General features: G+C 39.1%; 2 protein-coding genes across 2 annotated transcripts; one reads left to right on the top strand and one right to left on the bottom strand.

Moving 5' to 3' along the window:
• Window positions 1-990: 990 nt before the first annotated feature.
• On the top strand, window positions 991-15,366 carry BRI3 (brain protein I3). The gene is made up of 3 exons (XM_032197597.1): window positions 991-1,259; window positions 2,801-2,915; window positions 14,976-15,366. The coding sequence occupies exons 1-3, from the start codon at window positions 1,094-1,096 to the stop codon at window positions 15,106-15,108; spliced, it is 414 nt and encodes a 137-aa protein (XP_032053488.1). The 5' UTR covers window positions 991-1,093; the 3' UTR covers window positions 15,109-15,366.
• Window positions 15,367-16,690: 1,324 nt separating this feature from the next.
• On the bottom strand, window positions 16,691-56,063 carry BAIAP2L1 (BAR/IMD domain containing adaptor protein 2 like 1). The gene is made up of 14 exons (XM_032197278.1): window positions 55,978-56,063; window positions 47,756-47,831; window positions 45,474-45,560; window positions 28,508-28,569; window positions 28,342-28,413; window positions 27,870-28,007; window positions 26,129-26,281; window positions 25,529-25,696; window positions 24,654-24,798; window positions 23,238-23,445; window positions 22,851-22,928; window positions 22,333-22,510; window positions 17,943-17,983; window positions 16,691-17,411 (listed from the first exon to the last, which is right to left on the bottom strand). Exons 1-14 carry the CDS (start codon window positions 56,026-56,028, stop codon window positions 17,336-17,338), a joined length of 1,533 nt encoding a protein of 510 aa, XP_032053169.1. The 5' UTR covers window positions 56,029-56,063; the 3' UTR covers window positions 16,691-17,335.
• Between the last annotated feature and the right edge of the window lie 4,885 nt (window positions 56,064-60,948).

Genomic DNA, 60,948 nt, shown 5'->3' with positions numbered 1-60,948 from the left:
CTTGCAAGAGGGAGAAAGTGTCCAAATACCCTGTCCGATTTCTGGTCACAGTCCAGCACAGGAGGAAACAGCTTCAGTGAACCACAGCTCACTTGCTATGGCTGCTAGCCATAGTCTGCTGTAACGTCTCAGATTTGCCTGTAATTGTAGCACTCCCAACGCAGGCTGCAGCATACCACAGCAAAGCCTCTGCTGCACAGAAGGTGCAGTCCAGAGGGACCTCCCTGCGCAGCTGGGACATGGCAAAGCTGGAGCTCAGATGGTGACTTTGTGAGTCTGTAGACCTCTTGTCCTGAAGAAAGGCTTTGCTCCATCCGAGGCGTTTTACACCACATTCCACCGTCTTCTGGCTGTGGCCCTGACAGGCCAGAGGTGGCTGTTGTAATTTCCCTTCTGCCTGCTGGTTCTTCCCCACTTTCCCAAGTCTCACTTCTTCAAAAGGGGGATTTCTCCTCACCACTCAGTGTTTGTTATAGGGAAGTGCCTTTCCCCAGATGAGGAAGCTGTGTCGCGCTGGGCTTTAGAGGATTTCTTGTGGAAACCTCCAGCCACAAAGAGCCCCAGCGGTGCCAGGGGGCAGGGCTGGAGGACAACAGAAGCCAGGGAAGAGCCTCTCAGCATGTGCCTGGACAAAGTACTCATAACTTGGATTTTGGAGGCCGGGCTGCCGGCTAGCGCCGCACCCCTCGCCCTCACCCTTCCTCCGCCCTCCCTCATTGCCCCGCGCGGCCCCTTTAAGGCAGCTCCCCCCCGCCCCGCTCCCGCTCCCCTCAGCGAGGCTCCCGCCCCGCCGGGCCGCGGCGTCACGTGGGGCGCCGTCTCGTGACCGGCCGCGAGCGCAGCAGCCGGGGCCGCCCCCCCCTCCCCTTTCCCGCTCCCCCCCTCCCTTCCCTTCCCTTCCCCTCCCCTCAGGCGCGGGTCCCCCCCTCACCCCCTCCCCGCAGCCGCGGCGCCCCCGGGCGGGCGGGGCGGGGCGGGGCGGGGCGGAGGGCGGCGCCCGGCAGCCCGGGGCGCTGAGGGGAGGGCGCCGCTTCCTCCTCGGGCGGGCAGCGCCTCCGCCTCCTCCTCCTCCCGTCCCCTGTCCCCCCCCAGCATGGACAACAAGCCCCTGCTGCAGGAGCGGCCGCCCGCCTACAGCCCCGCCGCGCAGGGCGCGGGCTACGACTACGGGCAGAGCAACTACGGCGCCATCCCCGCCCCGCAGCCCGGCTTCCAGCCGCCCCCGCCCTACCCGTACCCGGGCGCCGCGGCCGCCGCAGGTGGGTCTGAGGCGGGGGGGGGACGGGAAGGGGGACGGGGAGGGGGCTGGCGGCCTCTGAGGGGAGGCTGTGGGGGCAGCACCCCCCTCACGCACCCTACAGCCCCCTCACACCCCAATCCCCCTCACGCACCTCCGTGCCCCCCTCAGGCGCCTCGCACGCCCCCCGCGCCCCCTCCCCGAGCCCCTCAGGCCGGGCGCTGTCCCCGCGCCTCAGGCGGGCCCCGGGGCAGGGCCGTGGCCTGTGGTGCCCGGCGGGAGGCGCTGAGGGGGCTCCGGGGAGGCGCTGCTGCCTCCCTCCCTCCTTCCTCTCCTCCTCTTCCTCTCCTCCTCCTCTTCTTCCTCCTTTTCCTCCTCCGAGGGGCCCCAGGTGTGCCGGGCTCCGGTACCGAGGCGCCGCCCCACGGGCGGGTGGCTCCTAGGGGAGGGGGGGGATAACGACAGCAGGGAAGTGGCCCCAGGAGGAAACTTGCGCTCTCCGGGCTCCCCGTGTGCCTCTCAGGGCTCCCTGGTTCACGTTTGTTTTGGTCTGGTGAGCCTCGGGAGTCCCGGAGGGGCTGGAGCAGGTGAGCGGTGAGTGAGGCAGTCCTGAGCGCAGCCACAGAGAGGAGCTGCTCAGGAGGAGCTCCGGGGCTGTAAGGGAGTGCTGCTGAAAAGGCAAAAAGTCTGCCAAGCGAGTAGGTGCATTGGGCAGAACTGTGAGGCAGCAGGTAAATCTGCCAGTGACTTGGGACACTGTGTTATGGTACGGGTATTATGACAGTTGGCCTTTTGATTTAAATAGTGAAGTTCATGGGCTTTCTGGTGTGTAACGTGACTGAAGAAAAATCAGAACTGTGCTCTGGGAGAGAAGCTTAGGATGGGTCATACTTGGGCAAAGTGTGTCTTAGCTGTAGGAGTGTACTGCGTACATCTAACCATCCCTTTAAAAGCATTTATTTATTTATTTTTCACATTAATGTGGTAGCCAGGGGCCTGTGCTTCTTAAGTACAGTTCTTCAAATAACCCATTTGCTAGCCAACAAGCTGGATTTTGTGAAAGGTTTTATTTTCTTTGCCATGCAGCCTGCTTCCTTTCCACTTGCATCCTATCTCTCCTGCCTCTCTCTGTAGCCAAAAATGTAACGTGTGGAAGTTGAGCTGGACACCAGTGGAGAGGAAGACATACTCAGTTTCAACTCGTTTGTCTGCCAGAGTGGGGCATACCTGATGCGTAATGTCCAGAAGTGAACTCCACAATCCTCACTTGTTTAAACTGTTTTTGTTCAATGTTCAAACAGCATTGAAACAAACTCTTAAAGTTAATTATTAGCTCAAAATCCTTTTTAGATGGTTAAATTGTGCTAGATACTTGGAGTTCTGAAGTGGTTTTGCTATTAGATGTGCTGACTGGTATGCTTTGATTCTGATTTTGAAAGCTTCTTAAAGTGCTTCACCAAGACACTTCTTTTTTTTATTAAATTGTTCTGTGCTTTTCACTGAACTATTAGTGATTTCTGTGCTTTACACATTGTGATTCAGTTGTTTTTTCCTTTTTTTTAGGATATGCTGTTCCTCCACCGCCATCACAGCCAAACTATTCAAGCACATACACCATTATTCAACAGCCTGCTACCACCACTTCTGTAGTAGTAGTTGGTGGCTGTCCTGCCTGCAGGTAAAATAGTTCTCTAGTTGAGAAATAAACTGAGCCTTATGTTCTATGTTTGAAATGAGAGGTATCCATATAGTTGCCTGGTTTCCTCAGTGTGTCTGTATTAGAATTGAACTAACTGAAAAAGCACTAAAACTCAGCAGTTCTTTAATCTATGTAGTATATCCTAATAGGCTGTAGACAACTGCTTAATTAATACAATAGACTTCATGCAAACATGAATCTGTCTGGTATGATGGAGGAAGATCTGTAAGGGGTGTCTTTAATGAAAAGACAATTCAGTCACAGGTGTAGAGGGTCAGCTCTTTGGGGAGAGGATGACAGGAAGTCCTTTCTGATGCATTTATGACTAGTGATAGCGAGTAACATGACTTTATTGTGAAATGTTCTGTGATCTCTGACTGTCATCAGTTCTGGTTATCTGGCAGACCTGTGGAAGGGCTTCTGCTGCTGTGGTGACTACTCATCCCCACAGTCTGGGCTGTGCAAAACCAGGCAAGGTGGTTGTCAGTATTGGTATAAAACATCAGTATCATAGGGTTTTAAAAGTTCTCTTACTTTATAAGTCCCTTTCCTGTAGAAGTTTAGGGAAATTAATAAATCCGATACAAAGTGGTAAAAAACAGAAAAAAGTGGGCAGCTCTTAGTTAGAATGGCAACAAAAGGGCAACTTCCCCTTCAGTGATCAACAGCCATAAAATAAGAAAAGGGAAGGAGGCATTCTGTTTCACATTAGTGTTGTAAGTCTGCAGTAGTTCCTTTGCACTTCTCAGTTCTCCTCCTCCCAGGATATTAACTAATGAGTGAGGGCAGCCAGATTGCTGCTGGTTTGTGCGCCTGGCCAGCTCTGACTCAAATGCAGAATCATTCTCCTTCTGTTAAAACGTATGGGAGTTACCCTTGTGGCGTCTTATGAGGAAGCACTTTGTATTCTGCAAGTCTGAGCCTTTTCTTGTTCATTTCAAAACATCTAGGAAACAGACTTGCTAGCATAGCTTAAATGATTCTGGGTTTCAGTGCTAGGAAGGTGATGGAGATTGTCATAGTGATGGGGGCAGCGCCTCCGATGCCTTTTGATTGTGATAAAACTGATGTGTGTTTGAGAGTGGGTACCTGCCTTCAAAGGTGGATTCAAATAAGTATCTTGTGATGCTAGGTTAAAGCAGGTGCCTGCTGAAATTCCAGCAGTTAAGGCTGAAAAACCTGTACCAGCTAGAGCTATTGATTTAGAAGATGATGCATGTTTTAAACAACGAGGGAAGGTAACCTCCGAGCTGCTGGGAGGATGTGGTAGATCCTGCCACCAGAGTAATTACATTAAAATGCTCATACTTTAGCTCAACCAGAAGACAGGAAAGATGTTATGTGTTGTCTGGTAAAAGGCAAGCAGTGCATTTATACAGGTCTTCTGGCCTTAAAACCAGGAAATTTCAGGAAAAAAAAAATGGAAGTAGTCTTCTGTGATAATGTAATGTTGGTAGACTCTTGCTGCTATTTTTAGGATTTTTCTTTTTTTTTTTTTTTTCTAGTAGTTATCCAGAGGAGCTCTAGGAGATTCATTTGAAGCAGTCATTTGCAAATAAATAATTCTAGTATCCTTTCAGCCATATCTGGAAAAATGAGCAAGTTTCTATATCTTTTGTAAGGTGCTGTTAAGTGACCTGACTTGAAAAGTTTTTTTTTGTTTGTTTGTTTTTAAGCCATCATCCTGGTGTTACTGGAGGTAGTCAGTGTTTTTTAGAGAGAGAGAGAGAGACACACGTAGCCTAACCACATTTTTGCTCTTAAATCCTTAAGTTTTGCCTTAGTCCGTGAAAAGAAATCAGGTGTGAGACCTGCTGTACTGGTTCCTTTGAGGCACAGTACCACGCACCTTCAATGTAGGACCCATCTACTGTTGATCAGGGACCCACAAGGACCAGCATCTAGTAACAGTGTTCTAAAAACAGTTCAGGCTTGTGTTCTGAAAGGTTACGTTGTCTATTTGCTCGTAATCCTCTTTGACTTCTCAACACCTTAAACATAGTTCTAGTTTACTTTCTTGGCCTGGAAACCTATTTGGTGAAGAATGCAACACGCAGGTAGGTTCTGAATACATCACTGAATAGAAAGGTACTGAAAGGGCATCGATAACGTAAAAAGCTATTAATAGTGCTTAAAACTTTTATTAAACTGCCAAGGCAGTTGTCTTGTTACTCCTTGGATTTGAAGCCATGCATGATTATTAGAGAAGTCCACGTGTTTTAGACTGATAGGGAAAAGGCATGTTTGTGACTGTGGAATAACATAACTGATGGAGAGGGCTAAAGCCCATCAACAGGATTTTGGCAATCAGAAACAAACCAGTCAGCTCTATGGCATGGAAATGCTGCTAATTGAGAGAAAAAAGAGCCATTTTCAACTTAAAAAAGATGATTTTGAGGAGAAACATGTGGTACTGATCTGTTACTTTGGTATGAGTGTGTTTTATTGCAGAGTTGCAAGTGATTTTGGGGTTTACAGGCTAGCTACAGTAGCTAGGTAGCTACCAATCTTCAGGCTTAGTTTGTGGTGTGAAGTCATAAAAAGTACAAAGTATCTCTAGAAGTAGGTAGCCTGCCCCTGGTCACCATGTAATTGCATTTTATTAAAAAAAAAATCTCTCTGAAGCATTGATGTATCTGTGGGATGACTCTTGCCTTGTGAGCTGTACCTCTTGCCTAAAGTTATTCATTAGTCAAATCATCCTCATTCGTCCTTGGTCAGTGTTGCTTTCTAATTACAGACTTCAGCCTTGCTGTGTGTTGCATCCTTCTTTGCATTGCTAAGAAGTTTAGGGTGGCTGCAGTGCTCGTAGTGTGAGCTCCTCTTCCAGCCCAGCCCTGATGTGCAGAGAATCAAACTGAGGTGCAGAATGTTGTCAGTTTTAGGTCTGGTAGTTGACATGTAAGGATTAGCCAAGTCTGGCTTTTAAGCTATTTTATGTTCCCAAGAACAGCTTGAGTCATTACAGCCACTAACTTCAGAGATCCAGCCATGTAATTTAATTATCTTTTTAGCTGGGAGAATGCAGCCTGGCTGCTTCTCTTGTGGTCACTTTCATTTTCTTTTTCTCCATTTCTTGTTCGTGGGTAGAACAAACTGCAAAGGAATGTTTGCTTTCCTGTTTCTTAACAGAGGAAAGATCCATTAAAAAACTGTGACAAACATACTTTTGATCTGAAGTTTACAAAACCTGGTTCTTTCAAAATCTAGGCAGAGCCTGCGATTGTCCCTGTTGGGTGTTTATGTTTGTGTTTAACAGGAATTTGGTTCTTTGAAAGAAAGGGTGAGGGAGAGGACATGCCACTGCACTGTGGTGGCTTTCTCTTCTGATGGTTATGAATTACCTGCTTGAGAAGTATTACCATGGGTTCCAAATTATGGTAATACTGAAGCTTCTTCCAGGACTGAAGGATGAGGGACTGCTATGAGTAAAACTTTATTCTCAGATCTCTGAGCCTTCTTCCTGGTAGTGGTGTGGGTTTGTTTGTTTGATTTTTGATTTGATAAAGTAGAAGGTTCACAGATTTTGGTTGATATTTGTTTTTATTCAATTAAGGGCATCACTGCTGAGAAAAGTGTTCTGGAAAAATTGTGTTTAAATGATAAACTCCTTCAAAATGTCAATCTTCTGCTTACTTCAATCACAAGTGCTGTGTGTGGTTTGAGAGAAGCTCATGCAGGGTACAGGATTTCTGTAGGTATTCACAAGAAATAACTTTTTATATATATTCTTTAATATAACATTTTAATATGTACTGGCTAAATATTAAAGGAATAATAATAATAAAAAAGCTATTTATCAGATGTACTTGTTGTCCTGAAGAAAAGCTGGGGATTTTCAGTTTCTAGCAGCAGGCTGACACGCTACAGAGATCCTTTTGAATCTTGTGAGTAAAGCCAACTTTGAAATACCATTTCAAGGGTGCTGTAAAGAGGAGTAGCTATAATGGTGCAGCAGCTCATGACACTGCTTTCTGTCACAAAGCAGCTCAGCCTGTGCTGAATCAAAGTAGCTTCCTTATAATATGCAGCTTTTTGTAAACGTGTGCTGTTTGGACAGATAGGGGCGTTCATTCCTGCTGTGCTGTAATTTGGTGGCTGGAGCAGTTAGGGCATGAAATTCAGCAGTGACTTACGCATGTGACTGTGAAGAAGAAAGCCTTGATACAGCAGACTTGAGCAGATGCCATGAGTCTGCCACTCGGAATTACTGGCTAGGATAGCTGTAACTTTTTTTTTTTTTTTTTTTAACCAGCCTTACAGCAGAGGCATGCAGCTGCTTAGCAGGAAGTTGGATACCTAAGCCCAGGAGAAGAAAGGAGTTGGTGACCCTTGGAACAGGGTCCCAAGGGAGAACAGCATAGTTTCATAGCAGTTCTGAGGATTTTTGTAGTGCTGTTTTGAACCGATTGGTGGAAAATAATCAAAATACATCTTTTTCTAATAAATGAGACTTTATGCAGTTAACAAGATACATCAGAAATATATTCCCTAGGGACCGGATTATTGCTCTTATAGTGGCTGTTAACTCCCAGTTGGCTGCTGGGCTTGAGCTGATAACATTTCTTTTTTGTCATCATTTGTCTTGGTGTCTGTACTCTGATAATTAGAATTTCTTTGTAGCAGTGAGGAGGAAACTGGTCTTGTTTGCTAGGTGAGGATGGTAACCAGAGGTGATAGTAACTTGGCCACATTACATGCTGAGTGGTGGTAGGGGGAAGACCACAGATCAACAACCATTCAGTGTGCCTTCAAGCTGAGGCTGGAGAAACTGGCTCCTCTCTGAGTGGAAACTATAACTGTGTTAGTATACCATCAGGAGTTGCATCTTTAGTTATCAATTTTCTTCTTCTACTACTTGCAGGTGAGATTTAAACTGCTTAACCTAGCTGCTTTTGTTGGATTAGCTAGGATAGACACAAGGAGAAGCTATGTTTTTTTTTTTTTTTTTTTTTTTTTCACATTCAGAATTAGAGGTCTCACGTGCAACTTCCAAAGTCCCTGCTTGTCCCTGGTCTGACTGTTTCCACTGAAATCTAAAGTTAAAGACTCAACCAACCTTGGAGGCAGGAGAAATTGGGATACTGTTCTGAAAATTCCCCTTGCTTGATCAGTCAGGGAGTATGTGTGTGTAAGACAGCTGGAGGCACCTCTTAGTGAAGTGCAGCTTCTTTTCAGGTCTTGCAGTGCTGTATCATGCAATCAGAATGCTATCTTTGATTACTCAGGCTGACCCTTGGACTTCATTTATAAGGGATAAAAAATGCTGATAGGCACACATCTAAGTACTGTGATGTAGTGTTGAGTCTAAAAATGCTCGTGGTAAATTGTACTAATGTTGTGTTTTCAAATCTCCCTGTTGGCTCTCTGATCCTGAGCACATGACTTAATGTTAATGTTTTGAGACTTATTTCCAAGAAAAGGCCCGTCTGAAAACTAATTTGGTATTAAATGCTTGTCAGTGGGAATAATTGACCTTGCTTTATGGAATTGGCATCTGCAGTATAGCTTAAATCCAAGACACTGCTTGCAGTATAAATAAACCTTTCCTCTTTATTTTTAGATTGGGAGTGGTGCAGTTATAATCAGCTTTTATGTGGTTTGTGTAGAACAAAATTTATGTTTGGTTACGTTAATGAATCTACAACTTGAATATGGAATCTAATTAGTCTGTAGCTCAGGTAAGATACACAAGCACAAACTAAAATATTCATGTTCTCCTTTATAAAAAGTTTTTTTTTCCTCCTTCTAAATTTAGTAACTGGCTAAGCAGAGACAGTGACTGGATAAGTGTTCGTCTAAAATTAGGTGGTGACACAAATCAACAGAAACCAGAGCATGCTTGTGGAGTTAATGCTGTAGTAGCAGTCACGCTGCTATGGAGGTGCTAGGAAATAACTGAAATAACAGGTATGTTGTGGGGGAGGTCACACGGATACGCTCCTGTTGAGCTTCCCAAATGAGCGTCACCTGGAACAGACTCAGTCTGTTCCCTGGTTGTGCTGGCCCTGGGCCTCCTCTGCTGCCGAGCTGGCCGTGCTTCTTGCCGCTTGCTTCATCCCTCTCAGACCTTCTCCCTGGTTCTGGTGTTGAATATGGACAGCAAGTTGTCACTGTCTTATTTCACTGGCATTCTGCGTGACCAAAGAATGCTTCCTGAATAACTGTGTTTAGGGGGAAGGGAGTTCAAAGTAAATTGTATTTAAAGTGTCAGGGACATCTGCTGACCAGGAGACCTAGGCCTTTGCAAGCTGATTAAGAGGGTTGATGGTAATGGGTTAGACAGCAGTCATCTAAGCTTGGGTTTGCAGCTGCTCAGGGCTGACCAGAAGTACCCTGACTGATCCCTCTTTAATGTTTAGTATGTTTATACCTTAAGGTCAAATCAAAATTAGGCTGCTTATACCCTTAAACACATTGGTGTACTTGTCAGAAAGGTAGACTTCAGGGCAGGAACTGAATATAAAATTATGAAAAGATTGGCTGTTTTGAATTTACCACTGATGTCCTTTCTGTTACTGTATCTATAACCAGTCTGGTTGTGTCTAAGCAGTTTTGAATCTCTTTGCGTTTCAGTCCTGTTAGCATATTCTTCCCAGGAGATGGCACTTCTATTAGCACATCTCTTCCCTGGTGAATGAAGTTGAAGGCATGAGAGCCTTGTTTACTGACCCTATTCTTTAATTATAGTCTAATTTTGAGGGTTCCTTACAATGTAACTGTACAGCTTTAGTGTCTGGATGTGTCCTAGCAAACAAATTATCGTGACGCTTTCCTATTAGCCTGAAGACATACTGTGTAAACTCTGCTTGTGATCAGTATGTTCAGGTAGGACAGCTAGTGGGAAATCTCTGGAAGCAGGCATTAATAGGGAGTTCTTTGCCCTGCTTTCAAAGTCAGTCTAGTGAAGTGTCTTTTCTTTGTGTTAGTATGCTCTGAACTTGACCTAGCAAGCCAATTTTGATGTTTTCTGACTGGTTAGTAGTACACAGCTGATTTGGGATTAGGACTTGAAGGTTGAGTAGCAAGGACATATTGACAGAGGCTACCTTTTCTCTACTATTATTCTTCCCTTTTGACACTTCTGTTAAGCCCTTTTTTTTTTTTTTTTTTGTAATGAGGACAAAAGCTGCATATAGTAGTCAAGATGAAGCATTAATAATCCAGAGCATATGGAAAAAATATACTTTGTGATATGCTCTTGTATGGTGTTTGCCTGTTTTCCAGTTGCGAGTGATGACTGTTGTGTTCATCATTTTTTAGTAGCTCCTTCCACTCTTCTTTCTTCTACTATCTATCCCCTCTTTTTTCCCCATCAATATTTAAGTCTCCTGGGGACTGCTTTGTGGTGGGAGAGGAAGGGAAGCAGCCACCACTGCCACGGTCTGAGGGGAATTCTTGGCTACAGTTCTTTGTAGCAGAACCCAAGACACAAACTGAAGAGTAATATTAAACAAGCTGAGCAACTCTGGTGTCTGTAGTTTCTCTGAGTACCGCTCGCTAAGGTGATGCGGGGAAGATGCAGGGCAAGTGCTGTGAGTCAGTGACTAATGTGCCAAATCATGGGTGAGCTCCTGCTTTGCAGCAGGGATGGTCTGGCTCCTTTTTGTCTGCTGGCATGTAGTGTCGTTCGTCAGCACTTTCCCTATGTAGGTAGAAATGGTTTGCATGCCAGGTGAGGGAGACACGAAGCTTTTCCTCTCTGACCCTTGTAAACCCACTGGACGTACTTGTCATCAAGCCAGCAGTAGTGAAAAAGGCTACAGCTGCGTGCATGTGTCCCACAAGAACTGCCTGCAGTGTCTGGACAGGTGTGGAGCTGCCAAGCCTGACTACAGAAGAGTGCTTGGGTAAACTACATTGTGAAGACAACTGGTAGTGATTTTTCTGAGACATTGCTCTTGCTCTGCTGTCTGTAGACAATGGTCAGTGCTAAAATTTCTGGGAGTATTAGGTATAAAAGTGGGATTCTGTGTTCTTTCAGTCAGGTACTCATTGTGACAAGGATCAGTCACTGAATCAAAATTCAGAACCCCGGGAGATAAGCTGGAGCAGCTTTCTGGCATGGCAGTCTGTTTGTTTAGGTCTTGTCAGTGGAGAGCATCCTGTCCTTCTGCAGAAGATGTAAAGAATATTTACCAAGTAGAAGGCTGCATTGTTACCTTATGCTTGATTCCTTACACACATCTTTGACTTTGGTTGGAGAATAGAATACTACTGATACCACAACTACTGTACTGTGAACGTTAGTGTCATTAGTACTTGTAGTATTAGCAATAATATCTGTGGGTGACAAGCCAGAATCCTTATCCTTTACAACGTTTCTTGACTCTCCTGGTGTGCTGAATACGGAGATTCTGTCCAGGAGAAAGACAGTTCTATGGATTTGGGCAGCATCACAGGTAAAAACTTCAGCTGTACTTTAAGCAAATATTGATATCTGGAGTTGGGAATGGAAGTATGAGAACAGAAGCTAAGAGGGACTGGAAGGAAAGATGAAATTTTTCCCATGTCTGAGGAGGCTTCCAAGAAGTGCTATGGAGCCTTGTGTGGGGAAAAAAAAGTGGTACCTATACCACTGGGACTAATTCTACAAAATTTGTGCCAGGTCTGGGGAAAAATGGTAGGATCACAAATCCTAGAGATTTTGTTACAACTGTAGAACGCTTCTGCAGAGCTGACCTCTCATTGCTCTTAAGTCTCTGTACACACAGGTGATAGTGTTCAAAAGTAATCTTACGTTCTTATGCTCGCATGGACAGAGGGAGCTCTGGCAGTGTGTGTGTCTTGACAGGCAATAGAGGTGGTGTGATGCTGAGGTTGTAGGAGTAGCCACCGTGAGCAATGCAGGCTACAAAACTCAGACTCAGGATACTTGTGTGCTGAGACCACACTCAGTAGGCTGATCAGAGTGCTAGTCTGTATCTCAGCTTGTTGCCTTAATAGAGCCTTTTGGAATTACTGCAGGGATCAGCTGTACTCTGAGAATATCTTACACCAAATCGGAAGTCAACTTCTATCGTGCAACTCTGTAAACAGAAGGACGTTCAACAAAAGGACAGGACTGATGCTGAAATCCTAAACTGAACATGAAGTTGTGTAAGCAGCAGAGTATCAAGAATGCTTTGAAAAAACACCTTTGGCTTTTTATGATGGTCGAGGGGACGGGCAGCAGCTCTTAAGTTAAAACAAGTTGTAATGTTTTAGTCAATTGCAGTAAGGGAGCAGTCTCTGAGACTGCATCTTCTTCTCTTCATTTTATTCACTTGTACAATAGCCTGGGACTGCTCTATAGGGAAAAAACAACTTGTTGGTCTTGGCACCTTGCCTGTTGTAGCACGTATTTCAAGGTCACTTAGCCTGGTTTCTGTTGACTTTCACTGTAGCAGGCAATCAAAGAGGTCACTTCTTGTTCAAGTGTTTTGCTAACCTCCAAATCTTGATTTTATTTTTTTTTTTTTATAGCTGCTCAATTTTCTTAAGTCTGAATGCTTAGGCTTTTCTGTCTATATTAATTCTGGGGGACATTCAAATATAGCACTTCAGAAAGGGTTGGAGACTGAAGTTAAATGTCTGTTCAGATATTTTTCTGCTGTGACACAAAACTGCTGAACCAGAATTCTTCTTGTGTAGGGCGGTCATCCAGTCAGGCCTAGTCTGGAGCTACGCAATGCCAAATAGTGGGTTCTCCTGCAGCTCTACAGAGACTTGGGATTTTTGAAATAGAAGCCTGGGAACACCTACTGAGGGTTATTTTAATAGTGCTGCATGTTTGGCCTTTTGGATTATTTCTCTAGCTACCAGAAATAAACTTGCTAAACTTATGACAGTAGTGCTGCACCTCTTGAGCTGTTCTAGTGACTTAGAAAGCCTGAATGTGAGTGGTTAGCCTAGTCCTATACATGCTTATTTAATTGGCACTTTCTACCATGAAGTGCTGGTATTTAAAGTACTTTCACACTTGATCTACAGCTAGATTTTTTTTTTTTTAAACCCCTCTCATCCTGGTGATGTGGCCAGAGCCCTGAGTTCCCGGTGTAGCTAGCCTTTCATGTGTTATATAGTCTCACGCAGTCTGAAGAAAAGTCTGCAGCCATCTGAAATAATGCACTGGCAACTGGAGACTGGTGTTTTTAGTTTGCTTTTAGTTTCTCAGTGTGCTAGTCTGCTAGTGATAGGCAATAAGTTACGTTAATCTCCCTGTGCTGAGTCTGTTTTGCCCATAGTGATAACTGGTATGTGATCTCTCTGTTGTTACCTCAACTCTTGAGCCCTTTTGTGTTTTCTCCCCCTTTTTTGTTGAGGAGGAGGAGTGAGAGCTGTTGTGGTGGAGCTCAGCTGCCCAGCTGGGTAAAACTACCACAGCTCTTTCAGGACTTTGGTTTCTGGTGATCTTGATGCAATAGAGCAAGAAGTTCAAGTCATGTTATTACATGTCAATAGCAAAAAAGGTTCTTTTGTGCCTTTGTGCTAAAGAAATAAGGAGCATTTCTAGTAAGACTGCTTGCTTATATAACCTTTGACATTGCCAACGAAGCAACTGCCATATTACTTCTGCTTTAATTGTTTTCTTCTGTCACTTGACTTTCTGTGAGGTAAGGAGTTGTGGAATTTCATGGCTTAAATAGCAAGTCTTGCTGCTGTGAAAACATCCTTTTTGTCAGCTGATTTGGAAATACTTAGCTTTGTGTAAAGTATCTTTTTAAAGATACTCTGAGCAGTGTATGCTCTGTACAGATACCAATGGTTCTGTGCGGTGTACCAGGGCTATTTGCAGTAGAATTGAATTACCAGAGCATCAATTCTGGGCAGAAGCGACTCAATATTCTTTTTTATCTGAGCTCACTTCACATCACTACTTGATGTTTGTGGAAACAAAGTGGAAAACTGCTGCTTTCCTCAGTGACAAGCCTAGCTGATGAAACACAGACTTATACTGCATGTAGTTACCTAGTTTTAACTTGCCTGGTGAAAGCATGAGCTGGATGGTTGACCAGAAGCCTTTAGCCAGTGTTACACAACTTCAATTCAGATCTTTCTGTTAGAAAGAAACTGAGAAAAACACTCCGGATCATCAGACCAAAACGTTCAGAAAGCAAAGACTATTATTATTTTTCCTGAAAGAGCTCTAGTGCCTGTATCCTCTGGGTGACATGAGGCTGAATGAACTGAGAGGGTTCACACTGGGATATTGTGGAAGCTAGGTAGGCAAAGCATGTGACACAAGCGTGACTGCTGCCTGTTGTGAAAGACCTAAACAGCTGAGAAATGGAGCTGTTTTGTTGACCTGCAGTAACCAGAACAACACGGATAGTTAAATAAAAGTTATCACAGATTATTTTAAAAGCACACTTGTTTTCATTTTTATGAGCATATTCTTTAGTTGGTAGTAAGGTCTAGGAAAGTTTATCCTTACCTATACAGAAAAACTTGACCCTAGAAAGGGCTAGCAAGGAAAATGGTTTGATACTTGCTTTACTGCCTATCCTGACCACTTGATCTGTTAGTCCTGTGTAGTTACTTGGCAAGGTTAGTTAACTAGTGACCTAGCATGCAGGAATACAAGAAGGGAGCTGTGAGTTTCAGATCCTTCAGGGACCAGCTAGTAATAACATATGTCAGAAGCTGCAAAGGCTTTTGTGATAAAGCTTTATGAATCTGAGAGCACACGTGCGTTCAGTGAGTTCCACTGTGTATCTGGTGCTGTACCTGTGTGTTTTTCAGTGTACCGGAATTAACCAAGTAATACAGCTGATCAGAGCTGTGGTGGCTGTGTCTTGTGCTAAATACTAGTCCTGTTTTCCTGTTTTGTGGTGATTGATAAAGAAATGGCTGCTTTCTGAAACTGAAGTGGTATAATTCAAAGCATTCTGTTGCAAGCTAATGGCATAAAAGACTTTTATTTAAAAAAAACTACATGCACTTCCTTTTGCTCTACTAAATGTTTTCTTCCTTTAAGTGACTGCCAAATCACAAAGTGGTAGCTTTGCATTAAACATAGTGGGTGTCTTTGACTCAGTCTGTTTTCCGTTTTTACAGGGTTGGCGTTTTGGAGGACACCTTCACCTGCCTTGGTGTTTTGTGTGCCATTGTATTCTTTCCAATTGGGATTCTGTTCTGTCTTGCACTGAGGCAGCGAAGATGCCCTAATTGTGGGGCAGCTTTTGGCTGAAGGGGACGATCGTGGATGTGCTTATGGAAGCTACAACTGTTAGCATACTTTCTAATGTAAATGTCATGTACAATCATTTTATTTGCTTCAGACCTGTTTTTGTAAAGTGTGAAGAAATTTAGTCTCTTGCATGTAATTTAAACTTAATCTTTTATGAGCATGTGCATTGCAAAACATGAAAACCCAACTTGTTTTCCATGTTTAGTGGCACCTCTTGAAAACTAAATAAAAACTGCTTTTCCTTTTTGCAATCCTCAACTTGTGGCTGGGTTATTACATATCTGACTAACGTATCTGATAACATGTACTCTGAAAGTGAAGTTAGTAATCCTAGCTACAACTAAGGATGAGTATTTGTCAGGATCATTACGATGAAAATAGTCATGATTTAGGGCTGTAATTGTTGAAACATGCAGATTCCTTCAACCTGACTGTTTCTGAGGAAAGTAGGGCAAGTGCTGTCTGTGTAATGGACGTGGCTGAATAGATACCCTCTCTTTCTTCTGAAGGCTCAGTACAAGCCCTCTTTTAACAAGCGAAGGCTTTGCATATGGGGACAAGTGTGTTACTTCCAAGGGCCTGCAGTAGCAGAATTGCTTCTGCTGTAGCAGAAGCTTCCCAACATAGTGGAACTGGTGTTCAACAATACCCGTAACTGCTGACTGAAGCAGGGAGCTCCTACCAAAAAAGAGAGGCTGTGGCACTGCTATGTGGCCATGACTGAAGATATATACATGTCAAAATATTTAATTCTGGGGCTGAACCACTGAGGGCTTGTAGTCTAGTTTGATGTGCTTCTCTCTAATAGTATAGAAAACTGGTGCAGATGTAATTTGTACCTTTGAAACATTAGTATTTCAAAATGGTGTAACTGCTATGGAACTGTCTGTGAGTATCTAAAGAAGCTTTCTCAGCCTTGAACACTGAAAGGCTGGGTGAGAGGAGGGGGAGGTGGAAGGAGTGGACTTTACCTCTGCAGCCATCACATGCTCATATACTATTTTTTGATATTAAGTAACTGAAAGGCATTTCACATGACTTGAATTCACTGTAGTAGCAGAAGCAGACACAACAAAATGAATATCCACAGGATGCTGTTGAAGACATGTACAGATATATTTATATATAAAATAGAAGGCTTTAGGATACGGATTAGTTGCTGGAGTGTCTCTCAGGAGAGACACTTCACATAGCAGGTAGGAAATACCACCTGAACTGTACAGGTTCTGACAAAGCACCTAACACTAATGCAGAATGAAGAGGCAGGTTGTAAGATCCTAGTAAGCTCTAAGCTGATTATTACAGTAGAAAGAATATTTTCTTCAGACAAGCTAGCTCCATTTGATTCAGGAACTCAGAGCCTGTAGCAATGAAACTTCAGTCCCCAAGCAGAATTCTGCGTTTTAAAAGCTGTATGTCACTTCACTGAGATACAATGTGCTCTGCCAGCATTTATGCCATTGCTAGGCATTGTTTTTCTCCTGTGGAAGGCTGCAGGAATGGAGTAACTTCAAAAGCAGCTTTTTTATATTAATACATGAAGAAAAATCATGGCACTATTTTATTATAATAACTTTTATAAGGCTAAAGTTTGACAATGTGTTAAAGAAAAAAAATCATTGAAGAATGTGTTGACAATACATTAAGCTTAGTCCTAACGTTTAAAAACTTGTATCTGAACATTAAGCAAAGCATTACAAATGTGTCTGTGCTTAGAGGATAAATATTTATTTCTGACCTGGGGTGTCTTTTTTAAACAAAATAATGTATAATTTTATACAGGCAATTCTCTATTCTGGAATAATAAGGCAATTGTTACATTGCTGAATTTGGAAGAGAAAAGTCAGCCTTTTCTAATTTAGTAAGTGGCATACACAGACTTGCATTCTAGAACTTACCATTGCAATTTCCAAATAGCAAATGCCTAAGATTCAGATTTGAGCTATTAGATAACTCAGATTTTCTACAGTATCCAAACTATCTCCAGTATTTTCACAATTGTCCTACTACAAAAAAGGCATACCGTAAAATCAAACTAAAGTGCTCAAACATTAGCCCAAACCAATAGCCTCATTAGAAAGTATAGGTTTTTAAAAATCAGAAATCAATTCTAGTATGATTCTATTGTACAGTAATTACATTTAAATAATCTTTTTTAGAACAACTTTAGATAGCAATTGACATTACTGAAAATGGTGTTTATAAGAAGTGTATATATATTGTATATTCATCGAATAATTGGTGCTGATCTGTCGTTTGTTACTGTTGGTCTGAGTTTCACGGTTGCAAATGGATTTTCCCCACTGAAAAGAAATGTACAAAGTTACTACAAGGCTCACAGTGATACAAAATGAAATTTAAGCCATGTCATTTCTTCATTTAAGTTATCTGAAGATGAAGTTATGGTTTAGACTAAAGGACTGTATGCAACTCTTAGATTAACTTCAATCTTTAAAACAAACTTCATACACTTCACTTTACAGCAATCCAACACTTGCTTAAGTTAGTGTCCAATTAGATCTGGACATTCTCTAAATAGCTTCCAATTTTCAAAACTTTTAGTTTTAACCCTTAGAGACTGATTGACTCCTGCTCCCTGCCAAACCGCTAGAGAAAAACACTTCTGAGGAGGGCATTGCATTGTGTTTCACTTAACAGCACTCTTGAGGAAAGTGCAACCAATTTTAACCACAGTGGTTTTTAACAATGCCTAGGAAAGGTCAGAGTAAAATTCAGGAAAAAACATCTCAATTTCCCCTCACAATCAAAATATGCTATAAGCCAATATAAAAATCAACATAACTGTATTAGCATAAAAGCTTTAAAAAATATACCTTAGAAAGGGTGGCTTTACAATGCCATTCATATCAGGTTTCTGCAAAAGAAAAGGATATTTACACAGACTTAAACAAAACAAAATGCTACAGGTGATCTCCCCCTTCTGCTAAGGAGAAGAGGCCCTATCATGTAAGCAGGCTAAAACGTTTAGCGTAGAGAACTGTGCCCCCAGTAATAGCCTTAGCTTTGTTGTTTTGTTTTTCTTTTTTTTTTTTAATTGTTGTTTTCCCAGCTTTAACACCAACAATCACCTGAGAGTGCATTTTAGAGGTTAAAGTAGCAAATCACTGAAAGTCAAAAAACTAAAAGACAAAGGACAGAACTATTAACAGCACACAAGTTTTACCATATTGTTTCTATAGCATAGTTAATAAACAGTTAGTTGTCACTGCACAATGCCAAGCTAGTCTTGGAGCAGATCTTACAGAGAGAGCACAGTTTATCTTCATGCAGCTGTAAAGCCATCAAGTTAAAAAAGGCAGCAGCCAGCTTAATGGCCTATTAAAAGCCTGAAGTAAGAGCAGATTCTGACCAGTAGGCAGGGTTGTTTTTTTTGGTTGTTTGTTTTTTTTGAATAAAATATAAACTACTACTTTCAGCTACTGTTGATTTACAAAGGACAACTTCTGGTATCACCTGTGACTTGTGTGAGTAATAATGGCAAATAATGATGATGCTAATAAAGCAAGAAAAGAGCTGATAGCATCCACGTATTTAATTTGCAGTGTTTGTGGGTGAGTGATACAAAAGGAGGAATAGTTTTGCACTGGTATTGCTAATGTTTCATTGTAATCAAACAGTCCTGGTTAAATGTACAACCTGAAAGCACTTGCTTTTTCAGGTACTGTTGGCACTGTACTTCTGTGATGGATTTTATATTTGTGAATTTAAGATAACCCAGAAGAGGGCAGTGTTGCACTGCCACAACGTTATTACAGGATGCAGTGCTTCAGGTGCAATAAAATGGAAAAGTGCTACAAAGCAGGATCTGCAAGCCTATTGCACAACAGGGCAGTTTTGGAAACATTTAACTTATACTTCCTCCTGCACTAACTTTTAGAAATAATCATACTTAAATCAAGTATTAAAATGGCAAACTAACTGCCTTGCTTCTGATAAGCGTCAGCTAAAGTTCAAAGTGAAAGTGAACATTTGAATAACATTCATGCATGTAGAAGCAGGAGTATGCAATTGCTTTTTGTGTACTCTTTTTGTCTGTACTACCATTTTGCTTTCAATACATACGATTTCACTGCTAAGCAAATGTCTGTAAGCCACCTTCTATCTTTGTAAATTTTTGTCTTCTCAAATTAGGTAACCATCTAGTGTACCGGTAGTACCTAGCTACCATACTGATGACACTGACACAGGTGAAGAAATCGGTATTTATTAAGGACCTAATTTGACTGTGTTCTTAAACCTGTGCTTAACTTGTGCATGTATGTGTGCAATTTCATTGGATTACATCAGCTGTAAGTAGAATTAGGTCTAATTAGGCCTTAAAATTAATTATAATGAATGAATTAATTAATGCCTTAATTACAGGCTACTGTTTACTAAACACCAGCCCTCATCCAAGCTCTCTCAGTGACCAAGTCCTTTGTTGTTGATATTGGTCTGCATAGAACTGTCCTACGTAATGCAGCATGAACAATTTAACTTGTAAGAACCATTCCTCATCTTTCCTCCTTGAAATCCTGAGCTATTACTCTTTGTATTTTGAAACAAAAATAAGATGCCTCGAGTCGTTTTGTGCTTCTGCATAAAAGACACTGTAAGCATACTGTTTTACGTGTATGTAAATTCTGTACAGGGCCAGCTTGCTGTAATGTTGAGCTTATTTCCAAAGCCTTAAGATGGAGTGGGAGTTGTTGACTTGCCCAGAAGCAGAAATAACAAGGAAGCTCTACAGCTTTCCAAAAGAACAAAAGTAAATGGTAATTTTGAAGCAAAATCCTTTGGTGCAAGTGCAGGAACTCTCCTCTACAGTTCTCTTCCTTTTATATGACAGGTAAGTATCATGGGGTCACAGCAAAATGTATCTGCTACAAGTTATGGGGTGCCTAAACTACAGTAATGAAGAATTCTAGAGCATAAAATAATCACTTTTTCCCTGTGGAAATGCAGAATCTCAAAAAAGATGCCTTCCTTTGTCTTCCACTTATAGCAGAAGGTATAAGCCTGATCTGGCCTCCAAAGAGAATATACTGTTCTAATTAGAATTCTGACCTCATCTATCAACTAAATAGTTAGACATTTCTCTTTTTTGTTGCCTTTTTTTTTTAAAAAAAAAAAAAAGTTCAATACTAAAGTTAGTCCACAAGCCTTTATTTTATTGATAAAACCCCTAAACTAATGCCATAGAAAAACCTTCCATGAGGTTGACAGCACTTGTGAGCTGACTAAGGCCAGACAGCAGCACAGAACAGTGATACCATAGCAATTTAATGGATTCAATAATTTTAAAAATGTCTATAGTAAGTCACCTTTTACTTGTCACAGGGCAAAGAACTCACTGTACTGCTTGCTTTGCAACTTTCACAGGCTGATACATCTTTTAACTATTGAGAACATAATTACGTTTGAAGGACATGTTGATCCCATAGGTCTCAACAGATAGTCATAGAATAAATGAACCAATATATAAATCTGATATCACATAATTGTTAAGGCTCATTGCTTCTTTATCCAAAAATGAAAACCACAAATATATCAAACTATATATGTCTTTCTTCATAATAATTTTAGAAGTTCTCAGATACTCCATTTGAAAGTGACTTAACACTAAGATTTTGATCTTACTTCTTGATATTCCTTTGATGCATGTGAAAAGCTTTATTCCCTGGAGAAAAACACTGTCCTAGAAATGTGACATCACTGCACAAATTATATACTTCCTATTTATTTCCTCCTCTATAGGAGAAAATTCTTCACTGAGAGGGTGGTGAGGCTCTGGCACAGGCTGCCCAGAGAGGCTGTGCCTGGAGGTGTTCAAAGGCCAGGCTAGACGAGCAACCTGATCTAGTGGGTGGCATCCCACTAGTGGGATGAATAGTGAATAACAAGGATCAGTACTGATACATAAAATTACCTGAGTGTGGATTCAAATATATATATAACTCAGTATTTCTGTACATCTGCTGCATGCGTTATTCTAATGGTAATTTTGTCTGTTGTGATGTATTGGGGGTTATTTATATATTTTGGTTATTATTAAATTAATGTTTCTATTTTTACTTATTTTAAACATAGTTCATTCTCTTTGCTCGTCAGTATAACAAACACTTGTTAACCCTCGCCCAAAATAGCTAATATGTTGAAGTAAAAAATGCTGTAGATATACTTGACATTACTCTTAGTAGACTTCAATGAAATGGAAGGAAAGGAGGCTTCTTGGATGAAGACCACTGTTTCCTGATACCTTTCCATTTTACAGGAGATAAGTACCATTATATAGTCATCCTTTCAACTTACATGGAATCTTTCATTGTGAATCAAAATGCGATGCAATAAACTTTCAGTTTTTGCTTTTTAAATTTCTTAATTTTACCTCCATCAAATACAAATTTACAAAATTATCTTCAATTTATACTGTATGATTCAACAGGTCACTTAGAAAGCAAAAACATCTCATAGAAGGACAGCCCAAATGCTGCTTAGATGTTAGTATAGTATAGTAATAGTATACAAAATATTTTGGTCTAACTGATAGATAATTGTATGTTTTTTTGTTTTTTTTTAATAAGATGCCTGACTTCTTAGAAATTTGCTATGGTACCAGCAATTGTTTGGTTATATTAGTCTTCATTTTGAATCATTGTTTGAATGCTGACATAATAGTAGAAATACCAAATTTATGTATCATCACTTGTTCATAAAAATGCATTTCCACCCATCTGTAATTTTGCTGAATATAGGCATTAATTAGTATGCATATTCCTCCACAAGATTCATAAAAGTAACACTAACTTTCATGTTGGTGTTTAAATTATTCTTTAAAACAGAGCTTATGCTATTCTAAATCCCCTGTCCTACTACAGTTCTAAAGTCACTTAAGATGATGGATTTGTATTACTTTCTATCAGGATTTACTCTCAAGTTTCATAGATTACATTCCTGAGAAATTTTCTCTGCTACGCAGAGAAACGCTGCTAGTACTCTTAATTATATCCTTAAACAACGTATCTCCCTTCTTATTACTATGATTTTTTTGGATTGAGATACCAAAAAAAGCATAAGAATCCAGAAGACAGGTGCACTGAATGGCCGCTGAAGTCAAGTACAAATAACTAAACCAGAATATTTCAGGGCCTCATTTAAGAACTCAGTTAAGCAGGTCAAGAAAAGCAGGGCAGAACACTTAGATTTGTGGTATTGATTACTTACCTGACCCACATTTTCTGGTCTGTCGGTTGGTGTTTTAACAGTAGTACCTTTGGAAGACTCTATTCTCTTATCTGATGATGAACCTGTTTGCGAAGACCCCAGATAGTCTGGTGGTGGGAGGACAACACCAGCTTTTTCTGCAAGATTCACAGAACTAATACTTCTAATAGGTGCAGGGCTGTAAGACAGAAGCCAACAAATAACATTTTCAGTTCCTTTCACATGTCTTTAGTCCCAAGAAACAACAGAAGTGGATGAGCTGAAAGTTAAAGCATGTAATCTCCCTGAAATCAGTGGGACTCTAAATTAAAGTTGGGGTGATGCTAGTTCTTGGGGTCTCTGTATAACCGTTAAAACGTGATAATGTAATCAAGGGATCATACTACAGATTGTTACAAAGTACTTACTATATATGCCACTGAACAACATCAACTGTAAGCAGAAATGTAACACGATTAATAGGTGTTACAGAAGTGTAAAGATTTGGGCATTTTTGCAAGTCCTGTTCAAAATGTTACCTTGGTGCTGGGGCAAATGCTTTTTCTTCTGCTGGTTCTTCCAGTGGTCTAGTATATGATGATGGAAACCATCCTTTTCTGTAATGGGAAAGGTTTTCAATTTCATATTATATACAATTGGAATGATCTTTCAAAAGACAACACCAGACAAAACAGTAGACTTCAGAAGATTTAACATTTAAAGGCCTGGGTCTGATGATATCAAATTAGTCTACAAGATCTCCCTAAGATAAGCGCAGTGATTCACCTGACAGAAGGACTTCAAGTCCCCAGTCAATGATAGCCAGCAAAAAGGGTGGAAAAACATTTACTATTATCTGCTAATGAAACCTGATGAGAGACATTTTTCTTTCGTGTTCAGATTGGGTAAAGCATTGACTATCTTACGCTTTAGTTGACTCATGTTCCCCATAAAGCCAGCCATCCTTTTCTTCAGCTACAAGAAGCACGATGATATCCCCCTGTGCAAAGCTAAGTAATGTCTTGTTACTTCCAGCAGTATGTGGGAAGATTGTCTTCACTTTTTGCCTCTTCATTATATTCAACCCTGTGGCAACAGAAGTTGAACGTGATAAACTGGCATCTTCTGAATTCTCTGTCAAAAAAAAAAAAGCAAAACAAGAAAAGAAAAGCAAAATTAACCACACTAATAAAATACAATTAGCTGTCTGATGGGAAAAGAAAAGTAGGTAAAGGAAAACTCAGTGCAAATGAAGTTCTGAAACTTTGTACTCCTTTACTTTCTGCTAAGACTCTCTGTTATCTACCATTTCTTACCACCACAAAGTTCTTAATAGTGTATGTGTATACAAATGCACATATCACAATAAGGTTGAATCAACAGGTATAAGAAGTTATATAAATTTTAACTTGCTACTGCTTCTTCTTTTGCCATGAAAATGCTAACCATACACAGCTACAGAAGACCTTTGAAAATTTTCCTTTAAAAAAAAAAAAAAGGAAAAAAAAAAAAAGAAAAAGGTGTGTATGAAGTCCAAGATTTCATTTGCAAATGAACCTAGCACTCAACTTCAACTGAATCAATGACAAATGCAGACACTTGGCACTTTGCAGACATCAGATGTTTACCAGAAGATTTAAAGGATGTCTCAAAAATGTGTATTATTTGACCAGCACAATGTATTGCAGAGCATTTTTTTTTTAAGGAAGAAATGCTGGAAATGCTATTATTACACTGAAGAGTTCTGCATTTCTTTTGTTGTGATGTAGGCTTAGTTCTTTCCCTATAGCAGAGTAAGCCAAGGATTAGTATTTTAGAAACTAGCAAAACAAATCTAAAGAGGATTTTGCGTTTCAGGAAAGAAATACAAGACTGCTCATTTTGTCCCATGTGCATTCTTCCCTAACTTACATATCCTTAAAGGAAACCAAAACAAGACTGCAATATTAGTTCACATTTGTTTGTGTGCACTGAAATAATCACACAGATGTGTCTTGTTCAAAATTACAGAATGTATTCTTCCAGTAAGATTGGGAGTCTGAGGAGCAGTTAAACTGGGAGAATCAGGTATGCATGTAAAGTGATTAAAATAGAATCTACCTGTATTTTACCTGATTAAAATAGAATCTTGACCTGTATTTTACTGCTAACAGTTCTTCCCTTCTTATGACGTATATTTTGCCTGTTAGGTAACTCATGTATAAATATTTCATAAGGAACATTCTTTACTCCTCCATATGTCCTGGAATTCACATCATGATAGTAGCCAAGAAATCCAAAGATAATTTTTAATACTGTAACGTGCCATTTGCTCTTATAGTTTGCAACGAAATGACACTCACCTGTTGAATTTAGTCTTTCGGAAGATGTCTTTGGAACTGTTGCAGGATTGTTAAACATATCAACCAGTGGACTAATGTATGCCCTACCTGTAGGAGCAGGGGGCACCTTTGATACACTTTCATAAGTATAAAAATCGTTTCCAATCTAGAGTCACAAAAAATATATATAAAAATTATTACAATACTGAGATGACAGTGACACCTGGGTTATTTGCAACATAAAATTCTAGAAAGCAATGCTCAAATTTTCCCAGATTATATATATGAAGGCCAGCCAGAAAGTCCTCACATTCCTACGAAGTTGTTGATAGGATACTTTGCAAGAGAGTCCTGTCCCTTGATACACATTTGTTAGTGGGAATGCTATAAAAGCCCCCATTTCCACAAATAGCACACTCACACCTAGATAAGTAAATTTCTTTGAATAAATAAATAAATCTGGAGATTAGTATAATTTAGAAATTCAACAACTAATGGTAAAACAAAAAAATAGAGGGAAGAAAGAAAGTAACATTTTGTTTAAGCATATATTAAGCTAGCAGAGTATGAAATTACTAGTACTTACAGTTAAGAATTTAGGATATGGAACTGTTACAACAAATGAAGTCCTAAGACTGGGCTCTGCAGAAAAAGTCCTGAGCTCCCAACTGAAAACTGAGCCTTGTTTGGATATACACTTCTGCTAACCATATACATTGTGAATTTTTCCAGTGGTAGAGCTTCAGCTTAATGATTGGCTTTTATATCCAACCCCAGTATATTCCAGCTGAGTTACATTATAGACTTGAATCCAAATGCTTAAGTACAAAAGAAACTAGTGAAGCCAGTCTAGTCCCATTTAAAAGAGAACCATTAACTATCAGGGAAAGACATACCATGGTATTTCTCTCTATCATTGGTGAAGGCTGTGGTGTTCCTGATACTGGAGTGGAACCAGGTGTCCTTATTTCGTCTATCATCATTTTGACTTTTTCAGGCACTTTGGTAGCATCACTACAAATTTCCTGCCACCCAGGCAGCTTAGAGTTGAGGAATTCTGCACACTGCATCCAAATGTAAAAGGTACTAGTCAAATATATGCTCTTCCATAAAATTACACAGAGCTACTTGCTAAATTTTGTTACAGCAAAATGATAACATAACTGAAATGGAAGTCTTTTCAAACAAGTTCATAATTACGTAATATATATTTGAAACAAATACTATGTAATAGAAAGAATGCTCTTTTTCAGGGTCAGATACTGGAATTTCTGTAGATTTTTTAAAAAGTCATAGTAACCCTTTATTGTGTATGAGAATATTGCATTGTAAACATTTTTGTGAACAGAATGCAACACTTGTCTGGTACTACAGTGTTCCTAGTGCTGTCTTAACTATTTATGGCAGTCTCATCTTGATACTAAAAGAGATGCTTAAGATCTCCTATAGGATTAGATTTCGGGAGTTTCATTTCTATTTACACTCATGCCACTGACCTGAACATGATAGAAGTGCATGTGCTGGGTAAAACTGCAGTGCTTGTCAACCAGAAAACAGAATCTTCTTTTTTCTTCAAGTAGAGCTTCTCTACAGCCTTCTGCAATAAATCTCTGAATATCAGTCTGTCGAGAGTTCACGGTTTCCAAATACTAAGGGAAAAAAAATAGTCTCTTAGTTTTATGTGGTGTACTCTATTCAATTACTGAAGTGAACTCCAAAAACCCTAGAAAAAGTTACCGGAAAAGTGGGGTAAGGTGGCTCTAATTCAAAGTCATTCCCTTTTCATGCATACACCTAATTCTCCAACCTCATCAGGTAAACGTATATTTTTTATTACAGGCAATTAGTAATCTAGGCACAGGAAAAGTTGCACCAGGGAGGTTTAGGCTGCATGTCAGGCAGAGTTTATTCTCAAAAAGGATGTTAGGCTTTGGAACAGGCTGCCCAGGGAGGTGGTAGAGTTGCAACCCCCGGATGTATTTAGAGATGTGTGAATGTGGCACTTGGGGACATGGTTTAGTGGTGGACTTGTCACGACAGACAGATCGTTGGGCTTCATGATCTTAAGGGTCTTTTCCAACCTAAATAATATACTGATTCTATTTAAATGGGGAAAGGAAGCAAAACAACAAAAAAAGTCTTTTAGCATCTAAGTAGTATCTACAGCAAATAAGAATACGATTTCAAAGCAGTAGCAACTGAGCTGAGCAATTTTAAGGCCACAGGTGTTCATTCTCTAATTAGACTCATTACCTTCATCTGCTCCATAGCAGTTACATTTACTTTCACAAAGCTGTGATGAATCTATACTTCATTTTAGAAAGGGGAAAATGAGATACTAAAGAGACTAAAGTATATTTATCTAAGGTTATGAAGATTCATGGCTAAAATGTGCTTAAATGTTAATTCTTGAATTCTCAGTCCAATACATTAAAAATAACTGATCTTCTGAATGCAGGTTAAAAGACAAGCAGTAAGAAATAAGAGCTATTCTTTATTTATTTTTGCTGTACCTTGTTATAAACAAAGCTTTCTTTGAACAGAAAATTAAAACAGAAAAATATGGAGGAAAAAATATAAAACATAATATAAAACAAAAAGCTCGTGCAAATAAAAATATCAATAGCAAGTATTTTCTGATATACATGATAGTCAGAATATGACTTATTATTTAAAACAAAGGTTCTCTTTACTGCCTTGCCATTTCTTATTTTGCCTCAAGATGGCAATGCTGTTTAAGATCTGCAGGAAAGGAAATAAATAATAAGGGATGTTGCCTACTTTGGAAAATTAATTTATAGCAAATTACTGTTGAAGTTGCATGGCATAGCTGCATAAACTTATGCATAAAGGTGTAGTTACTGAGGTAATTTAAAGTAGTTCACCAAGTAGTGGTCAAGTGAATAAACCTAGAAACTGAAGAAAAAGTCTCTGAACATATACAACAGTACAGTACAGCATTTATTTTCAACCAGAATGCATAATCTAGGAGCCCCCTTGATATAAAACAGCTTTGAGAAATCAAACTAACTTCAAAGAATGTGTATTGTTAACTGTTGCCAAACAATTTACAGAGGAGTTATGTGTATTAACTAATTACATTGCATATATAAAAATTGTTGTAAGCTTCAAAAGTCAAGATTTAAAACAGACTCAGATATGACCTGAAACAGCTTAATGTTTTGACCAGTTCTCATTTAAAACAAAACAAAAAAACTTAAGAGACAACACACTGACCTCCATTTCTTTATGCTCATACTTCATTACATTTCGTGCTCCTTGGCTTTTCCTTCTGATTTTTTTCAGCTCAGCCTGAGACTTCTCTAGAGAATCTAATTTGCTTCTGTGTTCATTTTGGTACCTCTTTAAAGTTGCCTGCAATCAAAATATTTAAAACATCTTATAATGCACTCAGCAGTGCAACATTTGTAAGCATTTAAAAAGCATTTCCATAGATTATCACTAATACACAACAAATTAGGTGACCAATTGCTTTTCTCACCTTTAGTTTAAGAATGCTATTAAGTCATCAAGCATTGGTTCCTATTTTAACTCAACATAAGCATGAAAATTTTGGCCATGTTTATGTATTTAAAGCTCAAATCTGCCATACTAACTAACTCCTAGGGAACAATTTCTGAAAAAGTCTATGCCTAACAACAGATAAATAAAATATGAGCTTGTTGGTATTAGAATTGAATGTACTTACAGTCATATATTTTACATCCAGGTCTGTTTTCTTCTCCAGTTCAGATATAATTTCTTTATGAAATTTTTTGAACTTGAAAAGCAAATGAATGAAGGGTTATTAAAAATCAGCAAAAGTAGTTTATAATTTCAAAAGGTTGGATAGATTAAGAAGTTGTTTAACTTACACTTTCCTCTAGACTGTCATTAAGTTTCTTGTGTGTTCTTGAAATTTCTGTGAGAACTTGGCCTGTTGATAAGCATACAACTGTATTTGTTTCTTTCATAGAGCTTTGAAGTTAGTTAACAAAGAGCAGCAATAAAATATATTTAACTGATACCGTTATTAACTAGAATATTCAAGAGAGATAGGAAACCTCTTGCTGTTGCTCATCACAGCAGTTGAAATAAATATATGTGGCCACAGACAAACCAAGAAGCTCACAAATGATAGAATAATTAATCATGTTATTTTGCAAAGAAGACTTGGAGTGCCAGACAAAATAACTACTTCCTTCTCTCCAGGATAGCACACATTGGTTTAGGAACAGGCTCTTTTCTTGCCAAGTCAGGGAATAGCACATAAAAAGTAAAGATACTTGTTACTACTTAAATAGCTGTTTCTTAGTCTGAAAACTGAACCTTAATGGTTAACTAACTGCTCCCTCAAAATCAAAGTAACCTTTCACGTTCATTGACGGCACACCTGCTAAAACAGATCTGATACACATGCTGATTAATTTCTTGCACTGTTTTATCAGAGCCTGACTGTATAGCATTAACAGCCAAGGAGAGGCAGATTTCTCAGCTTCTTCTCAACTCATCCTAAAAATGCCTATTACCCTTTGCTGTCTTCTAGCACCAGGTTGCATAGCTTACTTTTAACTGCTAGCAGTTAGCAGCTGGAATGTTTCACTTTGCTTTAGGAGGGTGTAGAGGAAAAAAACTCATTCCTTGGGTGTGGTTCTACATGCAAACCTATCTAAACTGGGCCTGCTGCAGTCCTGCCCTGTATGCGGGCGGCCACATCATCCTGCTCAGGATGCCGATGGCCACATCATCCAGCTCCCTCCCAGCTGTGCTGGCACTTACATGCTGAACGTGTGCCAGTCTGGTCTAGGAGACTGCAGCGTACGGCTCGGAGGAGCAGCTGGACATGTCCCAAAGTGGCCAGTTTGACCTCACCCAGACTAGAACCGTAGGTATTTACCAGGCCTCAGCCAGGAGCTGGTATAATGGCTTTTTGTCTACAGATGTGTTTTCTGTCATTACATTTCCATGGCAAGAACACAGATTCTATTTCAGGGCTGGGTCACTGTCATGCCTCCTCCAGTAATCTATTTGTCAATCAACCTTTCATTATCCCACACTGAAGTCTTTGCCATGCAGGTTCTTATGGTATTAAACCTGAAAGGCTCTTGTTCTAACGTACAAAGCTCCATAATTCTGGTTTTCTGACTCTGTGCCACTGGCAGAGCCCCAGCACAAGACTGAGTCAGTCAGCAAAGACGTGTCATCCTACAGTGTCTCAGTTCCCAAAAAAGCTCCCCAAAAGGTGCAGATAATTGACAAATTCAGCTAAATGACACAAATGACACAGAACTTTTGATGCGATCCTTCTCGTCTTCTCCTTTCTCAACATTTCCCCAGCCATCAAGACCTGTCTCTCCCACAGTATATGTTAGTGCTTTGGTAACCTTCCCATCTAATGCAGATACCATCTCATAGTGACTAGATATATATAATTACTTTTCTCTTTTCAAACTACATATGTTTTTATATATACACATATCTATGTGTATGTAAACTGTACGATATATATATATATATATATATATAAAACACCCTATTTTTCTGAGTCCTTCTGTACAGCCTACAGTGTTATGCTTTTTTTTTTTTTCCTTTATATTTAAGGTTGCTGGTGATTACCAAAATACAAAGGTAAATGCTATGAGAAGTGAGAGTTGCTACAGTAATTAGTTATTTCACATGCAACAGAGAAGTAAATACCATGTATTTACCATGTTATTTACCATAAACACTGAATTAACCAACACGAGTAAGCCACCTGGTTATTTTAAGGTTGCAGAAGTGAATGCAATTTAGTCTGTAGTGTTTGTTTTATCAAACTCAAATGAGAAGTTACATTTTAGACTGTAATGGCATTTTAAAATTGGAGGAGTTTTTAAAAAATTTATCAGCAACTTAAGAAAAATAGTGTTAGAAGACATAAGGAAAAATAATCCAATACAAGTAAGATTACAAAGTTTGTTTGGTTTTAAGTACGCAGAACAGAAAGCTGCTTGGAAAGTCACAGAAATTCAGGATGAACATTGAAATGGCCATCAAAAAATTGCTCTTATAGGTTTTTATTCTTTAAAATGAACTTATTCTCACTCTTCATCAAAAGTCCGTTCTGAGATCTGCTGCCAAAGCGGTGCACTTAGCTAATACTTGGCAACGCTCACGCAGCCAGGCAGAGCTTTCCAAGTCCTGACAGACATCCAACAACGCCGGGTATTGACTCAGCTCTCGCGTCGCTCTTTCACACTCCCTTCCTCTGCCCGGCCCTGCCACCACAGTGTAAACGCTCAATAAAACAACCCATTCACCTGGTGCGTCAAGAATGGAAAACCTGACGCTCGGAGGTTGTTATTTTTGTCTTACACAGCACTTGAAGCAACTGCAGCCTTCAAGTCTTTAGGCTTTGAATGCTTGGTTAGAAACATTTTTATTTTGTTAATCTTTATTGCAAAGAATACTGCCAAAACATGTCCTGAGATTAAGAGAACTTTAAGAACTACGCTTCCTTCTGAACAGTTTGTGCTGGATTATTTCACAACTTTTTTTTCTTCATACACCGTAGATCACTTGAATTTTATTTTTAAATATCAGTGACTGTCTCATTGCATTTTCTTTTACTGTTAACCAAAGGCTCCCTGTACATAGTACATCAGACAGAAGAGATTTCATACTGTAATCTCTTTACCGCTGCTGGTAATCCAGAGGCACTCGCTATATGTGCTGGCTCACCCATTTCATTTCCTCTTACATGTTTTGAATCAACATTTTGAAAGGAACCCATAGTAAGCACACTCTGACCTATTAAGATCTAAATTATAGTTTACATTAGAGGTCAGATTCAGTACTTTGAATAGAGAACACTTTTATAATGAACATATACCATGGTCTTTTATTGCTGGTTTAAGATAATGGGTTAGCCAAGTTTAGATGGCCCTCCCAAGTAAGATTTATACAAGGAGAAAAGTTTTTGCAGGAGACTAATTCAGGAGAGGCAAAATGACCCCTAGCCTACTTGTAACAGCATCCAAGTGGGTTGGAAATTGAACAAGTTCAAGAGAATATTTTGATTTTAATTACAATAGTGATTTATAGGGTAGCTCTAATAAAGATAATGGGTTACTCTAGATTAATAATGGCATAAACTAACACCAGACTCTGGCATTCAGTGATTATTCAGTTTGTAAAAAGGTACAGAAAACTCCCTGAAGTGAAGGCAAACATGCATTTCTCACATCAATTAAAAACATTTTGCTATATATTAAAGCTGCTCATGATCAGGTTTTATATATGAGACCTCATAATACACAGTAACCAAATATTAGCCTTATCATCATTCACTGTCAAACCCCATAGCTAGCAAGCATAATGATGTGACTAGACTGCATGATAACAGACCACTTAAGTCCGATTTATGACAGACATACTGTAAACTTGAACCAGCTTTAGGCATCATATTATGCAATGAATTAACAAACCAAAACCACCAGTCCTGATGATAAGCATAACTATTAAAATACATCCCTTTCAAAGATACCTTTTTGCCTTCCATTCCTCTACACCCCAAACGTAAAATCTTTGTGACTAAAATGATAAAGGTACTTTAAATATTTCCACATTTATTCTAGAAAACAAAAATGTAGTCATAAATGTTTATAGATACTTTATCTTACTATTAGCTTAGTAGTGCAATACAAGGAAGAAAATAAATGATTCAGACAGGTGTTTTGAGAGAGCGTCTCACATTAAAAATAAACCAAACATTTCTCATGTACAGTTCTTGAAATTAGTCTGTATAATACAGATAGAATCTGAAATATGGCCATGAACAGTAATGCCGAATTCATGGTAAATTTATTTTAATTTCAAATAAGTGAAATGCACAGGTAGAAAGATTTTGTAAACTGAAACCTAAGAAATTCATGAAAGATTTTTAGGCTTAACTGAGGCTGTTGTATCTGCATTTTCTATCAGGAAAATAAGACGGACTAGAATTCCATTAATGCTCTGTTGGTTTTGTTACCAAAATAAATATATAGAAGTCACTAACCCAAAATACATAACACTCCTCCACACGCAGCTTCACATGAGCAAGAAGGCATCCTTAAAAAAAAACTGTCTTCACAGTAAATGAAAAATAAGGAAAACAATTTTTTAACAAATTCGCACTTGAAAAAAGAATAGCTAATAAGCACATTCATTTTAAGGCCAGAATATAGAACTTCTGCAGCATTTACACGTTAATCTCTCTGGACATGCTGGGTGATTTTACTGGTTATCTTTTTAGCCTACATTGACTGCTCTGATGAACAGAAGACTAGAAGAATTAGTGCAAGGTAGTCAATAGAGTCAGAGAAGCAAATATTAGTAGCTGCCAACAAAATCACTTACACTTTTAAAAGACTAAATGATTATATTAGAATAAAATATATTAATTGTATCACTTACTTGAAATAGAATTAAATTTTGTTTTTCCTTAGAGGAGGTCACTGGAAAAAAATTCAAGTCTTTCTAGTAAGACTTTCTTAGATGTCTGGGAACAGACAAAGTGCTCAATCATAATCACTCATTTATCTCCTGTTGTCCTATTTTGCATTCAGAGCAGGTCTAGTAACTTCATGTATTCAAGATGAAACCACATCATTATTTGTGTTAAACAAGAGTAAAAGGCTGAGTCAAAGCTACAGATGGAAACAATCTAGTTCGAGTGTATTACTAGATCCCATTTCTGTTGAGATGCTCTTTCTTCCAAGTTACCCTTTGCCCAGAAGAAAGGCATTTATGACAAAGGAAAGTTGGAAACAATGTCCTTTGAAGCCATTAGCCCCTGAAAGGCAGTAAAATAGGAAGTTTCAAAGGAATAGAGTATAACAGATAAATATGATTGAACTAAACATCTGTTAAGCCTCAATTGCATTAAATTTATTATTCTCTCATAGGATTTATTGCAGAAGGTTTTAATTGTGCAGCAGATGCCTTAAAGAAGGCAAAAAGTCTTAATGGAATGTAATATACAGGAAAAAAATAAGAAAAGAAAGCAATGCAAAGGTTTCCAAACCTCTAACTACTCTGCTTCTAATACAATTTGTCCAGAATACTTTACAAAAAAACACAATCTGTAGAATTAATACTAATATGCACATAAATCAATAGGACTAGGTCAAGTCTGCCTTTCCTTACTGCATGAGCGAACATGAAATAGGAAGCAAGGAGTAAATCTCTCTGTAGTTCATTTTATAAAACAGTGTTGACACATGACCATTCAATGCCATTTTATGAAGGTGACTGCAGAAGGTGAAGGGGAAGAATAAGAAGAATAAAACCTGCAGCAGAGAAACGGAAGGGATTTCAGAGCATAATAAAGCATTTGAAGTCCCTTATATGTGCTAGATCCAACTCTCCCAAAACAGCACTTCTGAATGGACAGTTATGTTTTGCTAGAACAGCACATAAATAAGTAATATGAATAAAATCTATATGCGAGAGGAATACAGTTAAAACAAATTTTGGAAACTTGTTGGGTAAAGCATACATTTTAAAAAATCAATTATTAAAAATTATTTTCTTTTCCAGAAAGCCATAGCAGATATAAAATAACTGCAAAGCCAAAACCTAACTCTGGAACTGTACCACCTCGGAAAGTCTAGCCCTCCAGAAACCCAGCTCAGGGGAGGTAATGGAGTCCGTATCAGTCTGCTGCATGCTGAACGTCCACGCTTATCCCACTGAACTGGCTTTTTAACCAAACAGATCCCTGACAGTTTTATCACAGGCAGCTCACATTACAATCTTTTGAATGTGTTATCAATTTGTCAATCTCATTGTCCATTCGGTCAGACTACTGTGAATAGGCATATGCCCTGTTCTGAGTGCAGAATAGGAATATGACTTCCTATACGGGTAGGCGTTCTCCCCTCCCGATGAAGTCAGAAAACATATGAAAACACTTTCCAAAAATATTTTTGTTGTTTTCTTAATTCAATGGCTCCTACTATATCTGAAGTTAATAATAAATTAATGCCATCTTAGTCAATAGTATGCTGGGCACAGAACAGCCTTACTTCTCATTTCAGCCATGACAAGTTCACGCGGCAAAAATGCAGCCCTCTTAACAGCGAGTGTTGTCAGAGTTGTTTACACCAGGCTCCAACACAAAATAAACTGCAGCAAATATTCATTTAGAATGCAATCTCATGCTTTTATCACCCCTTTAACTATTTAAGCATTTTATATGAAGTTGCTTTTAAAGCATCATTTTTCCTCTGAGATTAGCTCAAGTTACACAACCCACAATATTTTAGGTAATTATGTGAAACAGATTTAATGGTTTCAGTTGAGAAGTTTGAATTTCTCCATAGCTCTGTTTGATCACCTGTTTTTCTTCCCAAAAGCTACCTTACCTCCAATTGCTTAAAACCCTTTTAGATAAAGTCTGATTGATACAGAAGAGAGAAAACCCTCCAAAGTTCCAAAGAGCCTGGAAGATGCCTAAGTATCATGGTTCCATTTCCAGCCCAAAACAATAAGCAACAACTAGGATTATACAAGACACTTGCTAATTTATTGATTTGGGCTCCAATGTTACTAGGTGGTGATAAACTCATGCTGCTCTTTCTCCTTTTCGTCGGACTTCACTGCCTGTGTTCCTCACAAGGCTACTGACCAGGGAAGCATGTAGCTTTTAATGTATGTTTGATGGAAGTGAAATTTGCAGTTGCTTAAAGTTATAATCAAGGAGAACAAAAAAGGGGTGGAGGGAATACAATCTCTGTTTTTATCCAGTCAAACAGCTTCTTTCCAGCTCCATCACAGGCAATGTTATTCAACAGGAGTCCAGAGCTGTTTGATCAGCAGAGACTGCTTTCTAGCTACAGCACACTTTCTTCTGTTGGAAGAAAAGTACCTTTTACCATTGTACCTTTACAACCAATGCTGCACACTAGGTTTGGTTCTATGCTTCCTGGAGTATTAGCTTTTTTATCTGCATCTTTGTACATATATAGATAGATAGATATATAGCATATACATACAAATATATATGCATTTGACAGCCTGTTCCCTCTGTGCCAAAACTGAATAGCATCAGGATAAAAAAGAAGAGGAGAAAAAAAAGGTTGCTGGTAGCAGGCTGCCAGTGCCAGTGTCTGTTGCTCATCCTCTCCTAGCACGCCTCCGGCCCCAGAGCACAGCACGCTGCTAGTGGCATACGCTGCACTGCTGGCAACACTCAACGGTGCCACCACCTTCTCCAAAACTTCTGTCTTCTCAGTGGTAATGAACCATCACAGGCGTACTACCTGGTGGAGCTGGCTGGGAAAATGCAGTCAGGAGCATTTATAAAAGGTTGGCTAGGATTTTACCCAAAATGAATTTGTGTTTCTAAAGGGAGAAAAAAAAACAAAAAGCCTAACCACCAACCCTCAGCAGCTTATCTATGTTCTTTGGAATAAGCTTTGTTAGAGCACGCACTTGGCAATGCTCTCTTTGACACTTCCCGTGTTAGACGACATGCTGTTCTCCATGTGAGGAGTATAATCAAAGACTCCTGCTATTCAAAAATCCTTTCCCCATTTCATAGACAGACAAGGCATAGAGCATAATTTGCTTTTACTTAGTAGCCTAGCACCTACTATTTATACCATTTTCTTTTGTAGATCAGGATCTAAACTATGCATTTATCTTTTCCTTGTCTTAAAACATTGTTGATGATCATGTGAAACAAAAAAGGATAAAACTCCATAATGAAGTACTTTCCTAACACATAAATGAAAAAAAAAAGAATAATAATAATTTTAAATTATTTTTAAACTATGGTATTATTAAGTATTAAAAGATACAGAACTTTTCAGCTCTGTATATTTCAAAGTCTATGACCTTTTTATAAAGTCATATTAAGATAAACCCAGGTATTAACTTATTTTAAAGTATATTTAGTCTAAAATTAATGCCAAATACTTTGACTTTAGTACAAATGATTTTAAAAAAGTACTACAAAATGCATATCATGCACTACGTGCTACATTGTAGGCAATAAACTGTTCATAAATTAGCCATTCCCACTTAAGAATTTACTGGAGTAAATACATAAGAGATTATCAAGATTATTACAATTTCCAGTTCCTTGGAGTTTGTTTGTGGTGTGATGCTCCTATTTTAGGATTTTAAACAGAACAACAACAACCAAAAAATAGCTTGTATTATTTTAAAGAGAAGTGTGAGTTTACTCTAGTTTTAGCAAATTCCAGTCTGCTAGTCTAATTGCCTTTTTTTCTCCCAAACTGTTTTGGTCTCTCAGTCAAAAAAAAAAAAAAATCAGATTAAATTTTTTTAAACCTACTATATCATTGATCATATGTTAATTAACATGAAATATTTATATTGTTTCAGATGATTAGTAAGCATGGTAACTATATTTCATATTAAAAAAAAGGAAAAGCACATGCCACATAAATAATGCATGAAAAATGGTAAACTTGTTTTTCCACCTGTTACTCCATTACCAATATATTTAAAAACTGCTGGAGGCATTTCTTTCTATTTTTTTACCCATATGTAAAAAAACACAATATATTAAGGTATGTGCTACACTGACTGATCTTTCATAGGGCCTTGAAAACCTTATATACACGGTTTTTATATTTGAGCTCTGCGATGGTGTTGAACAAGTAGCTTCTAATCCTCATGCAAGTCAGGTGCAAAGAAAATAAGTTAGAGTGCAGCCACAGGCCTGAACTTGCCTGTATGTCGCCCTGCTGTTTTTAGGCAGATTAGTTAGGGAAGATCATACAACAGAGCTAATCTCTGTTTTTCAGCAGGACTGGAACAAGAAAATTATACTAACCAGCAAAAACGGAGGCTCTTTATGGGTTTCCAGTACTAACAAAAAGGATAAATACTTAAATTGTCATTGTAAATGCTACATGAAATTCAATAAAGTGCAAGCAGTCACAGCATTTTTTTTAATCACATCAATTTGAATCAGCCAGTTTGAAAAAAATAAAAATAAAATCCAAACCCAAATGCAGCTTACAGTTTTGACAAAAATTTTTTTTCTTGGAATTTCGAGGCAGATATTTTTTTTCCTTAGGAATGTTAATGACATCTACCACTGATGCTGGATTTTTTTGTTGTTGTTCAGAAATAATTAGTAAGAGCTGACTGTACAGAGAAAATACAGGTAGACCTTTGGTTAAAGGATTTACAAGCTAGTTACATGAATGATGCAATTTTCATTGCAATGATGACATTTACTTTCTATTTTCCATCCCTTTCTGCACTAGAGTAGACAGCAAGAAGCCTCTACACAGGCTCTCAAGGCTTTTTATTTTTATTTTTCCTGCCAACAGACATACCTGGGGGTAGAGACAGTGAAGAAAAACTGATTGCTTAGCATCAGCTGAGAGAACAGCCTCCTGCCTGCACCAACCCCAGTATCTTGCGATTGTATCGTGTCTGGGTAAGTTAGGAGTGCTGCCAGGGAACAGGTACCTACTATGCACAGAACACACATTCTCTCACTTTGGAACTACTCTTTTCTACATAAAAACAAGACACAATCAAGTAAGTGTTGCATGTACATGTTGCAATTCATTGCAAGATGAAAGATGTCTGTGCTACCAGTGAGGCTCATGTGAAATTTAACTGTTCTAGTAGTCAGGTATCTTCAAGAATGCCCTTCAAGGTATTTTCCCTATTTTCTTAGACCTCTGAAGCACTGCATGATGATATCAAGTAAGTGCACACCCACTTTTATTTTGAATATAAATCAAATACCAGAATCAGCTTCAGTTTACAGGTTGCTGTAGGAAAAAATACAAAAATACTGAAATTATCTGTGAAATATGAACGATTACCTTGAGATCATCTAGAATTCAATCTGAAAAATATCATTTAGGTCATATCTGTGTCTGTTGTCTTTTCTTCTCTGGGGCTAGTATTATTCTGCAACTAGCACCCTGCAATTGTTCGAAGAAATTTTTGTGTTTCCATATTCTGTTACTCCCCTCAGCCATTTCCAGAACCAGAAAATTTGCGCCTTAGCTTTAAGTTGTTGTACCTTACAACTAGAATGATGCGATAGAACAAACTTCTGGTTTTTTAATCTTACAAGAACAAGTCCCAATATCTGTTTTTAAGTATTTACATTCTCCTTGTGTACTAACGTACACACCTCTTGTTCACTCCTTCTCTTGGCAGGATCATATTTTAGCAGAGAAGGATTGTAGAACTTCAGAAAAGAGACTCCTCCTCCTCACTGATTATTTATTGCTTTGTGATTTTTTGTTTGTTAATTATGGTTCTGGATAGCAACAGGATAACAGGTGTCTCTTGCCTTTCTTTTTCTGACTTATGAACACCTTGACTTGCAGGAGTTTTTACCAGGCCATCAGCAGGGCATGTTTATGAGTATCTGAATAGTTGATTCAATTTATAAATCAGTGAACACATACAGCTTCCAATAGCTCTGCAATACGTGGGCAGGCAGCTTACTAGGTGATATGGAGTTGTTTGTGTTTAAGAATTTAAGAGTGAAGGTTTTCTGTTTCTTTGTTTTGCTTTCCTTCACCAGACATCAAAAGTTTATATGCAGAATACTGAGTATCAAAAGCCACAGTACCAATTCTAGAGGAAAAAAAATGTCAATCAGAATGTTTGGCTTGCTTTAACTTTATAAATGACCTGGAAAAGTAGAACTATGACTAGCGGGAAGTTTCCACTAACTCAGCTTCTGTTTCCATCAGTAGAAATATATCTAGAAAGGCTGGCTCATTTCCTCCTAGCTTACTATTGGAGGTCTATGTAGCATTGAGACTGAATGTTACCACAAAATTGGAAGATACAAAACTTCACTCCTGAGAAACAGAAAACTACTTTGTGTTTCATACTCAAGACATTTTCTTTTTATAAGAATTCAGTCGCTTCTTCCAATTCCGTTTCATTATAAATATAGAAGAGTGTTTTATTAATGCTCCATAGGAAAAGCTGGCCTGATATCCCGACTGCTTCAACTGTAACCTCTAAACTAGTTTCTCAGAAGTTTCCACATGATGAAGTGCTAAAGAGGTTCTGTAGTTGCTGGCACACTTCACTTGCCTTTCTATCCAACAGAATCTATTCTAAAAGTAGAACATTTATACTATAGAGGAGGCGACACTGATGCAGTAAGTAAGATGGGACAAGATGACAGATCTTTTCTTTAGATTACACATGCCAGTGAGGGAGAGTGTGCTAGGTGTCATCTTTCGAAGACAATTGAGACAAGAGTCCAGCTGAACGGGTCAGTTTATATGCTAAAGCAAGCCAACAACTCTTCCCTCCACTGCTCCCTCTGCCCCCCTTTTTAGTTTTGTTTTTAAATTTATTGGCAACTAGCTACGTTTATCCTAAATGGTTAGATTTTCTGCTTTTCTGCTTGGCTTTCTCAATAATGAGAGCAATGCTTAAGTGCTGTATCGCAGAAGTAGCAAGAGATAGTACAGGCTCAAATGGCCATGTTGCTTATTAATAAGGAAGGAAAAAGAGTTTTGAATGACAATTACTTGCAAGATAGTGCTTTAGAAAGATGGTATTGCCTTACATTACAGTCTGATTAGAAATTTTTCAGCCAGAAGATACATACTTTTTAGTAAAATAAAAATTTTTCCATTCAATTCTGATTTTTTTTTCCTGTATTAACTGGCCACTAAGCTCACAGATTCTCACATCAAAATTCTCTACAAATTGAAGTAAGGAAGTGGAGAAAAGTTCACTGGGTTTCTCTTAGCTGAATATGTAAAATGAAGTAGTTATCACTTAGAAAATAAAATAAAATTAGACAGTGTTCACTACAGACTTCACTTAATTATTATTAGATTTATATTATTATCAAATTAGTTAGTTTGCTTTGAAAAACTAGAAAACAGTTACCAAAAGAATTATATGATCCTGTTAATTTTTAGTCCATTCAAACAGATAAGAAATGCTCACTATTGGATGCATTGTAGGCATATTCACCACTCACTAGCTTATTTTATCAGCTCACCTGTGGTTATCAGTCATGACTCTCAAACTGATCCGCAGTTACCCCAGTAACCATAGGCATTTGGCTAACAGAAGAATAAGGACTCTCAAAAAAAAAAAAAAAAAGTTTATATAGAGAACTCCTGCCCTGAGTTATCCACGTTATAGTAATTATTATGTGTAATTACTATATTACTGTATCACTTCAGTGGATGTTTTGTACTTAAAGCATGACAAAGTTTTGGAGACCTTTAAAATTACATTATGTGGACATGTTCAAGTGTTGTTTTTTAGCCCTTTTAGAAGGACTGTCAATGCCTTTTGTGCCCAAGCAGAACATCAAGTTCAGGGCTCTCCTCGGTCAAGCATTCCACTTACTGTTTGCACCGTAAGGGGCTCCCTTCCCCAGCCTTGTGACTGGCACAGCACAGAGCAATCTTTTTGCCCAGTACTTGGTTCTGTAAATTACCTGCAGTGGTTTTTAACCTGAAAACTTCTCCTAAAAACAAACAAACAAAACCCCTGTTTTTAACAAATTCTTAAGTTTCAGATTGTAGGTGAGCAATAGCTTTGCATACCTGTTTCCAGATAAGTTTTAACAGAATGAGACTATAAAAACAGTAAGCTTATGACACAGACTAATCTTTAAATAAACTAACAGTTTAGGTAGAATAGAAAAGAGGTTTTTGTCTCTGATTTTCCTTTTGCCACAAATTTCTGCAATTCAGTTTCTCAGGTCAAGACCATACAATACAGTATTTTTCTTACGATTTGTCTATCTGTTGCATGAGCAGCAGTGAACAGTTCACACTTATTAGTTCTTGAGCAATAAGCTCTATGTACAGACCCGTAATATAACTGTGGGTGACTGCTATAGATACAGTTGCCACACAACAACCAAACTGGGACTTCATACCCACAGTACTAAAAACACATTTAGCAGCTGCCATTTATTGTACCTACAAGGGGATAGTTGGGAAAACATGAGAAGTATTCAATGAATGTGCAGGAAAACTTCCTGATTCCTTGAGAAAGGGTGAAAAGACAACCTACATTATTAGAAGAGAGACTTTATTAAAATTATAAGCAGTAAAAAATCCATTAGATAAAGCCTCATAAACCTGTATTTTGGGTAAGATAACAAGATTACCATCATGAAAGTTTGTATCTTTAATGCTGATACAGTGCTAATGTATACATGTGAATTTTAGTGCATTATTGAAACTTGAAATTTTATGATATGCTGTAATCTAAATAGTATGAAACTACATTTTTAAATGAGCAGTTTCTTGTTTGCTATGTTTAATTCCTGGTGTGATTTAGAAAAGGTTCCTAGAAAAGAAAGACATGAGAATTCCATATTGGAAAATAACTTGGATTTAGGAATATAACATGCATGTGTATAGTTCTTGTAGCTAATTCTGAGGGACTACAAGCTTAGAAATTTAGGAAAATCCAAAATTAGAAAGAAAGTTGACCTAAATACACTTATACCTTATTTATCAGAATTGTATTAGGAATGCATTATTCATTTGCTTCCTCAACTTACTCGTATTAAATTATTCTGTATTAAAATATTTCAGAGAACTTTAGCTAGACTTGAAAGATATAGATACTTAGTACAAAAGCTCTGAATCATCTGGAATATCCGGATTTCCATTTCATTCTCATTTCCATAGACCGAGATGGGAGCAGAAGAGGGAAGAAAGCATTCTCCATTTTACTGTCTCATTACAGGGAGAACGTGTTCTGTGTTTCCTTATGAGAAGGAAAGATTGACTGTGTTTTTGATACAAATCTTTACATCACACTTGGCAGTAAATATACTCTAGGTCACCCAGCAGGTTTGGGTTTGAACTGTAAAATGACTCAGTATAATCTTCCAGTAAACATTATCCATAAATTAGAAATAATACTGTATTTTAGCCGTCTAAGCCTTGTAGTCTTTTGTAATTAAGTGAAAGAAGTTTAATGCAACATGACTAAGTTAAGAATAATACGTTATTTTTCATCTGACACTACTGGAGGTGACATTGCTACAGGGAAGAGCTGAAACATTGATTCCTGCCTTATTGTCCGGTTCAGTCTTCATAAGGCTGATGTTAATATGAAGTGTATCTGCAAAAAACACAGGCTGCTATGCAAAAGGGGGGAGTCCTGTTCTAATATCTCATTTTACAGCCAAAAAGTACCTAGTGGGTGGTACTTTTCTGCTGTAAACACAAAGTCAATGCAGGAAGCATCTACATTTAAGTTGAGTCAAAAATAATTTGATGATCTGCTTTCCCTTTATTTCTGTTGTAGTTGACACAGTGAGGTAAAAAAACAACACCATGGATTTCTGAAAAAAAGGTAATTTCTGTAAAGCCTTGCCATCCATACACCAATTGACCTGATTTTGATTAAATAGACAAGTCACAGGTTTTTTTTTGTTTGTTTTCAGACAGACTGGCTGTATTAGTTTCAATACTTACTTTGGATGTTTCAATTTTTATTACTCAAATTAAAACGTTTAAATTTGCTGGCTGTCCAAAGCCCTTAACACCGGAAATCCAGACCACAGGAGCTCAACTCATGCTCAAAATTAAAGCATTCTAAAACACGTAGCTCTTGTCATTGTTGGTTTATCTAATTCATTGTGAGCAGCCAGGATGATGTTTTATATACTCAAAATATCATGATCCCCCTACCGACATCTGTGGGATTACTGCTATTGATTTCAACTAATATAGGATATAGAAAGAGGCGTAATGCGGTTTAAAACCAGGGCAAGGTAAGAGAAATATCAGAGCATCAGATGTGGATACAGATAACGTGCACGCATAAAATTATGGAAATTGCTACTCTCTGCTTCTTTGCCAGTCACCTGTAGATTGCTGCTCTTGTAAACCAAACCAGTGTCAGCTCACTTCATTCTCAAGAGAATACAGTCCTGTAAGGCAGGTCACAGGTAGGTCACAAAACCAAACTGATGACTGCTGAACTCTGTTTTGGCAAGGGTGCCTGAAGCATTATGTGTGATAGAGCTGTTGGTAGTTGATAACACGCATTTTAGCAAATCTAAAGGAATTCACAGCAGACAATTCTGCAGTGCGCTGAGCCTGTGGTAACTCTGCTAGGGTTAATAGGGTCCTCAAAGGAATGCATCACAGCAAAGTTTGAACTAGTCTTTACACATCCAATACTGCCTAGCATCTCTCTTAGTATTTCTAAAATACAAAAAGGTAAGAGCTGTCCAGTATTGGTTTTTGTTTTGTTTTAAGGAAAGATGATTTTACAGCTGTCTAGGGTGTATCCTTTTCTTTTCTAAATAGCTCAGTATCATCGTCTAGCTTCAGAACTATCAAGAAAGTTAAGAAAATGTAACTAATCTGTCACAGATGTGTAACCACATTATCTTGGCTTTTCCAATGTTCACTAATTTAAGTATTCTATCAGAAAGTATGCTGGAAGAAATCCAGAATTGCTGTCTTCCTTAGGAAGATTTTTATTGCAGTACCAGTTTAAGTAGAAGATGAACAGAATACAGTGCTAGACACCTGAGCCTGAAGAAGGCAATACTTTCTCAGTGTGTCTAGAAAAATGTTTTTAACTGCATGGAAGAATTTATAATTAAACCAAAAATCTATTTTCAAGCACAGTTCTGTAATGCCCCTGTAGTAGGGAAGAAACAGAATTTAGCTCGAGACTACCCAATAATATTTTCAAACATGCAGATAACATCCCACAGTCAATACAAAGTTCAACAAATAGATTACTTCTATGTATTTGACCCACTGCTAGATTACAAAAATCATAACTATGCTTTTGTTGACATTTTTATAAGACTGAATGGTTGATACTTCTAACTTTCTCATACTTTTGTTCTACGGTTTAAAACTAGCAACTCTGTTTCCTGTAAACAACTTGCAAAGCAAATACAGAAAGTAACTACCCTCGGACTGTTTGCTTTGTACTGTTTGCTGTTCTGCCGCTCCCAGCTTTGAACACAGAATGTTAACACACAGAAGAGGTTTCAGAACAAATCAAAAATATATGCAGGTGCATAGAAACCTGTGGTCACCATTCAAGGAGAGTCTTTCCCTCAAATCACCTTCAACAGAATCACTAAGAAAAAATTACTAAAACCATTCCTTTTAATCAGCTAAATTTGCATACTATTCCAAGTTAGTTACAGAAGCAGATGCACATTATACCAATGAAAGAGTCCTACATTGCCCATAATCAAAAGTAAAGATTGCCCATAATCAAAAGTAAAGATTACCCATAATCGAAAGACACTTTATCCAGTTATTTTAGTCAAAAAGCAAATCAAGCCTTTAAACAATGTTTCCTCTTTACAGCATAGCTTTTTTTTTTTTTTTTTGTAATGATGTTATATTTTTGTCAGAAATACTACAAGTACTTTGATGAAAACTTCACTTTTGTAGATTGAGCAATATCATTTCAATGCTAGCCAAAGGAATACAAGATGCAGTGCTGACGACAGTCTTTGAAAAATTCAGAAATTATTTTCAGGAAAGTACATAATTTGGATTAATTTTACATTAATGTAAATGGCTACTGATAGACTAAATTATATCTTTTACTCTACAGTTCCTCATTCAAAAGCTCAACTAGAATATTAATATAATATCTGAGAACTTTTACTGACATTTGTGATGAAAATAGCATAAGTTTCCTGAGAAAAAAAATACATTTTAAGGTGATCTAATTCCTTCCATCTATGCATTATTAAAGAGTAAAATGCTCTTTTTCTAATACTTTTGTACTTTACATTAGTTCTGTGAAGTGTCAGTAGGAAAACAAAAAAGAAGTTTTGGTTATAAAATATTTAAAAAAATAATCACTTACCTAATTCTTTAGAAACAGGAGAATCAGCTGATATATCACCAATCTTTGCAAGAGTATCATAATATGCTCTTCCAGCCACTACCATAGCTTATAGGGAAGAAAAAATAAAAAGTTAAAAATATGGAAAGATTTTATATTTTCATTAATCTATGATCTTATGAAATTTTGGAATCCAGGACACAAAGAAAGAGAGCATTGCATGGCAAAAAGGAAATCCTGCTGCTGGAAGAAGTTACTCAAGTCCCTGTGCTACCTCCTAGTTTGTGAAACCAGGTGACAGAAAGACAGGACAGCAAAGTGTATCAGCAAAGCTGTAGTCTTTAGTTCCAACTTTCACATATACCCAGGAGCATACAGCATCAGTGGGTTGGTTTAGTACCAGGACATAGCAAAACTCCCTGGTACAGATAAAGCTGTTGGAAAAAAAACACAAAAGTTTACAAAAAAAAATAGCACCACCAACTATGTTGGTGCTACTGACGGAGCAGTCTGCCACATGTTTATGAAAAGCTTGTGTCATTTCAACTCTGCCTATCTAATGCCTTGTCAGATAGCTCCAAGTCAATCTTACCTCCTAGTGTAGTCACTAAGAAAGGAAGAAAACGTGATTTTTTTTACCTGTGTTTATCAAGCTAAATCAAGAACTCCATCTGTATAGTATCTTCATTAGTACTACAGCTAGTAAACGGTAGTTGTGCAGAAAAGGAGGTTTGACCCTTTAGCCTCAAAATGCACAAAGACTCATTATAAATCCAATAGAAGTTTTGGAAGCTTTGTATTCTTTGTCAGACCACTCTGACTTTTTGGAAAGCTGCAAAATGTTTGACTGTTTAGCAACAGGATATTTACTCCTTGTTGAAGATCTATTTATACCACTCAGAATTTATGGAGTAAAGATTAACAATTTATGAGAGCCCAAAGATGACTAACACTTTCTCAACAGTTGTTGCAATGTTGCAAACATTTACTCATGTGAAATTAAGCATTCATACTAGAAAAGCTTTATCAACCAGTCTTAAATGCAAATTTTGTAAAACACAATGCCTATCAGACTCTCTCCAGTGTTGCTGGGCACAGCTATACTGTGAATTACTGATAACAAATTGAATTTTAAAAAGACAAAAGACACAACATAATGTACCAAAAGTACAGTGCAAAAAAAAAAAAAAAAAAAAAACAAGGCAACTCTTGTCAACTGCTATAATTTTTTTTCCAGACAAACATATTATTTCTGGTACTAGCTTACTAGCTATAATCCATAAACCCCATTTGCTAATGAATCACGTAAGGTAAGGTACTGCAACTAAGTCAACATTTCCTTATTTTCATCTCCAGCAGGCTTTGTTTTTTATCTTTGTCTCAAGCCTTGTCTAAAATTTGCATGAAGAGATATTTCAGTAACTATTTGGCTATGCACTACTTCTGCAGTATCACATTTCTCAGAGTGCTAGATTACATGTAGGGAAATATATGTCACAGACTTTAATGAGGCAAATTTGGAGACATTTTACATTGCTTTAATATGGTATCAAGCAGCTCAACAGGTCTGCATAAGTGAAATAGAGCAAGCTCTAACAGGTCCTACAATATAAGCTTTGGGAATCTAGGGCCCAGTCTTGGAAACCAATTCTTATATAAATACTTTCTCTTAAGTCAATGATGGAAGTAAACAAACATATTATAAAGTCTGAAAAACTGTGCCCTTTTTCAAATTTTCCGATTGTGATTTTGACTCCATTAGAAAGATGCCATCAGATTTAGTATGGTTAAGAAAAAATTGAATCCACTCCTGCAACTCTTACTCATTCACGTTGTTCTGTTAATAGGCATACTTACTCATGCACTGACACATGTACAGGTGAGCAAAAACAAATCTAAAATTGTGAAGTATCTCTGGAAGGTATTTCCAAGAGGAAAAACCCCAATATCTATCTTGCATAACTGTTTCTTCAATTTATATTATGATTCTAATAGGTGTTATTCATACTTTTTAAAAGAATTTTTTTCAGTAGCTCAGTGCCTATGTGTTTGGGATGCAGCTTCTGCAGGACAGTGTTTGAACTTGGCCAAAATCCTGTTTCCCCTCCCAAATTAAAGAAAAAGAAAAAAAGAGGAGGTAGAAGAGGTACATATGCTGAGGTGTTTGTGATTTTTAGTTTGTTTTATAAATGCATGAAGTTCAACTTGGAATTTAAGCTTTTACACAATCCTCACATCCAATATGAAAACAAAATAAATTAAAATTAAACATTGTTTCTAAAGTTAACACCCAAAAGACTTACCATTAACAGCTTTTTCATAATTCTTCCCCAGATTTATTAAATTCCGCAGTCCCGGATTGAACTGTTCCATAACATTCTAGCAAACAAAATAAAATTTGTGTTATAGCCAAGGCAATTCAGAAATGGATGAAAGTATTTATCTCAGTGTCACTTATGAATATTTTTATGTTTCTTATGTACAGTACGTTACCTGGAAAGTCTGTGGATGGGTGAAAATTAGAAGACTCAGGAGGAAGAGGAGAGCAAAAGGCGGAAGGGTGAGGAAACTGAGCATTTAAGATCAACAAACAGGAAAAAAAAATAGGCTAAACTAGGGCTAAAGAGGAATCTGTCTGTTTATAATAAAAAAGGATGTTGAGTATATGATCAAAGTTTGCACAGACCGTGCTTTTATGATAAATAAGTGATGGAGAAAGAAGCACGAGAGAAACCATTTCTCTACTAATTGTTTTCTAAAGTCAGACAATAAAAAAAAAACTTCCTGACAATGGTGTAAGATTTGAGCAAGAAATGGACGAGATAACTTGATTAGAGGAAGACCTTTTATTTAACAAGCAGCAAAATAAACTGAAAAATCCTCTTTTCTACATTACAGCTAGTATTTAGTACTTAGGGAAAATAGTTCTCTCTAGTTTAACAACAAATCTTTCCATGTCTGTCAATAACTATATCTGAACAAATAGTATGGCATTTCCCATTTCCCAGTCATTTAAAAATCAAGTAACCACAAAGTTCCAGTCCTTCTTCTCTCCTGTATTCCATCATACAAAATACAGTTTCATATAAAAACAGCTGCTGAGTCTGTTCTCAAACCTTCTAAGATAATGAGATAGCTGAAGACACTACTCTGTTATTCTTACTATTTTAAATAACACTCTTTTTAATAGCACAACTCACATCTCCTGGATACTGTTCGCACAGCAGGACTTTCAAGTTCTATGTTTTCACATGCATGTTTCAGTATTTATGTATCACATTACATATTTTACTGGCACTATTAAAGACACTTGACCTGCATATATAATATTGCTGGACCTGGATAAAATTATAGGTTCACACACAACAGTCCGATGGCATGGTCTGATAACATTTGGCAAGAAAGGACTTCAATACTGAGTTAGCGTCTATCCTGTTGCTTCCCCAAGCTCTGTTAGAGAACTGATTTTTGGACGTGTGTTGTCATTCTGTTAATCTTCAAAATGTGTTCCTTAAAAAGATCTTCCTTACTGGCCCATCTCTCTGTCTCCTGTACTGGGATATAATGGTAACTGTCAGCATCTCTGTTAGGGGGACAGTATAACTGCTTCCTTCAAGCATGCCACAGTTAAATGCAGTAGCAAGAATTTCCTTATAAACCTACAGATTTTCAACTCTTGCCATGCCTCTGACTTTCAATTTTCTAGGTAATGGAATTGAAAAATCTGTAGTCCAAGCAATCATTTTACCGTTTCTCTTTAACGATGACAGATGGGATGTCATTACACAGTGGTATCACATTTCCGAGCGAACATGATACCAAGAGACATAAAGCTATTAGGTTCTGATACTGCTACAGCACCTATGACATCAAAAGTGGACACACAAAAACAGTGCCAAGCCCTGTTGCTTTTATTTGTACAAATTTAATGCAATGGGGATTGTTTTCCTGTCTGTACCAATAAACTCTTACCCGTCCAAACACAATCACTGCGAGCAAACTTACCTGTTGTCCCCAGGCCCTTGGTCTGGGTTAACTCACAAACCACATCCAGAAATCATGTGGGAACGTGTGTTTCAGGTTGGGCCAACAACGCCCAGGGCTATTACAACAACTTAATTGGATGGACTTCCAAGCTGCAGTGTCTGGAAATGCTCCTCCTCCTACCCCAGCTGTTTGACTGCTGGAAACCTGGCTGCTGGGCCTCTGCTGGAGACTCCAGGAAGCTGGAGCTGGCACTGTGCGACTAGGCACTTGTGTTCCTTCCTGCTACCGACTTTTTGACTTTTCTTCCCAGCATTGCGCTAAGGAAGGTAGCTGTTGGCATATATGGAGTTAACAAATCATGCGACTAGATGAATTATGGAATTCCTTTAGGATAGAGTCCTGTATTCCAAAGATACGGGGGAAGAGAAGCTCTACATGATGTGGAAAATGTGCGCGCATAGCAGGTAAGAATCCCAATGCCACCTGGAATCCCCACCCCCTATTGAAAACGGGTTTTCTGCAAGACGGATCCCCTCTCAGCTTACCCTGCCCTGCACAACAAGGAGTTAAAAACCTTACTGCCCCCATCCAAAAATCATAACAGTAGTGTGATAATTATTAGTCTTGAAATACTAATTTTGTTGAAATGTGCATCCAGGGTTAAGATGCCTGTTTTCTTGACATCTTCTAATCAGACTTCAGACTGAGAAAACAGTGACTGCACCTGCATCAGTCTTCAGTTAGGAGGAGGTGACCAAACTCCAGCAAGAATATGCGCAGCAGTTCCCCTCTTTGAAGCAATTTTCTGCTCTTTTCTCCCATTTTTTCAGCTCTGTTTTCACTAGCTGAGTTGAGACATACCGGGCGTCCAGGTTCAGCAGATAGAGACCACGCTGTGGAAACAAGTCCACTGGAAGAGAACTCCCAGGGAGAGCTCCGGTACCTCACATCTGCTCTGTGTATACGTAAAGCTGCTGGGAAGGATGAAGAAACAATTTCTAGCTCAAAGCCTTCAGGAGCTGGAAGGCATACAACCAAGGGATCTTTTCTCCATTAGACCAAGCAGTCTCTGGAAGTTTTTCAGTCTTTGCGCTGCCACAGTGCTTGATTGTTAGCAGAAGCGTCTGCGCCAATTTCTAGACAGGAACGCATGAGAAACAGTGAAAACCTTTGCAATGGAAATTTCTCTTTGGAATTTGCTCGGTTTAACACAGGGTATGCTTAGCTGATCTTCACAGCACTGTGCAAGGCTCATCTTTCTTACTGAGGGTTTGTGTTTGATAGAGACCCAGCTTTTTTTTTTCCTCCTCCTCCCTGCTGGATCTACAAGACAACCTAATGAAATATTTTTTAGATGATTTTTTCCTCTCTCCAGCATTAGAGAGAAGCATATGTATTGTTTTTTCTACTGGAGGCTAGATTCTCAGAGCAAACAAAAACCTGCCGTTGCTTTGAGAGCTCTTTTTATACAGTTAATGACTGCTGCCGTCTTCAAAGCAGCTTCATTCCGGGAAGAAATACGTAGAGCACTTCTTCAAAAAAGCGAAACTGTCACTGGCAACTCCCTTTTCAGGATCAGATATGAACTTGATATTGCCAAGACATTTCAGATCACTTAAAATGATTGTAGTATTTCCTTTAACTTCAGAGGTTACAGAGTTAAAAACAAGCCACTCAGAAATCAATTTTATAGCTGTTTATTTTCAGGTGATGCCTTACTATTTTACAGCTTCCCGTATCTGTAGTCTAAGGAAAAGGTCACGACAAGGACTGGGACCAACCACCAGTAGCACTAGTCATACATTAAAGCCAGATCTGAGAACTAAAAAAGCAGAGATGGCAGAACAGAGGAATTTCTGAGCATGAGGCCCACTACCTTAAAGCTGTCAGAAGTAACACGACCCCGATGTTATTTGGCATCCTCTGTGCTGTACACAGACATTGTAATAAAACTTTGGTCTCAGTCCTGTGGGACATGACGAAGTAAGGCAACAGCTGAGAGAAAGTGGTTCACAAGACATCGTTTGGCTGTTCAGTGAGCAACGCAGCCCAGGCCTCCTAATTGTCAATCTCATGCCCTATATTCTAGTGACACACTACCTCTCGTGAACAGAATAATTAACTAGAAGAGAACAGGAGGCACATGATTAGATCCTACAGCTTTCTATTATTTAGGATGAATGGAAACGAAGGGAAACACTTTCAAGAGAGGCAACTGGAAACATCTTTTTATGCAGAATGGTAGCGTTGGCACAAGTGATCTTCCCAAAAAAGAGCTGAAGGGGGATGTACTCTCTGGTATGAAGGTTGCTGTGCGCCCTTCACCCCATGAAACCAACGCGTTAACCAGCCTGGCAGAAAAGACTGAGGAGCAACAAACGGTGTATTTCCACCCGGGTACAGGTATCATATCTTCCACAGTTCCTAATAGCCATATAAGCAAGGTTAATCTTCAAAACAAATGAAAGCCATTGTAAAAGTGCCTTCCTGTAAAGGCGCAGCTTTGCTTCTTACTTAAAGACACACCTCGCAGAACAATAGCTCAGCAGGTATGGGTACAGCCAAACAATGCACAGACTCCCCGTAGTTTCAAGTTTACATCCTGCAGGCACTTTTGCAAGAGTGGATAACAATGTATTTAGGTCAAAATCCGAAATTACAGAACTAAGACAGAAAAGTAGGTCTAATGTTACTCGTATTACCATCACTACTGCTATTCATAGCTAACCTTTGTATAGCCACTAGTTTGTTTATAACGTTACAAGTCAATTAGAAAAAAACAGCAACATTAATTTTTTTGAGTCTTTCATGTTGTTTGAGAACCCGTTGAGGAGATTCAAAAGGCCCTATAGAAAGCCAATCATAGTGTTCCATTTTGTACGTTATTACATCTCATCTCTTTGAAATCCAGAATAAAGCTTTCATAAGGGCAGGATTAAGTCCTCATGTTAAGCCATCTCAGCTGTAAATTAGCTTAATATTGTTTTAAAACAGGTCTAACAGAACAGAGAAAAAAAAAATCGGGATGACAGTGTTTAATCAAAAAGTCTAATTCTTATGACTAATTATTAGTCAGCTTGATGTTTCATGTTTAAGAGAAACATTAATACATCATCCATCAATGTGTTCTAACTACAAAGCTTTCCAGGTTATGAATGTGTGACCCAAGACAGAATATAAGCAGACATAACTAAGTAAGGTCAAATAGATAACTTGTACTAAGCTAGAATTTATATGCTCACAGACTCCCAGAGGCCCCTTTTCCCCCAAATTAGGATTTATATTTTGGTGATTCAAAACAATACCCTTCCTGCAGCATGCCACGAGTGAATTTTAACTACTGACAGTAAGCCTGGTGGTCTAATCTAATTGTAAGCCTTTTAAAAATGTGGATATGTGGAAGTTAGTGTTTTAAACTGAGTTTGTCAGAAATATTTCAAGGAGAAAGCCATATAGCCTACCAAAATAATTCTACATGCCCCTGTTCAATGAGAGTAACACAGCACTCCATGGAATAAACTTATTTTTTTTTAAGTCTAATCATATACTTTGGGTGATAATGAAAATTTCCTGATAAAATTTACTTTTATACTAAGAAATTCATCTTTACAATTCAAGATGATCAACACCTGTGAAATATCAGCAGTTCTAGAAGCCTCAAACCAGAGGAGCAATACATGTGGGCACAGCCCTCAGACCACACAGACAGAACCGCGGGTGTGTAACCCAGCACTTCCACCTTTTTCCCCTTTCCCCTGCTTTGCGTGTCACAGCCGGATGACAAACGGACAGTGTACACAGCTGGATGACAAATGGACCTCCTTACACAGCCGATAAAAGGAAACTGCATCAGCTGCAGTGGCACTCCAAGAAGCGCTGGACCGATGGACACGGTCTGTGTGTGGAGGTCACAAAATGTCCCGCACAGCGAGCGTGACGTGTCACTGCAGCGGTGGCGAGAGCCGGGAGGCGTCACAGGAGTGCTCTGGTACAGTGGAGGCCGTGGCCCTCCTTGCTTGCAAGCTCCCACACCCTCGGGCTTCCTTTCACACGTGCCATTCCTATCATGCACTAAAATAATTCTTCAGGTATTACATAAAGAGCAAATGTCAACCTTGATTTTCACATGTGTACACATGCACGTATTTGTGGATTATGTTGTTTATTCAGTCAGGTTAGCTAAAATATGTTGAAGTATTCGCTTCCCTATGTCGTTGCCAACAAAAAGGATGAATAAGATAAAAATACAAGGGCATTACTTTTAGCCACTTGGTGATCTCTGTAAGCATATTTCAAAGCTTTCTATAGTGCAGGTTACTATGTGTTTAATAAATCCAGTGGATTAGCACTACTAAATAGAAGAAGAAAAAAAAAAAGGAAAACAGACTGGCAAGGCATTAAACTTATTTTCCTATTATTTTTCCAGGTCACAGGAAGGTTAAATTTTTTTTTGAGACGCTGAAAGCCTGCGTTTGATCCCGCAGCACACAGATGCCATCCCTACACTACATCGAGATGGTTTCTCCAGAGCAAGCCTTCTTGTTGGTAAGAGAAACACAAACACGGCTGCTGACTTGGTTGATCCCAGCGCGGTGCTCTGAGCACTGTGCTGCTAGGACAGCACCCAGCGAGAGAAGTTACAGGGACGCTGCTGAGCGGAGAGCACGCTCACCGGGCAGGCGGAAGCATGGCACAAAGAAGCGTTCATGTGCTTTAAATGAGGGAGGTGTAATTGTAGTCACAGAAAACGCTGAACACAGAGGCCAGTTCTCTCTGCCCTTAAGAAGTAAAGAACTATTTTCCAGATTTTAACTTTGATATAGAAATAACTACTTTAAAGCAGAGAATGGATTCTGGGTCTACCTGAAGCAGCCTTTATACCTTATCTGGATAAAGTTTCCATTTTTAATGAGGGCAGGGCAGGAGGGTTTCCAGGCCTGTGAGTACCAGCTATGTGATGCAACATACCAGACCTCTCAAAATATCCGCATAGAAGACATTTCATCACACTGTCAACATTAACTTCGTATTACTGTGGTTTTGCTGGTTGTTTCAATCTTAAGTGTCCCTTTGAATTAGTTTAGAAAACAAAGGAAAAAAAAGGGGGGTAAGCTTTCCCAGGAAGCAAGTACTAAGTACCAGGGAAGGTTTATGTTTATTTAGAGGTCTGTCATTCCTTTAAAACTTATTTCATAGTATATCTGTTAAAACTCACAAATAAAAGATCTTCTGTCCTGTTTTAGCTACATTCTGGAAGCCAACAGACAGGGTAGGGCATTCCTTCTTCAGCACAGCCCTGAGCTTCCCAGGCTTCTTGTCTGTGAGCCTGTACTTACGGACTGTTTTTCTGAGAAAAAAAGAATTTGTTTGCTTATGGCCTTGCCATGAAAGTAACTGATATCAAAAAGCAACAGACTGTTTAAGACCTACACTGATCCTAGAGGACAACCTTTATTGCCAACTAATCTAATTTTTACAGTAATTTTACATGAATTTAGTATCTAAGAGAAATTAAACAGAAATATGACATGACACTGACATAGGTGGACTACTTGAAGGAGAGAAGTTGACTTGTGTGTCAGAGAACAACAAAACAGTAAAATACTCCTGTAAAAGTTTTCGGAGACCTTTATACTGTACCAACATCTTCAGAAATATGAAAACATTTGATAGTATGCCAGTACAATTGAGTAAACAGCAAAACAGAAAAATCTCCAGAAAGCCTTCCTTTGCGCTTGAAGCTGTAAATACATTGCAGATGTAGGTTCATTTGCATGATTAAATACATTTGCAAATATGAATGATTTCTGTACTACAACACACTGCACAGAATAAAGATCATGGATCTATGACTGCTATTGCTACTCAAACACAGGATTTTCAAGGGCATTTTGCCTTTTTTTTTTTTTTTCCCCTTTCGTGTGTTTTGGAGGGGCTGTTTGTTGAAAGAAAAAGTTTGAGTGCCTCCTGCCAGCACACAAAATACTTTTCATTCTGGTAGTAAGTAGGCATTTCTAGAAAGTTGAGAAGTCTACCAACATAAATCGGGCTATTTTTTCCAGCAGACACCTTGAATCACGCTCGGGCGTCCCTCCATAAATCAGATTATCAGCTCAGGACTGAATTCACCGTTAAGCCACTTCCAGGCTCTGGCCCCTATCAAGGAATGGCTTAAGCAGAGAACCGCAAACCCCAAGCTCTCCGAACCGCGTTCTCATTAAAGCACACCGGGGGAATTATGGTTTTCGGAGAACCGAGCCTGCTGAGGAAGGGAAAAAAAAAACACAGTCTTAAAGCCTGCCATGCCCCAAACCTGTTGCCCAAGCCCCTTGGCGTTATTCACGCCGTAGAAGCCAGCACCGAGCAGCAGGGCTCTGGCACGGTGGGACGGGCGAGCGTACTCATAAAAAGAAAATAATAACAATAAAACAACAAGGAGCCGACTCCCTTTCCGCGAGAGGGGCCCTGGCTGCCTCCGTCTGCCGCCGTCTCCTCAGGCTCGGCGGTGACGGGCGGGCAGCCCCCGCCCCGCGCTCACCTTGTAGGTGCTCTCCGTCAGCCTGTTCACCTCCTCGGGGTCCCGGGACATGGTGCCGGCGGCGAGAGGGGGGCTTCGTTCCTCCGGAGAGCGCTCACGGCCCCAGCGCAGCCGGAGCCCAGGCTGCTTTCCCCCTCCTGGGCTGCTGAGAAACTGTCAAAAAGTTGTGGAACCAGCCGGGCAGCGCCGCCGCCGGGCGGGGACTGCGGGGCCGGGGCCGCCTGACGCGGCAGGACTGGCTCGGCGGGCGGGGCGGCGGCGTTCGCCTCAGCGGGCCCCGCCGCCTCCACCTGGGTGCCGCCCGCTCAGGCCTCCTTCCTCCTCCTCCTCCTCCCCCCCCAGCCTCCCCGCAGCCCCTACGAGGCCTCCCTCCCTCCCCTCCTCGGCCTCCGCGCCCAGTGGTCGTGGAGACCCTCGGTGCGAGAGCGCGGCGTGAGAGGCTTTTTTCGGGAGGCAGCTCTGCGTTGGGCGTCCAGGGAAGCCAGAGGTAAAATCGTCCTCACAGCAGCTGAGTGAGAGTTCTGTGAGAGATACTGAAGGTTCTGTAAGAATTAGTTGTTTTTTTCCTGTCAGAGTTAGACAGGGGAGGCCGAGGCCCTGAGCGAGGCAAAGCTGAGGGGCCTCCCTTGGGACCCCTCAGGCCTGGAGGGAGATGTTTCCCCCTGAAACATTTGTACACACATGTGGAGCACCAGCTATGCTTCATGCTGCACCCTAAAGTTTTCTATTCCTTTCAAATACATTCCAAGAAAACAAAAAGTGCCCTGGTTGTACTTGCTCTGCAAAATGACTCACGAGGCCTTCGTGGGGACAGCGCGGGGGAAAGTCTGGGGTATCTTATTTTTTGTGGACCATAAATCGCCTGGAGATTGTGAGATTAATTCAAAGTATGCTGGCTGGAATGCCTTTCCGATAAAGTAATACCAGCACTATCTTGGAGGACTTATGGGAATTTGATAATCTTGGGTATTTAAAGCTCAGGCCCAGCTCGGGATATTGTGTGCGTGTGGCAGGAACACCTGTGCTCATTGGACCTCCTTCTCCAGGTCGCTGCCTCTCCCTCCCTTCTCCCCGCTTTATTGCGGCAATAAAATGACATGGGGCATGCAACAACACTGGACTTAGACCAGAACCCTTGAAGTTGGACTCAGGTCTGGGAGGGGATTGTTATCAGCTTTCAAGAATTGTTAAAATGTTTTAATCCAAGCACATGGAGGTGTTTATTCCTTGACAACTACAGTTTACCTTCCGGGAAAAAAAGTGAGCGCTTAGAGCATTATCTTGAACACAACTAAAGTGCTGAGGCAAAACAGAGTTGTGTCAGACTTCACACTCCCAGGTAAAGTCCTTGCAGACTTATAGTGTTTGCTGCATTCATCACCTTTCTGTAATAGTCCAAGTTATAGTGTTGTCCTGTAATTACAGTGAGTTATTTGGGGCCCAAGTCTACACTTTGTGTTTGTACTAAGTAGTGTTTACTCATACAGACCATCCTTCTGAACGTGCCGTGGCTGTTTGCCTGAGCATGGGATGTAGAATCGCACAATTTATTTCCCAGCAATGTGTCTGGAAGGCTTTTTACAGCTCTGGAAACAGCCTATGAACAGTTACTTTTGTGTGAATTTATGAGTGAAAGGATGTTCCTCCCTAAAAGGCTGATGTGAAAATTTCAGGGAGCGAGTGCCCAGAGGAAGATGTCGAAAAGGACTTTTCCATCCCTGGTGCTGGCCAAAGGAGCTGGTTGTTACGTAGCAGGGAGCGTGTTACTCCATTAGGGGCAAAGCATTTGTCTTATTTCCTCTAAACATTATGGAGCTCCAGGAAACCAACTAGGATTCAGTGTGTTTCTAATTAGCACGCTCAGCCCAGTCACGGTAAATGGCAACGTAAGCATTAATGAAATATGTTTGTCTGAAAGAAATAATAAGGATAATTTATGTAGGTAGAATTGTTTAGAAATGTTATGATCTTAACATCCTCTAGTATCGTGCTGATGCGCAACATTTCAAAATATGTGTCTGTAGAGGTCCTTTTACTTTGTAAGCCAATGTAAATATTTTAAAGGTCTACTGAACTTCACGTTCTCTGTGCCCTTCTTGACCTTTCCTAGTAGTTTCTGCTGTCTTCACGTATACACAAGTTTTAGTGTTTTTGTGTTATCTTTTCTAAGTTTTTAGTGCTGTGGATTATAAAAACAGAAAATAAAGTGGGAAAGGAAAAAGCAAGAAAAAGTAATTTTTAAAGAATACCCCAAAAGTGGAAAACGTAGGTGGAAAGGAAGACTCCTTAATTTTGCTTAATGATTAAAATAAAAATGACCAACATCAGCTGATAAATCGGAAAAAAAAAAAAAGAAAAGTTAACAGATAGAGAATAGCAGGACTGCATTTTCTTTTAAAATAAATGAACTAACAATGCTTACTTAAAACTGTTTTGAAATTAAATTTAGAAATAATAAGATGTATTTTTATTGAAGAAAACACATCAACCCGTATTCCTGAAATTAGATGCCACAACAAATGCTAGTTACTGGTGTTAGTACAAAACAATGTGTGGAAAATAATTTTCATGTCTTTGGTTATGCTTTCTTATATCATTATACGTTTTTTTTGTTATTCCCAGATCCTGAGAATATTATATGTGTGTAGAGCATTTGGAAGTATTTTTTTGCATTTTCTTTCTGTTGTAGTATTAGAATTACTTTTTGTATCAATCATAATGATCAGTAGTATTGTTCTTAGTTTAGCGTTGTGTGTTACTCATGTGACTGCAAAACATGAAACTTGACAGAAGAATCCAATTCTTAACTTACATGTACACAGACGTTTGGTATAAACCATAAATTTTCAAATTCACCCAGAAAAAAATACACGTGTTTGTATTAGAAGCTCAAGCAGGTATTTTATTCTCTTGGTAGTGGCTTTTTGATCTTACGCTGTTTCAAGATTTGTGTTACCTTACGGATTTAGCTGGAATTAGTCCCGATGTGTGCAAACAACTTGAATTTAGAATGGTTAAGAGATACCATTTTGTAAATTACTTCGGGGTGCTCTTACACTTAAACTGGTGTGCAGTAGTTAGTCCTCAAGGAACATACCAAAGTGATTTGTCTGATCAGGACAGAATACTTTACGTGCAAAGTAGAAACCTCAGTGAACATATCGGTATGCTCTGTCTGCAAACCAACACAAGCATTTATAATAAATGTACTGAGATACTACTTTCATTTAGAAGTTTGCTTTATCGTATTTGTCGTATTTGAATTTTGGGTGCTGCAGTGTTTGAATACTCACATTTGTGCATTTGTTTAATTGCTTCTTAGAGGCTCTGAAGAGTACTTGCTAACTGCTGTAGCAATGAGTTCCAAGCAGGAGTCTAGTTGTGAACACTCATCATACATGCTCTCTGAACTGATTGGAGTTAAAATAATTTGATTACTTTTTTTTGTAAGCTTACATTTTACATGGGTGGTTTTAATGGACAGAAAAGGCAAAGAAGAGATTATTCTTAATTTGGTGGTGAGCCTGTCCTGTGGTTATTTGAGTCCTTGTACTGCATCTCGAGCAATAACTGCCTCTCGAGAATAGGTTAGAGGAGACCAGGTAGGTTAGCAGTGCACCTGGTCCAGCCTCCTGTCAGGGCAGGGCTAACTTCAGCATTAGGTTACTCAGGGCTTCGTCCAGTTGAGTTTTGAGAGCTTCCAGGAGGCAGAGGTCGAGGACCCAGCTGGAACAGTTCTGTTTGAAACAACCTGCAACTCTGCATGTAAAGAAAACCCTCTGCAGGGCCAGAGAAGGTATGTTGGCTGTGTTTTATATGGGGCTGTCTCCTGAGATACATCGGCCACCCAGCTGAGTTGCCTGTCCCTTGGCATCCTCCATGTAGTAAGGAGAGCTTGGGTGCTGGGCTCTAACACAGTGAGTGCCTGTTAAGCAAACAGAACTCCTCTCCTTCCTCCCTTCTGCCTTACCCCTCCAAACCTCAAAGAAAAATATTTGTAGGCCTGCAGTTGCGTGTAATCTCCTTGATCCTGGCAGTTTAAGAGATGACTCGGACTTGCAGCCTCTCCTGTGGTCCTCGCCGTGGTGCAGATGGTTGGGGCCTCTCACCGGTACGCAGCTAAGAGGAGTGGCCGGGCGGGTGCTGAGGCTGGTGGGATCGGAGCCTACGTTCCTGCACATAGCTCTGTGAAGTGTGTGCTTTTGGTTTGAGTCCTGCCCTTGATTCCATGTTGGCCAGAGGCAGAATCACTTAGATCCAAGAGCAAAAGTTCTGTTGTGGGACCAGCTCAAAGTAAGCGCTTATATTTATTCCGTGCAGGAGGCCAGTTCCCCTTTGTAGCTCTTAAGCTTTGGAACACGAGTAGCAGCAATGAAACGCTTCCTCATGCACTTGTCAGCTTTCTAGACTCGTGAAGATTTAATGAGAAAATGGTATTATTGCCATATCTTTTCAAAAAGTATGTACTCAGAAATATTCCTTTGAGTAAAAATACGCATTGCATAAAAGTATTACTGATTTTAATGAATAATTGCTTTCTGTAAGTTTTCTGTTTGCATGTCAGCAGCTTATACAAATATTCTTTGGAAATTATTTAAGTGTACTGTAACAACTCATTAACGTCAGCTCATCATTAGATCTTAACGTGTGTTTTAAGCATCATATTATGACTGCAACCAGCTACATAAATTGTGGCTAAGCAGCAATCGCATATGCATGATATAGCCAGCTGCGGCCTGTTTAATCCCCATGGTCATCAGCAGACATTTAACAAAAGAAAAGGTATATGTATGTCTACGCAGTGCCTTATTTAGTGGGAGCAAACAGTGTTCAGAATCATCATAAAATTTTGTGAGCAGGAAATAAAAGCAACTTCATCAGCTTGTTTTTCTGATTGATACATGTTTCTCAGTCTTTTGAACAATGTGTCTCTAAAATAAAGTTTTTAAATTCAAGATTTTTTGTTCCTCT

The sequence above is a fragment of the Aythya fuligula genome, chromosome 15, assembly GCF_009819795.1.
Source record: "Aythya fuligula isolate bAytFul2 chromosome 15, bAytFul2.pri, whole genome shotgun sequence".
Lineage (NCBI taxonomy): Eukaryota > Metazoa > Chordata > Aves > Anseriformes > Anatidae > Aythya > Aythya fuligula.
The sequence above is the reverse complement of the archived record's forward strand: the minus strand, read 5'-3'. Positions and strand labels throughout refer to the sequence as shown.

Coding starts and splice junctions, on each gene's coding strand:
- BRI3 (XM_032197597.1), top strand. CDS start 1,094: ATGGACAACAAGCCCCTGCTGCAGGAGCGGCCGCCCGCCTACAGCCCC. Junction 1,260..2,800: donor GGGCGCCGCGGCCGCCGCAG/GTGGGTCTGAGG, acceptor CCTTTTTTTTAG/GATATGCTGTTCCTCCACCG. Junction 2,916..14,975: donor GGTGGCTGTCCTGCCTGCAG/GTAAAATAGTTC, acceptor CCGTTTTTACAG/GGTTGGCGTTTTGGAGGACA.
- BAIAP2L1 (XM_032197278.1), bottom strand. CDS start 56,028: ATGTCCCGGGACCCCGAGGAGGTGAACAGGCTGACGGAGAGCACCTAC. Junction 45,561..47,755: donor TTATGAAAAAGCTGTTAATG/GTAAGTCTTTTG, acceptor CTTCCCTATAAG/CTATGGTAGTGGCTGGAAGA. Junction 23,446..24,653: donor CGAAAGACTAAATTCAACAG/GTGAGTGTCATT, acceptor TTTTTTTGACAG/AGAATTCAGAAGATGCCAGT.